Source organism: Mustela nivalis, assembly GCF_964662115.1.
Source record: "Mustela nivalis genome assembly, chromosome: 4".
Taxonomy (NCBI): Eukaryota; Metazoa; Chordata; class Mammalia; order Carnivora; family Mustelidae; genus Mustela; species Mustela nivalis.
In genome coordinates, this window is record NC_139023.1 from 20,080,144 (window position 1) to 20,152,232 (window position 72,089).

The window sequence follows — 72,089 nt, forward strand, 5'->3', positions numbered from 1 at the left end:
ATGCAGAAGAATGAAACTGGACCATTTCCTTACAACACACAGAAAAATAGACTCAAATGGATGAAAGAACTCAATGTGAGAAAGGAATCCATCAAAATACTAGAGGAGAGTAGAGGCAGCAACCTCTTCGATCTCAGCCACAGCAACTTCTTCCTAGAAACATTGCCAAAGGCAAGGAAAGCAAGGGCAAAAATGAACTATTGGGACTTCCTCAAGATCAAATGCTTTTACACAGCAAAAGAAAACAGTCAACAAAACCAAAAGACAATTGACGGAATGGAAGAAGATATTCACACATGTCATATCAGATAAATAACTATAATCCACAATCTATAAAGAACTTCTCAAACTTAGCATCCAAAGAACAAATAATCCAATCAAGAATTGGACAGAGGACATGGAGAGACATTCCTATAAAGAAGACATCCAGATGGCCAATAGGCACATGAAAAAATGCTTAACATCACTTGGCATCAGGGAAATACAAATCAAAACCACAATGAGATACCACCTCATGCCAGTCAGAATGGCTAAAATTAACAAGTCAGGAAATGACAGATGTCAGAGAGGGATGGAGAGAAAGAAGAACCCTTCTACATTCGTGGGAAGGCAAGCTGGTGCCACTTTGGAAAACAGCATGGAGGTTACTCAAAAAGTTGAAAATAGAGTTATCCTACAACCCAGTAATCACACTACTGGGTATTTACCTTAAAGATACAAATGTAGTGATCTGAAGGAGAACATGCACCCAAATGTTTATAGCAGCAATGTCCACAATAGCCAAACTATGAAAAGAATCTAGATGTCCATCAACAGATGAATGGATAAAGAGGTAGTACAATGGAATACTATGCCACCATCAAAAGAAAGTAAGTCTTGCCATTTGTAACAATGTGGATGGAACTAGAGTGTACCATGCTGAGCGAAATAGGTCAATCAGAGAAAGACAATTATCATATGATCTCCCTGATATAAGGAATTTGAGAGGCAAAGTGAGAGGTTTGGGGAGTAGGGAAGGAAAAAAATGAAACAAGATGGGATTGGGTGGGTGACAAACCATAAGAGACTCTTAATCTCACAAAACACACTGAGGCTTGCTGGGGGGTGGGAGGTGTGGAGAGGGTGGTTGGGTTATGGACAATTGGGGAGAGATGTGAAATGTGTAAGTTATGTGAGGGTATGTGTAAGTTATGTGAGGGTATGTGAAATGTATAAGCTTGATGATTCAGAGACCTATACCCCTGGGGCAAATAATACATTATATGTTAATAAAAATAATTAATAAAAAATTTTCCAAATCATTGATCATCAGGGGAGTGTAAATCAAAACTACAATAAAATATTACCTCACACCTGTCAAAATGGCTAAAATTAAAAACACAGGAAACAACAGACATTAGTTTAATATGCATAAAAAGGGGAACCTTCTTACACTATCATTGGGTTGCTAACCAATATAGCCTCTGTGGAGAACAGTATGGAGGTTCCCCAAAAAGTTAAAAAAATAACTACCCTACAACCCAGCAATTGAACACTAATAGGTATTTACCCGAAGGAAAGAATACTAGTTTGATGGGGCACATGCATCTTGATGTTTATAATAGCATTATCAACAATAGCCAAATTATGGGAAGAGCCCAAATGTCCACTGACTGATGAATGGATAAAAAAGATGAGAGGTGTGTGCATGTGTGTGTGTGTGTGTATGATGTATTACTTAGCCATTAAAAAAAAAATGAGATCTATGCACACTTACCACTTATAATGACGTGACTGGAACTAGAAAGTATTATGCTAAGCGAAATAAGTCAGAGAAAGAAATACCACATGACTTTACTCATATGTGGAATCTAAGAAACAAAAGAAATGAACATAGGGGAAGGAGAAAAAAGAGAGGAAGGCAAACTATAAAAGAGACTCTTCACTATAGGTGACAAACTCGGGGTTGCTGGAGGGGAGATGGGCAGGGGATGGGCTGGATGGGTAATGGGGATTAAGGAGGGCTTTCCTTATGATGAGCACTGGGAGTTGTCTGTAAGTGATGAATCACTAAATTCTCCTCCTGAAACTAATATTACGCTATATGTTAACTAACTGGAATTTAAATTAAAAACTTGAAACATAACAACAAAGAAAAATACAGGCTGTCTCTGTATACTACTATGAGATGGGGTCCAAAGTTTAGGATTATTTTAAAATCATTGTGGAAAAAAGTGTGTAGAGTTAATATAATGTAAAAAAGGAAGTGTCTTAGTTCATTAGGGCTGCTATTAAAAAAACATAATGTTTAAGTGAATGTTTAAGTGAATGACTTAAACAACAAATAGTTATTGCTCACAATTTAGAAGACTAGCAAGTCCAAGATCATGGTGTCTGCAGATTTGATGTCTGGTGAGAACCTGCTTGTGCTCATTGACAGTTGTTTTCTCACTGTAACCTCAGGTGACAAAATGGAACTGGGGTCTCAGTAGGGTCTCTTTTTTTTTTTTTTAAGATTTTATTTATTTATTTGACAGACAGAGATCACAAGTAGGCAGAGAGGCAGGCAGAGAGAGAAGGAAGCAGGCTCCCTGATGAGCAGAGAGCCTGATGCAGGGCTCAATCCCAAGACCTTGGGATCATGACCTGAGCCGAAGTCAGAGGCTTAACCCCCTGAGCCACCCAGGCGCCCCAGTAGGGTCTCTTTTATACAGACTAACCTCATTCATGAGGGCTCCATTTTTCTGACCTAAGTGCCATCCAAAGACCTAGATTAGGTTTTCACATAAGAATTTTGAGGGGATACAAATATTCAGTGTGCTACAGGGATGGGCCACCTACAATGCATATGTAAACACACAGATTTATGCATTTTTACTTACATGATAAAAAAAGAAAAAAATGGAACCATAAACCATAATATTAGGGGTTAAATTATATACAGAGAGGGAAAAATTACTGTGGAAATGTGTAGAGATAGAAACTAAATTTTTCTGAATATACTACTTTTATAGTTTTGCTTTTGAAACCAAGAAAATATTTTATATGAAAAAGGTTATCTTCAAAAACAAAAAGTAAACTAAAACAAATCAACAACTTCATATTGACTTGGCATACCACAGAGAAAAACTCTTTCAAGTGACTTTGAAATACAGTAATCTAACTGTACATCTTAGTGTGATATGAATTAAGGACCAAGAGAACTGCAAAAATAACTTATGTTTTCAGAATTTGTATCATTAGTGACAGTTCTGTGATTATTATTCTGAGACAGTTTCATGTGCATTTTGAGGAAAATAAATGGGTTATGGTGGTGTTATTGTGAACTAGGATTTTGACTGAAGGGAAAAGGAAAAACAGTTACAAGATCAATGAGAATAAGTAACCTCTGTAATACAGAATTTGCACTGAACATGTTAGAAGATACTCATAAGGTATTTTGTCTTTTATATTATGTCATGTACACATCTATGTGTGCATGTGTGTATGTGTACTGATCAAACACCCTACAGTTCCAATCATTTTGACTGTACTTATGACAGCTTTCTTCCTGAGCTGCCTTTTCTTAGAGCATTTACTTCAGAAAACTCAATTGTAAATGCTATCTCTGTCCCTTTGACATGTAAATATCCCAGCTTCTTACTAGTTTTACAACACTGGGGTGTCTCTGAGGACCTGGTAGCCATCCATTTGAAATGTAATCTTCAAGGAAAGTCCCCCATCTCTCAGTCTCTGTGGAGAACAACTTTGATAAGCATGCTTTAGCAAAAAGATATCCTAGTGACATTGACCAACCGATGCAATATCCTCCACTTTCCTACTAGCTCACCCCTTGTTTTTTTATTCATCAGAGATTTGTGTTCTACCTGTCTCCTAGTATTGCAATAGTTCTGAGTAAAGTCTTTTGCCTGTTTACTTTCTGTAACTTCTCTTTGGCCACACATACACATACATGTACACACACACTACATACAAAAATTTCATTTCAAATATTTTATTTCCTATTTCTAAAATGCTTATAAAAAATGCCCAGTCTGATAGCAATGAGTAATTCTAATATGCATATTATAGTTCTAAATATCATTTTCACAGGGAAAAAAAGGAACAGAGAGACCCCTGGAGAAATGGCATGTAACAAGCAAGTACCACAGAGAAAAGTAGCTAGTAAAGACACAAATGATGCCAAAGTCTCAGGAGCCAACTTGATGTGACCACCCCATGGACCAACAGTGAAACAATTTAATCATTTAAGAGTATTTGGTTAAGACACAGCTAATATGTGTAATTTAAGAATCCATCATGTATTCAAATCCAAAAACAAACAGGAAAAGCAAACAAAACAAGAAAAATGCAAGCTTTCTTTGGTCACATTTGGTGAAAGCTATGGAAACAGCTCATTATTTTAGAAACTGGAAAATAATAGGAAATAGGTATATATGATTTTTTAAAGAGATTTTATTTATTTGACAGAGATAGATACAGCAAGAAAGGGAACACAATCAAGGGTCTGGGAGAGAGAGAAGCAGGCTTCCCACTGAATAGGGAGCCTGATACAGGGCTTGATCCCAGGACTCTGGGATTATAGCATGAGCTGAAGACAAACACTTAATGACTGAGCCACCCAGGCACCCCGATCTTTCTATCATCTCTGCCTCCCTTTCTCTCTCTGTCTTTGTTCATGTATGTGTATATCCCGGCGTAATAATTGATAAGGAAATGGGACAATTAAAATAGTACTATATTACAAGGCACCTGGGTGGCTCAGTCAGTTAAATGGCAGACTTGACTTCGGCTCAGATTATGATCGTAAGGTCCTGAGATTGAGCCCTGCGTCAAGCTCTGCACTGGATGTGGGGCCTGCTTAAGATTCTCTCTCTCTCTCCCTCTTTCTGTCCATCCTGCACCTCTCTATCTAAAAAGAAAAAAAAAATTGTATCATTTCGCAGCCTGTAATGAATTAATAATCAATGTTTCCTAAAATAATAAGAGATGGCATTGAAGAATTCTCTAATAAAAAGTATAAACATCAGTACATCAAAATTGGCTTTCAGAATGGCCAAGTGAGGCTCTTGGTGAACTACTATCCCACAAAAATAACAAAAATACTGAAAAACCACTAAAATCAACCATTTCAAAACTTGGGAATTTAACCAAATCCACAGAATAAACTGAAAGGTTTTTATCCAAAAGAAACAACTGAACCTTGGTAAGATAGCTGTGTCATGGCATTTCAACTTGTGACTACTTCTCGTACTTTCCCTCTTTAGCTCTTTGTCACAGTAGCTATGAAAATCAGCAGACTCACAGCCAAATGAGAGGATTAACCTCTTTCAGAGCTCCATTAAAAGCTACATCCCCAGATGCAATGAATATTTTGTCCAAACTAGCAACAACCTGGAAAATCTCCATTCTCAAGGTGTTGTGGCTATTTGATATGACTCAGCTACCAATTCAGTGAAAAAAGAAAGAAAGAAAGAAAGAAAAATAAAAAGAGAAGCTCTATTTCCAGGGCTTTGCCAAAAACAATAGCATTGTGCTGACAAGATTACAGCATCCGCAGTACAAGGATCGAGGCGAAGAAATAAAGAGCAGAGTTCCAATAAGGATAATTAGGTAAATATTTGTTAATCTGGCCTTCTATCTGAATTGAAGTATAATTAACTTAAAGCAGTAATTCTGAAACCATGTTAATGATATAGGAAATTTAACTTGTCTGGCAATAATAGCACAACAGAGTGGGAGAGAACAGAGGTATACTAGAGCAAAGCTTCTGCATGCCATTGAATTAGTTTAATATTAAAAAGAACTAGTTGGGGTGTCCTGGTGGCTCAATTGGTTTAGCGTTTGCCTCGGCTAACTGCACAATCCCAGCGCCCTTGGATGGAGCCCTGGATCAGGCTTCCTGCTCAGCGAGGAGTCTGTTTCTCCCTCTCCCTCTTCCCCTGCTTATGTTCTCTCTCTCTCACCCACTCTCGCTCTTAAATAAATAAGTAAAATCTTTTAAAAAATTAAAATACAAAAATAAAAAGAACTATATTGATTTAAATTTATATGCTAATTGTAATCCTTAGGATAACTGTCTTAGTTTGCTTTAGCTGCTGTAGTAAAAATACCATATAGACTAGGTACCTTATAAACAACAGAAATTTATTTCTCTTAGTTCTAGAAAGTGGGAAGTCTGAGATCGAGATGTTGGTGGATTTAGTGTCTGGGAGGAGCCTACTTCCTGGTTCAGATAAACATCTTCTCTCTGTCTTCACGTGGCAGAAGTGGTGAGAGGTCTTTCTGGGGCCTCTGTTACCAGAGCACTAAATCCCATTGATGAGCGCTTCACACTCATCACCCAAACACCATCCAAAGACCCCACCTCTAAATGCCATCACATGAGTGATTAGGTTTCAGCATATGAATGTTAGGGGAGACACAAACATTCAATTTAAGGGATCTTGCCCCTGGCCTTCCAAAATTCATTTTCTGCAAAATGCATTCATTCCACCCCAACAGCCCCAAATGTCTTAACTTGTTACAGCATCAACTAAAGTCCAAAGTCTTATTTAAATATCATCTAAATCAGATATGGGTGAGACTCAAGTTATGATTCATCCAGAGGCAAATTGTTGTCCATCTGCCATCTGTGAACTTGAGAAATCAAGTGTGCACTTCCAAAATACAATGGTGTGACAGGCATAGGATGGACATTTCCATTTCAAAAGGAAGAAAGAAAGAAGAATGACAAGGCCAGAGCAAGTTCAAAATCCAATGGGGAAAACTCCATTACACTTGAAAGTTCTAGAATATTCCTCTTTGCTCAATGCTCTGTCCTCTAGACCCCCTGGGGTGGGGTTCTACCAGGCATTCACTGAAGCAGAAAGAGAAATCTTGCCCCAGGGCTTCATAAGGCAGAGATTGGGTTCCCAACACACTGAAAATATCTGCTCTCATAGTAGTTCTCTGACTGGGTCTTTTGGCTCTGTTGGGCACAAGCCACACTGTACCAGAGACCACTAGAGCCACAGTGGCAGAGGAACACAACACCAGAATGTGGGGAATGGAGGCTGCCATGTGAAGCTTCACTAGACAGGGTGCACCAGGGAGTGTAGACAGAGGTCCCACAGGCACCAGCAATACTTACTTTGAAGCCACGCTCTCCCTGGGACTTTAGTGCTCTGGACCTTGGTGAGAGTAGCAACCCTGATGATCATTGAACCCCTGGATGGGAAAGAGGGTTATTCTTCTATTGTCTTGAACAACAGTTCCTAATTTTTGTTGAGTTGGTTCCCTGGGCATATTCTTAATATTCTTTCCTGAAGAGGCTTTCTGATTCATTTCAACATGGATAGGCTGAGAACATATGAAATGTTGAAAATCCTTTTCCTTTTTGATTAACAATTCCAACCTTCAATCATTTCTCTCTCCTCATGTTATACTACAAATGGTCAAGAGAAACCAAGCCACTCCTTCGGCACTTGCTTAGCTATTTCCTTAGCCAAATATCCAATGACATCTTTCATAAGTTCTACCTTTCACAAAACACCTGGACACAAACACAATTCAGCTAAGCTCTTTGCTACTTCTTAATAAGGATTCTCTTGCCTTTCTTGTCCTATAACATGTTTCTCATTTTTGTCTGAGACTTCATCAGAACAGTTTTCACCACCTAGATTTCTATCATCATTCTGTTCAGGACAACTTAGTTTTTTTGTTTGTTTGTTTGTTTGTTTGTTTGTTTGTTTTGAGAGAGAGAGAGAACCCCAGAGTGCGGAAGGACCGAGGGAGAAGTAGGGAGAGAGAAAGAAAGCACACCAGTGGAGCAAGGGGCACAGGGAGAGACAGAATCTCAAGCCAACTCCACACCCAATGCAGAGCCAGGCTTGAGGCTTGATCTCATGACCCTGAACCTGAGCAGGAACCAAGAGTTTCAGCAACATGTAAGTAATTTCTACTTATATCTATTTTTTCCTCTAAATTGAGAAACTTTTCCAAACATTTAATATATTTTCTTAGTTATATATTATGTTAGCTACTTCACCCAAATATTTAATAGTTTCTGAAACTTATTCTGAACTATTGGCCTCAGTCTATCATATTTCAGCACCAAGGAGTTCTAAAAGTATGTTATGCAGTCGCATCACATTACTTGGCTGTGTGAATGTAGACAAGTCACTTAACTGCATTTTAACATAATCCCTTTGTGTTGAAAATGGGAGGTAATAGTAGCCTACCTTATTGATTTGTGGGAAGACAAAAGGAGTTAAATATGGAAAACACCTGATAATGTCACCTGTTACTACTCTTTCTAGCTAGCTCCTTGGATCCCTTTTGTTATTTCTATTGTCACTGTCAATGCACCTAACAAATATCTTGGCATGTCCCCTATTACAGATGCTTTCACTGTCAATGCACCTAACAAATATCTTGGCATGTCCCCTATTGCAGATGCTGTCATAGCCGGTTGCCGATCCCTAAATGTCCTTTACCTTATCGCCTTGTATCTTTTTTGAGGTACTTATTGAAAAAATATAATACTAACAATATCAAATAATTCTATTATCTCATAAACATTGATTTTCCTCTTATGCCCTAGCCCCCCTTTCAAGTTTTTCTGTATCTAATTATCTCAAACAGCCTTTTTAATTTACATGTTCTATAACTAAAACTGTTGGAAGATCTAAAAACTATACTAAATCTAGCATACACTGGACTTCAGAGAAACATCAGAGAGCCATTATGTTCTACTTCTTCAATAAACTTAGAGTGATGGCCAAAACAAAGCAAAACAATTGAAAAAAAATTACAAAATGCTTGTAAGCATAATTCTTGGCTAATTTACTCAGTTGCTCTATCATGCATACTTATAGAGTAGGCAAAGGTACTTTACATGTTGCATTTATTTTATGCACATTTATTATACTCATTAGTTTAAGTGGTTATGAGGTTTTTATTATTTAATTATTCTAAGGAGTGATATTTGAACAAGTCTGACTTTGAGTCTGTCTTTATGGAACTCACTAACTGACTAGTGGAGAGATTTTTGCATTTGACACTAATTATCCATATTTTATATTGAGTTTATGCTAAGGACTAGATTTTTAGTTCAGATGTATATAATTAGAGATCTCAGTTGGTCTCAAATATATTAATATTTTCAAGGATTTCAGTATTTTCAAGGATTCTGACAACTAGGTAAAAAGAGGTCTGGTCATTGAGGGTGGATCTTGTCCTTTCCTGCCTCAGACAAGAACTTTGCCCCAGAGTAAGAGGTCTCTGTGGGAAGCATAGACATTATTACTGCATATATTAGGAAATATTTAGCTTAGAATTTGTACTTCAGTTTACATGACCTTTCTGAGGGAGCCATGCCCATAATCCTTAGTTTCTGGGTTTGTTTTCTACAAGCAATTTTTAACAAGAATCATTCTGTTAAGAATATTCAATTGGTAAGTATATACATTCTAGCAAAAAAAAAAAAAAAAATAGTCTGTTTATAGTCAGCAGTCCAGTTACCACAAACAAGGAGGTTAAGTTGGATGACTTGCCTTCTTTCTTTTTGCCAGCACTGCCCCTGTGACACAGGAAGCGAATGGATCACAGATCATGTATTTCAACTTTATTTTCACCTTTCATATTTCCAGATTACATGAGAAAAAAATGTGTGAAAAAGTATTCTGCCACATTACTTATCTCAGAAAAGGAGCATGGTTCATACAGTAACTTTACACTAAAAAAATATATATATAGGTTCCTATTAAACTGCATTGCAGACCCTTTGTTCATTTTTCAGCATATCTTTTCCTCTATTTGACTCAATCTATGGCCATTCAGGGAATAGTATATCAGTTTGGTCAGATGTATTCTAAGTAGTATTTGTTAAAAAGAAAACTTAAAAAAGGAATGAATCTTCAAAAATTTTGCTGACATGAAATGTTGGTAAATTAAGCATCAAGAGCACAATACTTTTTATGCTTTCATATTTTTGCTGTGTATTGTTTTATTGCAGAATATTTTATTATAATAGCACTCATTTCTGAGATCACACTTACTTTTATTACTTCCATGTGATTGGAATATATTACATAAGTAAAACTTGACTTATTAGTGCAAATAGATATATGCATGAGTATTTCTAAATGTCATTTTACTAGAAGTCTATGTTTTATATAATTTACAGGAATGGCTCCCTAAAGACAAATCTCATAAACTTTCATTTGCACAAATCTTCCTTTTCAACTGACAAGATAATAGGACATCACATCTTTGCAGACTGCACAATTTTTAAATGGGGGAACAAGGAGTGGCTAAAGATGAACAAAACAGAAAACCAATGCACATATATAGGTAAAGTTACTAAGGGAGATATAAATGTGAAAATAGCTAGGTCATGGATTCTCAAAGTTACTGAATCCAAGATTGTGGTTTCTTATATTTTATTCATGATAGATAGGTAAACGATATATAGATGATAGGTGATATTTAGATAAATAGATAGATAGATAGTTAAATAGAGTGTTGTTCTATGCTTTTGTTATTTCCTCACTAATACTTCACTCCAGGGAATAATGCCTGAAAAACAGTACAATATCCTATTCTTTAAGAGATTTTTAAAAAAGATCTAAATAAGTAAGTGCATGTTTATTAAAAACAGGTATTTTCTGGGGTCCCTGGGTGGCTCAGTGGGTTGAGCCTCTGCCTTCACTCGGGTCATGATCTCAGGGTCCTGGGATCAAGCCCCACTTCGGGCTCTCTGCTCAGCGGGGAGCCTGCTTCCCCCCCTCTCTCTATGCCTGTCTCTCTGCCTATCTGTGATCTCTGTCAAATAAATAAATAAAATATTTTTAAAAAAACAGGTATTTTCTTTGTCTTCTAATGTTTAAAAAATTGAGATAAAATCCATCCATCATAAAACTCACCATTTTGGGGCGCCTAGGTGGCTCAGTGAGTTAAAGCCTCTGCCTTTGGCTCAGGCCAGGATCCCAGGGTCCTGGAAGAAACCCCGCATCTAGGTTCTCTCTTCAGCAAGGAACCTGCTTCCCCCTCTCTTTGCCTGCCTCTCTGCCTACTTTTGATCTCTGTTTGATAAATAAGATAAATAAATAAATAAATCATGATAAATAAATAAAATCAGATAAATAAATAAAATCTTAAAAAAACAAAACAACACCACCAACAAAAACAGCTCACCGTTTCGAAGTGTAAAGTTCAGTGTTTGCTGGGGTTTTTTTTTTATTATTTTTTTATTTTTTTGGTCTTTTATTTTGTTTTGTTTTACTATTTACAAGGCTGTGCAAACCTCACTACTAGTTAATTCCAGAATATTATCATTATCACAAGAAATCCTTACATATTAGCAGTAATTTCCTTTTCCCGCTTCTCCACAAATCTACTTTTTGTCTCTATAGAATTGCCTATTCTGGACACTCCATATAAATGTAATCTAACAATACCATAAGCATAATGTTTTCAAGGTTGGTGCATGGTAGTACATATAGAAGCATTTCATTCCTTTGTATTGGTTGGAAAATATTCCATTGCACAGATATACCGCTTTTGTTTATCCTTAATCAATTGAAGGGCATTTGGATTATTTCTACTTTTGGAGTATTATGAATAATGCTGCAAATGCTTACTTGAATTAAATAATAGTATTTTTTAAAAGATTTTATTTATTTATTTGACACAGAGAGAAATCACAAGTAGGCAGAGAGGCAGTCAGAAAGAGAAGGGGAAGCAGGCTCCCCGCTGAGCAGAGAGCCTGACACGGGGCTCGATCCCAGAACCCTGAGATCATAACCCGTGTGGAAGGCAGCGGCTTAACCCACTGAGCCACCCAGGTGCCCCAAAATACTTAACACCGTTTAAATTTCTTGCTTAGTTGCTTTTTCTGGAGTCCATCTTTTGAAGGAAGAGCTGTCTTCTATTCTACTAACCTTTCTTTCCCTAATATCTAGAACTCTAACTTCAACATTTAAAAGTACTCCATATTGGGGTGCCTGGGTGGCTCAGTGGGTTAAAGCCTCTGCCTTCGGCTCAGGTCATCCCAGGGTGCTAGGATCGAACCCCGCATCGGGCTCTCTGTTCAGCAGAGAGCCTGCTTCCTCCTCTCTCTCTCTGCCTGCCTCTCTGCCTACCTCTGATTTCTATCTGTCAAATAAATAAAATCTTAAAAAAAAAAGTACTCCATAAGTAATTGATGAAAGAAATTGATTGAGATATGAAATAATTATTAAGGAACAATAATATTTAAGAGTTTTATTTATAAAAGCCAAAACATTGGTATAATGGTTGGTCCTTTTAACCTCTTATTTTTGAATGCTTGCTTTTCCTAAATGCGTCCATTTATGAGTCATCTCTTTGTCTCATATGAGATGTTTCTTTGGTATTTTAGTTGTTGCCATATACACCATGCCTTTTTAATGTAAGTGATAACTCTTTATGGCTATGGCCATAAAGTTCTTAGATAATTTACAGTGGTTCATGACCCTCTAATGCTGTACCCTACCCAACAAAATTTCCCTAATGTTTAATTACTTTTGTGAAATTTAAATACATTTATTTACTTTAAATGAATTTCTTTTTTCTTTAGCAGGGCAATGATGAAGACAGTGTTAAAAACACTGATTTGGACAATACTGTACTTTTAAAACTTTTTTAATGAGAAACTTTTCAGTGTCACATTTATTTGCAGAGTGAAAGTATATATTTATAATTCCTCACCAAAAACTCTCAACAAAGTTTTATACTGTGCTTTTTAATTTTTTAATTTTATTTTAATTCCAGCTAGTTAACATACAGTGTTCTATTAGTTTCAACTGTACAGCACAGCAATTTAACACTTCCGTCCATCACCTGGCGCTCATCACCAGTCCTCTCCTCAATCCCCACCGCCTGTTTCACCCATCAATCCTCCCACCTCCCCACTTGTTCTCTACAGTTAAGAATCTGTTTCTTGGTTTGCCTGACTTTCTCTTCCCCCTTCCTTTCCTCTTATGTTTCTTAAATTCCACATAGGAATGAAATCATAGAGTATTTGTCTTTCTCTGACTGACTTATTTCCCGTAGCATAATACTGTCTAGCTGTATCCATGTCCTTGAAAATGGCAAGATTTCATTCTTTTTTTCTGGCTGAGTAATATTCTGACATGTGTATGTGTCTCTGTGTGTGTATCTCCACACACACCACTTCTTCTTTATCCATTTATCAGTTAATAGACGTTTGGGCTGTTTCCATAGTTTGGCTATTATAGATGGTGCTGCTATAAACACAGGGGTGTGTGTATCCCTTAACATTAGTACTTTTGTATCCTTTGGGTAAATACCTAGTAATATGATTATTGGACCATATGATAATTCCATTTTTAATTTTTTGAGGAACCTCCACATTATTTTGCACAGTGGCTGCACCAGTTTGATTTCCCACCAGGAATGCAAGAGTTTTCCCCTTTTTCCACACCTTGCCAACATGTGCTATTTCTTGTGTTGTTGATTTTAGCCACTCTGAGAGATGTGAGATGGTATCTCACTGGTTTTTTTTTTTTTTTTTTTTTAGATTTTATTTATTTATTTGTTTGAGAGAGAGTGTGTCTGTGAGTGAGGGGGGAGGGGCTAAGAAAATCCCAGGTAGACTCTTCACTGAGTAGGGAGCCTGTCATAGGGTTTCATCCCACAACTCTCAGATCACAACCTGAGCTGAAACTGAGAGGAGGATGCTTAACCAACTGAGACACCCAGGCACCCTCCTCATTGTAGTTTTGATTTGCATTTTCCTGATGATCAGTCATGTTGAGGATATTTTTATGTGTCTGTTCATCTGTATGTCCTCTTTGAAAAAAAAAATGTCTGTTCATATCTTCTGCCCATTTTTAAACTAGATTATTCATTTTGGGGTGTTGAGTTTTGTAGTTTCTTTCTTTCTTTCTTTGGATACTAACCCTTTATCAGCTATGTCATATCCAAATATCTTCTTCCATTCTTTAAGTTGGTTTTTAGTTTTGTTGATTGGTTCCTTCACTGTGCAACAGCTTTTTATTTTGATGAAATCCCAATATTTTATTTTGGCTTTCCTTTCCCTTGCCTCTAGAATGGCAAATTGCTACTTTTTGCTGATGTCAAAGAAGTTACTGCCTGCGTTCTCCTCTAGCTTTTTAGGGTTTCAGTTCTCACATTTAGGTCTTTAATCCATTTTGAATTTTTCAGTTTCGTGTAAGAAAGTGGTCCAGTTTCATTATTTTGCTTATTGCTGACCAGTATTTCTAACACCATCTGTAAAGACTCTTTTTCCCATTCAATATTCTCTTCTGCTTTGTCAAAGATTAATTGACCATATAGTTGTGGGTTTATTTTTGGATTTTCTTTTCTGTTCCATAGATCTGTGTGTCTATTTTATGCCAATACCATACTGTTTTGATCTCTACAGCTTTGTAATATAACTTGAAGTCTGGAATTCTGATGCCTCCAATTTCACTTTTCTTTTTTCAGGGTTGCTTTGGCTATCCAGGGTCTTTTGTGGCTCCATACAAATTTTAGGATTGTTTGTTCTTTTTCTGTGAAAAATGATGTTGGTATTTGATATACTTAAAAAAATTAAAAGACCATCTGCAGAAGGCTGGATAAGAAATAGTTTATAAATAATTCACAGCAGTAGAGAAACATCACATTATAATACCAAAAGCAAATTAGAGTTAAAATTAGAAATTATTTTGCCAAGATGTCACTAGCCTATTCACAAGGTGTTTCTTACAGTCCACTTATATCCTTTCTCCTTTCTTGAACCAATATTCCTACATAGTCTATTTTTTTTCTTCCTACTCCATATTCTTTTAAAAATATTATGTAGAGATTTTAATGATGGCTTTTTTTCACTGTTTCCAAAGATGTTCTGGGACGTCTTGCCTGCCATAGTAACTGTACTTTGAGAAAATGAGGGATGATTTAGGAAGTAAATTGTTAGGAGACCTGGAAGATGGAGAAAAAGAAGGAAAGGAGGGAGAGAGAGAAGGTCAAAGGAAGAAAGGGAATTAAGGTCGAAACTAACTTTGAAATATTGATGTCATATCAGGCTGACCTCAAGGAGAATGCGACTCATAGGCTTCAAAAGTAAATATTTTTCCTGAATGAATAAATGTATAAATATCTTAGAAACTTTGAGTGTCACACTATTCCATTAGCCTCTCTTGGAATTCTGCAAAACTCATTCAGTTCTTCCTTACACCAAATGTGTGAGTTGGAGCTTTTCTGATCCCTAAAGCTTTTGGAACTCCTAAAATAGACAGACTTCTCCAGAGCATACCCAACTCAGAGAAATTGATATTTAGATATTAAACTACTAAAAAGGGCAAAACACCCAAATCAAGGAACACAGAAATAAATTTATAATGTTTTTCCAACCAATAAGAAGATACTGAAAAATTTTCCTATTAGATCATCCACAATAAGTCTTACTTTTTGTTGTTGTCAGCAGAATGAAAATTGATTCACACTGTCTATATATTAATAATGACTATATTTATTTTATTTTATTTGGGTTTTTAGCCACCCTGGCTGATTACAATAAATGAAAGAGGATATTGGTATAAAAACAAACATATTGTACCACAAACAATTTTTAGACTTTCTAGATACTAAAAGGAAATTCTGTGAAGCATGTTTATTGAAAGTGTATACAAGAATTACTCCTCAATACAATTTTCCTTTCTATCAAGATTATTTCATACATGTACCAAATGTGTAGAACGTAGTTTTTAATTATAAAGAGTATTATTTAATTTTAAGAAATCCAATTCTATTTTATGTGCTACCCCAAAAACAATATACACATTTCCAAAATTGCGAAGTTAAAAAGGGAGGAAATTTAATTGACAGCATCAGCAACATCAACACTGCCTTTTTACCAAAGTTTGAGTATCTCTCAAACTTGCATGACATATTGGATTGCCTTCATCTATTCTGTTCATTTTCCTCTGATGACACTATAAACAAACCAACACATGGCCAAATCAAATGTAAAAGTTCTCTACTCTGATGTTCTGTAGTCTCATTCAACTACTCTAATTCTATTGTTTATTTGTACCTGCCATCCATTTTGAATGATGTGTGCTGTGCCATTGTGTTAGCTGTTTTTTGTTCAATATTTTTATACACCCCACTCCCCGCAGTGGTGATATTATAAAGTTACAGAATGTGAAAAGTGTAAAGTTCTTGAGAGCTTCATTTTGGTGCATCAAGCACTTATTGCAAAGTTGTAAGAGTTAAATATAGACAAAGATTATTTCTTCCCTACCATTTTACATGCAATAATTTATTAACTCAATCACTTGTCAAACATTTATTATGAGCCAATTACTCTTCTGAAGTAGAAAAAGAGACAACATAGTCTCTATTCTTATTAAGTTCAATGCATGGCCATAGAGGCAGTTATAAAACTAAAAGGCAATTCAGCTCAGTAGGCACAATGATAAGAAAATGCGCAACATATTAAAGGAACAGAAAGAAAAAATACCTTGCACAGAATGAAGAGGACCCATTATAGGAAAAGTTCTACAGAAGAGAAAAGTAATTTAAGACATTCCCTGCTAAATTAAGAAGGTAAGGAGCGACATCATACCCAATGAGAATGCCCTTCAACAAAGCACAAGGAGTTCTATGTCATTTGTTCTGAATAAATTGGCAGTATGATTTGTGCGAACTATTACCAGACCTGGAATATTCGATACCTAATCTTTGTCTCAGAGAAATATGAAATAATTCTAAGGCAATGGAGGAAGCAATGAGTTTAAGAAATGAGTAACAGATTAGGTAATATATTATAAAATATGAGAGAAATATTCTTTGCCTGGTAGATAGGTGTGAATATTATAATAGAGAAGATAAATGAAAGGATTTCAAGAGGTAAAGATTCCAATGAATTCATTGGATTTGTTGAATGGATTCCAATGGATTCATCCAATCCACTGATTCCAATGAAGACTGATGTTTAATTTGATATAAGAATAATATAAGAAAGAAAACATTTAATGGGACCTTTATGGGCTTGAGTGAATGTATAGATGGTGATGGTTTTTAAGTAAATTAAGAAAGACAGAAGAGTGAAAAGTTTGGAAATTTGAGGATGGGTGAAATAGGTGAAGGAGGTTAAGAGGTACCAACTTCTAGTTAGAAAATAAGTCATAAGGATGAAAGTACAGCATTGAGAATATAGGCAATACTATTGTAATAACTTTGTATGGTGACAGATGGAATTACACTTATTGTGGTGAGCATTTCATAATGTATGATCATTGACTCATTATGGTGTACACTTGAAACCAATACAATATTGTATGTCAATTATAGTTCAGTCAAAGTAATAAAAATAAGAAAAAAAAAGTTTGGAAATCTGGTGTTCAGTTTTAGATGTTCAGTTTTAATATCTTACTGGAAATATCTATTCAGTTGAATATATGGATCTGGTGTGCAGACAGAACAGAGATGTAGATACAGATTTGACAGCATCAGTGTTCACTGATTATGGTTCTTGGAACTGTGAGTTTGGTTGAGGAAGTCCAGAATGAGTGGCCAGGCAATGTTAACCAACTCATGTGTCTTAAGAATCTGAGCATATAAAGAAAATGAAGGAGGGACGCCTGGGTGGCTCAGTTGGTTAAGCAGCTGCCTTCGGCTCAGGTCATGATCCCAGCGTCCTGGGATCGAGTCCCACATCGGGCTCCTTGCTCCGCAGGGAGCCTGCTTCTCCCTCTGACTCTTCCTTCCACTCTGTCTGCCTGTGCTCGCTCTCATTCACTCTCTCTCTCTCTGACAAATAAATAAATAAAATCTTTAAAAAAAAAAAAAATGAAGGAAAAGACATGCACACACATAGTGGGATTACGGTGGACTGAATTGGAATATATATTCCCTCTCTCTGTGTGGTGACTTATTTCAGTTCTAGCCAATTTTGGCATAAAAGTGTGTGGGCACACATTGCCATACATGCTAAGAGGAGTTGGAAATCAAAACTTTTGTGAAAAAGTTTTATAAATGCTAGCCCCTCTCCCCCCCCCCATAAAAAACAATCCCAATGTGTGTAGACTAAACAAAATATGACTGAAGAACAATTAAGCCTATACTGGTCATCCACTGAAGTCACATCTAGTAAAAGAAGAGAAAAGGACAGGAAATAGAACAAAAGTGTACCCCAATAAATTAAAAATTAAAAACTAGTGAAAATTTTTTTTGTTTTTCTTTGTAATAGTCCATTTTCACCCGATGACAATATTATATACATCCAAAGTGAAAAGAGACTTCTGTGGTTCTATAAGCAACAGTTTTCCCTAAGAAAATTTGTGATCTTTCAGTTGAGACCTGAGGACATCTCTTGAAACTATGAAAAAAAAAACCTGTAAGTTAAAGAGAATCACTGGAACTAGTAAAATTGGGGATGTCAATTTTTATAAATAAGGAAGGTGTTGGATAGTTACTATATATTGATTCTGGCCTAATTTATGTTTAGGAAAAAATGTATAGTGCAACAAAGAGCTCAGGATTACGGTTTTCTCCACTGTCATTCAATAGTCAAGGTTTGGGAATGGAGAAGTGAGATGGTTGTGGAATCTAGACATAGTTTTATATAAGAATGTGTGCCAGCAGTATAAGACAGGTTCTTTGAGGGCATCACAGCAAGACTACTTGATGTATTGAATTATTAGGGCTTGGCCAGAGGGATATGAATTCAGGAGGGAACTTACTTTCTTTAACCCTCATATGAAGTTTCTACCTCACTTAAAAAATACACTAGTGAACTTGTGTCAACAGATTAAGTCTTTTTAAAAGTAGTATTATTCTGCTGATAATTTAGAAAATACAGAAATTAAAAATTACCTGTAATTCACTGCCTGAAAATAAAAACATTAATGTTTCAATGCATTTTATTCCAATCTATGTAATTGTGCTTATGAAGTGTGTGTGTGTGTGGTGAAGTAGAGAGGAGAAAGCTAGAGAGGGAGACAGAGAGGGAGAGGGAGGGGGGAAGAGGGGAGGGAGAGATGGCAGATAAAGATGGGCTACATGTGCACAATATTTTATTTTGGTAATTTCCCTTTTAAATTAATATTTTATTCTGAATATTGTCCAAATAATTAACATTTTAAAAGCATGCTTTATGAATGATTGCATATTATTTATAAAATGAAGCATATTTGTGTGACATTAAAATTATTATAATATTAATTTTTATAAATATTATTTTAAAAAGCACTCTTCAATTTACACCTTGCACTCATTGATGATTTTATCTTTCACTTTCTAATAGGTAATTAGAAGGATTATTGTGCCGAATGTTATCGCCACATTCACATCTTGGTACTATTCTAAAAATGATTTTCAGAGAGTTTGGAGTTTTATTAGGAAGTGGAAAGCTTAAGACTCTATTAACACAACTGTTATTAAGGCAGATTGAGTACTTATATTCTACTTATTCTCAGTTTCTCTTAGGATTTTCTGTTTTGTTGAAGTTATATTTTCTCTCAGATCTACAGCTTCTTCCTTGACTTTTTGACATAAGGAAGTTTTGGTCCCTACTCTCCTTTAATGAAGTTTTATTTATATATTCATTTATGTATGTATTTTTTTACTTTATGTCTCTTTCTTACTAGACTTTAAGCTCTAAAAAAACAGGAAACACAACCATCTTACTTAAATTTTAGTTCTAGCATCCAGCATAGTCTAGCACATAGCAAAATATTAATATTGATTTATTCAATAAAAGAAAGAGGAAGGGCTAAAGGAAGAATTAGCAAATTTTAAAAAGCAAAAAGAAAGAAAATACAAATGATTACTCTCTCTATAACATTTACTTTATGGTGCCTATTGTTCATTTTAAGCATTGGGGCACTGTAAGTCCTCCCTTACTTTATTACCAATTGTTACAAGGAGTGGCAATATGTAAAATTGTATCAAAAGTATACTAGTCGTGGAGAGAGGGGTGGCAAAATGAAGGCATTAAATAATCAGAATAACCTCCTACTACAATATAACTACACACGCCAAATAGAAAATAATGAATATCCCTTTAGATGAATATTGGAATATGCAATAAAGATAATTCCCCTAGAGAACTGAAAACCAAATGTTATAAATATGTGCTGTATTGTTGGAGGCAGTGGTGGGGTCTCAGTATTCTTTAGACTTAGGACCTCATATCCATGTAAAGTTAAGCAATAAGACTTTAAAGCAGGTATCAACAGACTCAAACCACAGAGAAAATATGGCTAGTCTCCTTCTGTTTCTGTACAGTATATGACCTTATAATTGGTTTTACAGGTTTACAAGTGGTTTTTTTCTTTCTTTTCTTTAAAGAGGGAAGAAGAAGAAAATACAAATTTGACCACATGTGACTCTCACACAGAACTTAAAATAAGTACTACCTGGTCCCTTCCAGAATCAGTTTGCGAGTCCCTGATTTAAACACAGGCAAAGCAGCAGTTGAAACTGACTCTAAGATCATATATCTAGGACCTAGAGGGGTTGTAATCTCTAGCAACTGGTGGAAGAAAGTAACTGGAAATAACAAGTAAGCTTGCCTCCTTTGGGCTAAAACCTGGAAGGAAAAAATAATTCCTTTTGAAATTTTCTAAGTATGGGTCTGCCTTCAGTTATCTTTGGGGCACAACTAGGGAATGCGTATCTATTTCTTTTTTCAGGAAAGATGAAGTAACAAGGACTAAATTCATTGCTCTGCCTGAAATAACTTACAAAATAAGAAGAAAATATATAAAACTTATGTTTTAAATACCTTCAATAGCAAGCAACAAAGGGCAATGATTCATTATTACTGGGGGACATAGACTAAATAAGGCAGACTCTGTGGTTGTCCTACTGCAACTACCAGATAGAGTGTTTGGTCACCAACTAGGGAAGAGAAACTCAGGCAGAGCTTGAGCTGGGGGTCTGGAGAGTCAAAGGAGTATAGGAGAGGTGAGTATTGCACACACACAAAGGCTTCTACAGAGGCTTCCCCTCACTCTTCAGCAGGGGACTTACCTGTAGAGGAAATCTCAAGTGCTCAAGAAAGAATCTCACAAAAGAAGCAGAAGGGAGAATCTCAAAACTTCACATTTCTTTTTTCACCAATTCAAGTAGAAAAATCCATAATTAATGGTGAACTAGTTAGAGTACCGTGGGTGGTGGGGGTATTGACTGAGTAAGGGGGAATAAATTATTCCGTATAAAACATAGCCTGATTGGAAGGGGAGGTGAACCATGAGAGATTATGGACTCTGAAAAACAATCTGAGGGTTTTGAAGGGGTGGGGGTGGGAAGTTGGGGGAACCAGGTGGTGGGTATTAGAGAGGGCACAGATTGCATGGAGCACTGGGTGTGGTGCAAAAACAATGAATACTGTTATGCTGAAAAGAAATAACAAAAACAAAACAAAACAAAACAACAACAACAACAACAAAAACACAGCCTGAGTCTTGTATAGAAAGATTAAAAGTGAAAACTGAAAGGATCAATTTCCAGGAGGAGTCAAGATGGCGGAGAAGTAGCAAGCTGAGACTGCTTCAGCTAGCCGGAGATCAGCTAGATAGCTTATCTAAAGATTGCAAACACCTGCAAATTCATCGGCAGATCGAAGAGAAGAAGAACAGCAATTCTGGAAACAGAAAACAACCACTTTCTGAAAGGTAGGACAGGCGGAGAAGTGAATCCAAAGCAACGGGAAGATAGACCCCGGGGGGAGGGGCCGGCTCCCGGCAAGCGGCAAAGCAACCGTGCACAAAATCAGGACTTTTAAAAGTCTGTTCCGCTGAGGGACATCGCTCCAGAGGCTAAACCGGGGCGAAGCCCACGCGGGGTCAGCGTGGCCTCAGGTCCCGCAGGGTCACAGAAGGATCGGGGGTGTCTGAGTGTCGCAGAGCTTGCGGGTATTGGAACGGGAAAGCCGGCTGCAGAGATAGAGCTGACAGTAAGCTCGCAGCTCGGGGTGACCTTGAACCGGTCGCAGGCTCGGTGAGCTCGGAGCGTGGCCGGAGGTCAGGCAGACGGGAGTAACTGGGCGCTGTTCTCTGAGGACGCACTGAGGAGTGGGGCCCTGGGCTCTCGGCTCCTCCGGGCCGGAGACCAGGAGGCCGCCATTTGTATTCCCGTCCTCCGGAACTCTACGGAAAGCGCTCAGGGAACAAAAGCTCCTGAAAGCAAACCCGAGTGGATTACTCACCCCAGCCCCGGGTAAGGGCGGTGTAATTCCGCCTGGGGCAAAGACACTTGAGAATCACTACAACAGGCCCCTCCCCCAGAAGATCAACAAGAAATCCAGCCGAGACCAAGTTCACCTACCAAGGAGTGCGGTTTCAATACCAAGGAGAGCAGCAGAATTCCAGAGGAGGAGAAAGCCAATCACGGAACTCATGGCTTTTTTCCTGTGATTTTTTTTAGTCTTGCAGTTAATTTAATTTTTTCTTTTTCTTTTTTTTTTTTTCCTCTCGCCTTAGGGTAAAAAATTTTTTTTTAACTGTTACCTTTTTCTTTTTTAACGATTTTTTACTAGTTTATCTAATATATATATTTTTTCTTTTTTACATTTTTCTTAGGTGTTTTCTTTTTTTAAAAATTCTTTTCTTTTCTTTTCTTTTTTTTTTTCTTTTCTTTTTGCTTTTTTTTTTCTTTCTTCCTTTTTGAACCTCTTTTTATCCCCTTTCTCCCCACTCACGATTTTGGATCTCTTCTAATTTGGTTAAAGCATATTTTCCTGGGGTTGTTGCCACCCTTTTAGTATTTTACTTGCCCCTTCATTTACTCTTATCTGGACAAAATGACAAGACGTAAAAATTCAGCACAAAAAAAAGAACAAGAGGCAGTACCGAAGGCTAGGGACCTAATCAATGCAGACATCGGTAATATGTCAGATCTAGAGTTCAGAATGACAATTCTCAAGGTTCTAGCCGGGCTCGAAAAAGGCATGGAAGATATTAGAGAAACCCTCTTGAGAGATATAAAAGCCCTTTCTGGAGAAATAAAAGAACTAAAATCTAACCAAGTTGAAATCAAAAAAGCTATTAATGAGGTGCAATCAAAAATGGAGGCTCTAACTGCTAGGATAAATGAGGCAGAAGAAAGAATTAGTGATATAGAAGACCAAATGACAGAGAATAAAGAAGCTGAGCAAAAGAGGGACAAACAGCTACTGGACCACTAGGGGAGAATTCGAGAGATAAGTGACACCATAAGACGAAACAACATTAGAATAATTGGGATTCCAGAAGAAGAAGAAAGAGAGAGGGGAGCAGAAGGTATACTGGAGAGAATTATTAGGGAGAATTTCCCCAATATGGCAAAGGGAATGAGCATCAAAATTCAGGAGGTTCAGAGAACGCCCCTCAAAATCAATAAGAATAGGCCCACACCCAGTCACCTAATAGTAAAATTTACAAGTCTCAGTGACAAAGAGAAAATCCTGAAAGCAGCCCGGGAAAAGAAGTCTGTAACATACAATGGTAAAAATATTAGATTGGCAGCTGACTTATCCACAGAGACCTGGCAGGCCAGAAAGAGCTGGCATGATATTTTCAGAGCACTAAACGAGAAAAACATGCAGCCAAGAATACTATATCCAGCTAGGCTATTATTGAAAATAGAAGGAGAGATTAAAAGCTTCCAGGACAAACAAAAACTGAAAGAATTTGCAAACACCAAACCAGCTCTACAGGAAATCTTGAAAGGGGTCCTCTAAGCAAAGAGAGAGCCTACAAGTGGTAGATCAGAAAGGAACAGAGACCATATACAGTAACAGTCACCTTACAGGCAATACAATGGCACTAAATTCATATCTCTCAATAGTTACCCTGAATGTGAATGGGCTAAATGCCCCTGTCAAAAGACACAGGGTATCAGAATGGATAAAAAAACAAAACCCATCTATATGTTGCCTCCAAGAAACACATTTTAAGCCCGAAGACACCTCCAGATTTAAAGTGAGGGGGTGGAAAAGAATTTACCATGCTAATGGACATCAGAAGAAAGCAGGAGTGGCAATCCTTATATCAGATCAATTAGATTTTAAGCCAAAGACTATAATAAGAGATGAGGAAGGACACTATATCATACTCAAAGCGTCTGTCCAAAAAGAAGATTTAACAATTTTAAATATCTATGCCCCCAATGTGGGAGCAGCCAACTATATAAACCAATTAATAACAAAATCAAAGAAACACATCAACAATAATACAATAATAGTAGGGGACTTTAACACTCCCCTCACTGAAATGGACAGGTCATCCAAGCAAAAGATCAGCAAGGAAATAAAGGCCTTAAACGACACACTGGACCAGATGGACATCACAGATATATTCAGAATATTTCATCCCAAAGCAACAGAATACACATTCTTTTCTAGTGCACATGGAACATTCTCCAGAATAGATCACATCTTCGGTCCTAAATCAGGACTCAACCAGTATCAAAAGATTGGGATCATTCCCTGCATATTTTCAGACCACAATGCTCTAAAGCTAGAACTCAAGCACAAAAGGAAGTTTGGAAAGAACCCAAATACATGGAGACTAAACAGTATCCTTCTAAAGAATGAATGGGTCAACCGGGAAATTAAAGAAGAATTGAAAATAATCATGGAAACAAATGACAATGAAAATACAACGGTTCAAAATCTGTGGGACACAACAAAGGCAGTCCTGAGAGGAAAATATATAGCGGTACAAGCCTTTCTCAAGAAACAAGAAAGGTCTCAGGTACACAACCTAACCCTACACCTAAAGGAGCTGGAGAAAGAACAAGAAAGAAACCCTAAGCCCAGCAGGAGAAGAGAAATCATAAAGATCAGAGCAGAAATCAATGACATAGAAACCAAAAAAACAATAGAACAAATCAACGAAAGTAGGAGCTGGTTCTTTGAAAGAATTAATAAAATTGATAAACCCCTGGCCCGACTTATCAAAAAGAAAAGAGAAAGGACCCAAATAAATAAAATCATGAATGAAAGAGGAGAGATCACAACTAACACCAAAGAAATACAAACTATTGTAAGAACATACTATGAGCAACTCTACGGCAATAAATTTGACAATCTGGAAGAAATGGATGCATTCCTAGAAACATATAAACTACCACAACTGAACCAGGAAGAAATAGAAAGCCTGAACAGACCCATAACCAGTAAGGAGATTGAAACAGTCATTAAAAATCTCCAAACAAACAAAAGCCCAGGGCCAGATGGCTTCCCGGGGGAATTCTACCAAACATTTAAAGAAGAACTAATTCCTATTCTCCTGAAACTGTTCCAAAAAATAGAAATGGAAGGAAAACTTCCAAACTCATTTTATGAGGCCAGCATCACCTTGATCCCAAAACCAGACAAGGATCCCACCAAAAAAGAGAGCTATAGACCGATATCCTTGATGAACACAGATGCAAAAATACTCAACAAAATACTAGCCAATAGGATTCAACAGTACATTAAAAGGATTATTCACCACGACCAAGTGGGATTTATTCCAGGGCTGCAAGGTTGGTTCAACATCCGCAAATCAGTCAATGTGATACAACACATCAATAAAAGAAAGTACAAGAACCATATGATACTCTCCATAGATGCTGAAAAAGCATTTGACAAAGTACAGCATCCCTTCCTGATCAAAACTCTTCAAAGTGTAGGGATAGAGGGCACATACCTCAATATCATCAAAGCCATCTATGAAAAACCCACCGCAAATATCATTCTCAATGGAGAAAAACTGAAAGCTTTTCCGCTAAGGTCAGGAACACGGCAGGGATGTCCATTATCACCACTGCTATTTAACATAGTACTAGAGGTCCTAGCCTCAGCAATCAGACAACAAAAGGAAATTAAAGGCATCCAAATCGGCAAAGAAGAAGTCAAATTATCACTCTTCGCAGATGATATGATACTATATGTGGAAAACCCAAAAGACTCCACTCCAAAACTGCTAGAACTTATACAGAAATTCAATAAAGTGTCAGGATATAAAATCAATGCACAGAAATCAGTTGCATTTCTCTACACCAACAGCAAGACACAAGAAAGAGATATTAAGGAGTCAATCCCATTTACAATTGCATCCAAAACCATAAGATACCTAGGAATAAACCTAACCAAAGAGACACAGAATCTATACTCAGAAAACTATAAAGTACTCATGAAAGAAATTGAGGAAGACACAAAGAAATGGAAAAATGTTCCATGCTCCTGGATTGGAAGAATAAATATTGTGAAAATGTCTATGCTACCTAAAGTAATCTACACATTTCATGCAATTCCTATCAAAGTACCATCCATCTTTTTCAAAGAAATGGAAGAAATAATGCTAAAATTTATATGGAACCAGAAAAGACCTCGAATAGCCAAAGGGATATTGAAAAAGAAAGCCAACGTTGGTGGCATCACAATTCCGGACTTCAAGCTCTATTACAAAGCTGTCATCATCAAGACAGCATGGTACTGGCACAAAAACAGACACATATATCAATGGAACAGAATAGAGAGACCAGAAATAGACCCTCAAATCTATGGTCAACTAATCTTCGACAAAGCAGGAAAGAATGTCCAATGGAAAAAAGACAGCCTCTTCAATAAATGGTGCTGGGAAAATTGGACAGCCACATGCAGAAAAATGAAATTGGACCATTTCCTTACACCACACACAAAAATAGACTCAAAATGGATGAAGGACCTCAATGTACGAAAGGAATCCATCAAAATCCTTGAGGAGAACACGGGCAGCAACCTCTTCGACCTCTGCCGCAGCAGCATCTTCCTAGGAACAACGCAAAAGGCAAGGGAAGCAAGGGAAAAAATGAACTATTGGGATTTCATCAAGATCAAAAGCTTTTGCACAGCAAAGGAAACAGTTAACAAAATCAAAAGACAACTGACAGAATGGGAGAAGATATTTGCAAACGACATATCAGATAAAGGACTAGTGTCCAGAATCTATAAAGAACTTAGCAAACTCAACACCCAAAGAACCAATAATCCAATCAAGAAATGGGCAGAGGACATGAACAGACATTTCTGCAAAGAAGACATCCAGATGGCGAACAGACACATGAAAAAGTGCTCCATATCACTCGGCATCAGGGAAATACAAATCAAAACCACAATGAGATATCACCTCACACCAGTCCGAATGGCTAAAATCAACAAGTCAGGAAATGACAGATGCTGGCGAGGATGCGGAGAAAGGGGAACCCTCCTACACTGTTGGTGGGAATGCAAGGTGGTGCAACCACTCTGGAAAACAGCATGGAGGTTCCTCAAAATGTTGAAAATAGAACTGCCCTATGACCCAGCAATTGCACTATTGGGTATTTACCCTAAAGATACAAATGTAGTGATCCAAAGGGGCACATGCACCCGAATGTTTATAGCAGCAATGTCCACAATAGCCAAACTATGGAAAGAACCTAGATGTCCATCAACAGATGAATGGATCAAGAAGATGTGGTATATATACACAATGGAATACTATGCAGCCATCAAAAGAAATCAAATCTTGCCATTTGCAACAACATGGATGGAACTAGAGCGTATCATGCTTAGCGAAATAAGTCAAGCAGAGAAAGACAACTATCATATGATCTCCCTGATATGAGGAAGTGGTGATGCAACATGGAGGCTTAAGTGGGTAGAAGAAGAATAAATGAAACAAGATGGGATTGGGAGGGAGACAAACCATAAGTGACTCTTAATCTCACAAAACAAACTGAGGGTTGCTGGGGGAAGGGGGTTTGGGAGAAGGGGGTGGGATTATGGACATTGGGGAGGGTATGTGATTTGGTGAGTGTTGTGAAGTGTGTAAACCTGGTGTTTCACAGACCTGTACCCCTGGGGATAAAAATATATGTTTATAAAAAATAAAAAATGAAAAAAAAAAAAAAAGAAAGGATCAATTTCCAAGTAATTTAACTGCATTCCAAAACAAACCTCAAGAATATTCAGAAAAATAAAACAGTAAAATATTCAGTTTGCATTAAGGTAAAATTCAAAATGTCTAGTGTCTAATAAAAAATTATAAAGATGAGGGAAAGTACATCCTGAGAGGAGAAAAAAAAAGTCAATCAAAACTTATGCAGGAATGGGATAAATAATAGTATTATTAGAAAATGATATTAAAATAGTGAACTGTTTTCACACACTGAAGATGCTAGAGGGAAAATTGAGCATGCTAGGTAGAGGAAGAGAGACATAAAACGGGGGCTGGATCAACTTCTAAATGCGTCTAAATGTCTAACTACCTGGTCTAAAATGAAAAATCCACTGGGTGTGATTAACAAATTAGATATTGCAGAAGTAAAGACTGGTAAGGTAGAAGATATAGTGATAGAACCTATCCAGAATGATACTTCACTGAGGAAGAAAAAAAGAGAGAGACTAAAATATGAATGCAGTAAGGTGAAGTAAAGACTTTTCAGAATATAAAAGCTGAAAGAATTCATCACCAGTAAACCTGTACTTTGAATAATTTCAGAAGTATTCAGGCAGAAGGGAAATAAGACAATGTAGAAATCTGGTTCTACATAAAGTAATCAACAGCAAAGGGAAGGATCACTTTTTTATCTTATCATTTAAAACTCTTTAAATAATAAACTATCCTGGGATGTGACATGATAAAATTCACCTTTTTTTTTAACCCACCCCCCACTCTCTGATAAACCATCAGTTTGTTCTCTATAGTTAAAAGTATGTTTCTTGGTTTGTCTCTCTCTCTCTCTGCCCTTTGCTCATTTGTTTTGTTTCTTTTTTTTTAAATTTATTTATTTATTTATTTGACAGAGAGAGATGACAAGCAGACAGAGAGGCAGGCAGAGAGAGAGGAGGAAATAGGCTCCTTTCCGAGCAGAGAGCCTGATGTGGGGCTCCATCCCAGGACCCTGAGATCATGACCTGAGCCGAAGGCAGTGGCTTAACCCACTTTGCCACCCAGGCGCCCCAATTTGTTTTGTTTCTTAAATTCCATGTATTAGTGATATTCCATGTATTAGTGATATATAATACCTGTCTTTTTCTAACTGACTTTTTTTGTTGGTGTAATACTCCCTAGCACCATCTATGTTTTTTACAAATGGCAAGACTTCCTTCCTTTTTTCTGGCTGGCTAATATTCCATTGTGCATATAACCCACATCTTCTTTATTCATTCATTGGGTGATGGATACTTGGGCTGTTTTCACAGTTTGGCTATTGTAGATAATGCTGTTATAAACATCAGGATGTATGTGTCTCTTTGAATTAGTAGATTTGTATTCTTTGAGTTACTACCTAGTAGTTGAGTAAGGGACAGGTAAGGCTAGGTAAAAAGAGATTGATAGGGAGCTACCTCATAAGGCTCACACAGAGGACTATGTGACAAGGCTCACAGAAATCCCAGATGTAGAGAAATGTTATAGAAAAGATACTAACCAGAGAGAAGGGAACATAACAAATCCATCTTGTTCTAAATATAGAGGAGATATTTTACCTGATAGTTACAAATCTACCTTATTTGTTCTAAATATAAACGAAATATTCACCTGAAGTTACAAATCCACCTTGTTTGTTCTAAATAGAGACAGGATATTTGATAGTTACAAATACATCTTGTTAGTCTTAAATGTTACAGACAAAATACCAAGTTCTCTTGTCAGTTTTCTATAAAAGATGAACCTAAAAAGCCCTCAGTGGCAACCCATTCAGGACCCCTCTCACTCTAGAGAGCTTTATTTTCTTTCTTTTCTCATCCTTGCTTAGTAAACTTTCACTTTAATTCACCCTTTTGTGTCCACAAGATTCATTCTTCAACTCCCTGAGACAAGAACCCTGCAGCAGTGTGATTGTTTTATCCTAAGGTAGTTTTATTTTTAACTTCTTCAGTAACCTCTCTACTGTTTTTCACAGTGGTTGCACCAGTTTTCATTCTCCCAACTGTGCAAGAATGTTTCCCTTTCTCCACATCCTTGCCAATACCTGTTGTTTCTTGTGTTGTAATTTTGACAGGTATGATGTGATATCACATTGTAGTTTTTATTTTATTATTTATAATTTTATAATTTTTATTAAATTATTTAATTTAGTGAGGGGGCAGGGGCAGAGGGAGTGGGAGAGAGAGAATCTCCACTGGGTATGGAACCTGATGCAGGGCTTGATCTCAAGACCCCAAGATCACATCCTTAGCAAAAATCAAGAGATGCTTAACCAACTGAGCCACCCAGGCACCCCTCATTGTAGTTTTGAATTGTATTTCTCTGATCATGAGTGATGTTGATATCTTTTCACATGTCTGTTGTCTTCTTTAGAATAATGTCTTTTCAAAAAATTTTTTAAAGATTTTATTTATTTATTTATTTGACAGAGATCACAAGTAGGCAGAGAGGCAGGCAGAGAGAGAGAGGAGGAAGCAGGCTCCCTGCTAAGCAGAGAGCCTGATGCAGGGCTCGAAGCCAGGACCCTGGGATCATAACCTGAGCCAAAGGCAGAGGCTTAACCCACTGAGACACCCAGGCACCCATCTTTTCAAATATTTTTTAATTGGACTATTCATTTTTGGGGTGTTGGATTTTATAATTTCTTTATATATTTTGAAAATTAACTCTTTATCATATATATCATTTGCAAATATCTTCGCCCATTCTATGGGTTGCTGTTTAGTTTTGTTGATTGTTTCTTTTGCTGTGCAGAAGCTTTTTATTTTGATAAAGTTCTGATACTTTATTTTTGTTTCTGTTTCCCTTGCCTTGGGAGACCTATCTAGAAAAAAAGTGGCTAGGACGGATGTTAGAACTTTTATGGTTTCAGGTCTCATTCAGGTATTTAATGCATTTAGAGTTTATTTTTGTATATGGTATGAGAAAGTATTTCAGTTTCATTCTTTTGTATGTTGCTGTCCAGTTTTTCCAACACCATTTTTGGAAGAGATGCCTTTTTCCCATTGGATATTCTTTCCTGCTTTGCTGAAGATTCATTGACCATACAGTTGTGGATTGATTTCTGGGATTTCTGTTCTCATTTGTGGATCCATGTGTCTATATTTGTGCCAGTACCTTCTGTTTGATTACTACAGTTTTGTAATATAACTTCAAGTCTGGAATTGTGATGCCTTCAGGTTTGGTTTGCTTTTTTGAAATTATTTTGGCTATCCAAGGCCTTTTGTGGTTCCATACACATTTACATTTGACATTTTGGTAGGCATTGCATTTAATATTTAGATTACTTTGTATAGACATTTTAACAATATTTGTTCTTCCAGTCCATGAGCATGAAATGTTTTTCCATTTCTTTCTGTTGTCTTCAATTTCTTTCATTAGTGTTTTATAGTTTTCAGAGTACAGGTCTTTCACCTCTTTGGTTAGGTTTACTTCTAGGTTATCTTATTTTTCTTGGTGCAACTGTAAATGGGATTGGTTCCTTAATTTCTCTTTCTGATGCTTTATTATTGGTGTATAGAAATGGAACAGATTAAAAAAGAGAAATGAAACAAATTTCTGTATAATGGTCTTGTATCTTGCCAGTTTATATATCAGTTCTAGCAATTTTGTGGTGGAGTCTTCTCAGTTTCCTATATAGAGTATCATATCATCTGCAAATAGTGAAAGTTTCTGTTCTTCCTTGATGATTTGGATACCTTTTATTTCATTTTCTTACCCAAATTCCTGTTGGTAGGACTTCCAATAGTGTGGGAAATAAAAGTGGTGAGAGTGGACATCCCTGTGTTGTCCCTGACCGTAGAGGAAAGTTCTCAGTTTTTTTCCCATTGAGGATGACACTAACTATGGCTTTTTCATATATGGCCTTCATTATGTTTAGGTATTGTTATGACTAAACCTACTTTGTTGAAGGTTTTTATCATAAATTGATATTGTATTTTGTCACTTGTTTTTCTTAATCTATTAAAATGATAATGTGATTCTTATATTCTCTTTTATTAATTGGATGTATCACATTTCATTGACAGATGAAAGATTACTCCAAACTTTGCTGTGAAAGAGAGGAGAAGGCAAAGGGGTCAATGCTCAGAGATGAAGACCCTTTGCTCTTCTTTGTTTCCACTTTTGTTGATCCTTTAGGATAATCATAAATCCTTATTATTGTTTCTCAAGCATGTGATGTGTGACAAGGGGTCTTACTGGAATTAGGAGGATCTGTTTATGGGAAATATATGATATGCTAATCTGCATGTTCTAAGAGTTCTGCTAAACATAGTCTAGGGGACAATGAAGACATGTCTTAGATCACAGGGTGGCTGTTTGAGCTGAGAAAGCTTTGAGGAAGGCACCTCCCCATGGCATTCCAATGGCAGAGTGATTATGCAGGCCTTGGCATTCCAAAGGGCTATGCCCTTCTTGGAAAACGTTCATTGCCCCCGTTGGCCTCTGTGTTACATTTTAGCAAGCCAAGTATTATGGCTGATTTCATGCTCTACATTAACCCCAACACACATTGATTTATTTGCAAATATTGAACGATCTATGTAACCCAGGAATAAATCTCGCTTAATCAAAGCAAATGACTTTTTTAATGTATTGCTGAATTATGTTTGCAAGTATTTTGTTGAGGACTTTTGCATCTATGTTCATCAGAGATATTGGCTGGGGGTTCTCTTTTTTTGTGGTATCTTTATCTGGTTTTGGTATCTGGGTAATGCTGGCCTCATAGAATGAATTTGGAAGTTTTCTTTCCTCTTATACTTTTTTAGGCTAGTTTGAGAAAAATGATATTAATTCTTCTTCAAAAGTTTGGTAAGATTTGCCTGTGAAGCTATCTGATCTTGGACTTTTGTTTGTTGGCAGATTTGTTGTTGTTTCTTTGTTTGTTTTTACGGATTAAATTTCTTTGCTGGTTATCACTATATTCAAGCTTTCTATTTCTACCTGTTTCAGTTTTTGTAATTTATATGTTTTTAGAAATTTATCCATTTCTTCTAGTCTATCCAGTTTTTTGGCATGTAGTTATCCATAATATTCTCTTATAATTGTTTGTATTTCTGTGGCATTGCTTGTTATTTTTCCTCTACCATTAGTGATTTTACTTCTTTGGGTCATTTCTTTATTCTTTTTGATAAGTCTGGCTAGAGATTTATCAATTTTACGAATTTTATCCAAGAATCAGCTCCTGGTTTCCTTGATCTGTTCTATTATTTTGTTTTTGTTTTTAGTTTCTATACCATTTCTTTCTTTTTTCTTAATTTTTTTCATATCATTTATTTCTACTCTAATCTTTATAATTTCCTTCTTTCTGTGGCTTTAGGCTTTGTTTATTATTCTTTTTCTAACCTCTTTACGTGTAAGGTTAGGTTGTTTTTGAGGCTTTTCTTGTTCTTGAGGTAGGCCTGAATGATTATATACTTCCTTTTTAGAACCACATTTGCTGCATCCCCAACAATTTGGATCACTGTGTTTTCATTTTTATTTGTTTCCATGTATTTTTTAGTTTCTTCTTTTATTTCCTGGATGACCCCTTCACTGTTTAATGGCTTGTTATTTTATCTCCATATAGTTCTTGTCTTTTTAGGAAATTCATCTTTAAAAATATTTATTTGACTTCAATATGATCATTATCAGATAGTTATTGAAGTATTTTATTTCATATTTGAGGCAAAAAAAGCCTGTAGTATCATAGACAAGATAAAATTGCACAGGCTTATTATATTTTAATGTTAAAGGAAGTATATTGTGGACAAGGATATTGGTGAGAATAATTTTGTTACATAATAAAAATGAACCTTTCCCCAAGAAAGTACACAAGGTACACTAGCTAGTACTAGTTACTTGGTATTCTAGCTCTTGGTAATTATTTTAACTTCTGAATGTCCATTACATCACCAAACATTTGGTACTAACTCTAATCTTCTGTGAGGGAAAAGTCAAGTTTCATGTCTATTTTATAATCTATAACTAGTAGATGGCTAATATACCTAGTAAATGCTTGTTATTTTTATGCTACTAATATTAACACTTACATAGCATATAAAAGACTTTGAAACATTCTGACATATAATGTCTGTTTAATAGGTTTAAGAATTAATATAGCTAAAATATCACATTTATAAGAAAACTAGAAATTTGAAAATTTCCTAGATATCTGATGGTATAAGAGATTAGTTTTTAACTTGGCAATGATATGATTATTTTATAAAAATATGTTATTATTTTGAAACTTATTCTAAAATATTTATGAAAAATAATAGAATTCTGATATTTTCTACAAAAATATCTTGAGGTAAAATTTAGAGATTCTATTAAAAATAAATAATTTTTGCAGCTGGATAGATATAGATTAAAGAAACGTTACCTACTATTGTATAGATTTGAAATATAATATATAGTTTTTTTAAAAAGTTTGGAAGATAATGTTATACACATTCTGTTTCCTAAGAGATTAAATTGTACAAGAACCAAAAAGAGATGAACATCCAAAAATTCTATGATAAAATCATTTTTGCTAGATTTAATTGTACATTGTTGTCTTAATGGTTCAAAAGTTGCAATGAACATAAAGATGTTACAATGTCTAGAAAATTCTAATATAAAATAATTTAACATGCTTTTGTCCACCATTCTCAAATATTTTTATCACTGAACCATTTGATCATCATGTTAGTAGCTATTTATATCCCAAAGAAAACACTAAGAGAAGCTTTAATTTATGACATATCACCACTTGTTTAGCTATTGAACTTTACTGTTACCCCTCACATTAGAGAAAAATGTGAAACAGTATGGGCTTTTTTGTCAGATAGCTGTGGTGTGGAAGTCTAGAGACCAGTTGCCAGCTTTGAAAATTTGTTAAAGGTAATTACTATCTCTCAACCTCATATTCCTCTTCAATAAATTAGATACAAAAATAAACACTTAGAGAGTTACTGTAAAGATTAAGTGCACTGCCATGTGCAATATTAATAATGGTAAAATTTACTCCTAGAATTTATCATTTACTAAGAAATGTTATTTAAGGTAATAAAGTAAATTGGCAAACTAAGCTATAAGAAAAGTCTTAAATTATTTAATTTTTTTTGTGTATAAAATGATTAGAATTGACTTACCACAATTTTATTTGAAAGATAAATGTTATATGTGTGATAAAGAAAGCTAATGTGAACCTAAGCCAGTTACTGTCTTTCTGATTAAAGAAGAATGTATTTCTACTGGGAGATATATACATCTGGAAAATAGAGCACTGTGTCTGTTTCTAAATGCAATAGTAGGATAATCACCAGGAAGGTAAGAGGGTCTATAAATATAATAAGCTGCAGTTTTTCAAATTAGACATCTTTGGCACAAATAGAAAAAATTGGTAAAGATATGAGAAGCCTTCATAGAAATGGGTAGGGCTACCGTATAGAAAAGAGATTATAGTCAATCCGTATTTTATCAAATTAGAAAGAGTAAAATACGACTCTTTCCCAGTCCTTTACTTTACATTACCTTAAACAGTATTTCCTAAATGTATGGTATTTTAAATTTGGGAGACAATTTGTACACAGAGAACCCCCATATGTCTTAAATATAATTATGCTCTTAATTTGAAATATTATGGACTGTTAAAATAATATTGTTTTTCCACCAAACATTAATTTCCTCCTATTTCCTTAGTTTAGACATAGCATGCTGATTTCATTGTAATGTCCACCTTTATCCTATACACATCCAAAGCATAAGACCATCTCTCAAACCCAATGGATCACATTTATAAGGTAAAATCCTATTAGAGTGGTTCTATTTTCCTTGCTTATAAGTAATCAAGGAATAAACTCAGTGATGACTCCTTAATTATGTAGGTATTTGGTTTAGATTTGACAGATGGGCAATACACGTTTGTGATTTTCTTACTCTTTTGTCTGCCTCTAGACATAGTTGCCTCTAGACAAGTTCTGCTTCACCTATGATGAGAGACTTCCAGGCTGAGGGCAAAAATGACTCACTTAGGGGGGCCTGGGTGGCTCAGTGGGTTAAAGCCTCTGCCTTTGGCTCAGGTCATGATCCCAGCATCCTGAGATCGAGCCCTGCATCAGGCTCTCTGCTCAGCAGGGAGCCTGCTTCCTCCTCTCTCTCTGCCTGCCTTTCTGCCTACTTGTGATCTCTGTCTGTCAAATAAATTAAAAGAAAAAAAAAAAAATGACTCATTTAGGACACCAGAGAGGAAAGATGCAAGAAATTTTGTGTTTCATATTATCACTGAAGCACTAAATCAATCAGCCCTCAAACCTGGCCTGACTTTTGAGGTCCTATTATGGGAGATACATGAAATAATGTATATCTTTCAAGATTAGTCAATTTGACAGGATTGTTTTTGTCACTTTCTCCTGGAGTTATGCTAATTGTGGGAAAACAAAAATAATAATACAACAATCTTAAATGTCCAATCAGTGCATTATTTTAGTGATAATATAATACTCTAGTTCTGTTAAGTAACATAAATTGTCACAGATACACAGTCATATTGATCACATGTTAATCTGCTAAAAAATCACAAGATCGAAATTACCAAGCCATAGTATGAAACAATTCGCTTCTAGACTATATCTCATTAATGTTGAAATTATTCCAAAATGTAAATAAAGCCAAAGATATTAGGAAAATACTAATGTGAAATTATCACATTTTACTAGCAAACTATGCTATATCAGTTAGAATTCTTGATAAAGTATAAGTATGATGTATGAGAAAGTAACTATTTATTTCTTGTTTATTTGGATTAATATTGTCTTATTTTCTCTTATAATACCAAGCTCTGTATTTTTCTTCTTCCTAAGAGATGTTTCTTTAGAAGTTCTTTGAAATTCTCCAAAAAGATATAGTAGAGAGGTACAAAGGAATAATTAGGTCTTATATGTGTTTCTCCACATTTTATTTTTAAAATGTTATGAACTATTCATTATAAGAAAAGGATTATTCATTTAACTTTCCACTGGCAGAATTACATAAATTTCAACTAGAGTTTCTAAGACATATTACTGAGAGCTAAATTTTTCAAACTGGTAATGGAAGAACATGAAAGAAATCTCTGTACAAAGTCCTAAAAACAAAATAAATTCATAGCATTCTTAAAATGAGCATCTTAATCCTACTTTTTAAGTATTACACCTCATAATGCAGTTCAAATAAAAATCCTGGCAGAGAAAAAATAATAATAGAAATAATAATAAGAGAGTTGATATATAGAAAAGAATTGTGTAAAGTATTTACACAGAGGATTCTTGACAAAAGAAAAAAAATAAAATATTCTTGCATAACGACTGAAAATTTGAATTGTAATAACTTATAAATATTTTCACATAATAAATATCATCCTGTAACTATGAGATATCTGTAACTATATTCAAAAGTAGCTCACAAGATCATTTAAAAATCTCTCCCATATGAAAATATGAAATTTTCCTCAAGGCAGAAATATTTGTGATTGTTCTGGTATTCTTACCTTAGCGTACAATGTCTATTTACTAAGCCAAAACTTTTGCTTAGGCAAGATCAGAAAAAAAAAAAAAATACAGTTGAACAAACGTTAAATTATGAATGACATATGAAATTAATTTCCCTATAGAACGTGGCAATCATTTCAAAAGAGAGAATGGGGATTTTAAAAAATTATATTCTTTTTTTGTTATATAGCAAATGATACTTTTCATATCAAGGAAGCCAAAAGAATGGCTATTAAAGATTTGTCATACTCAAATGCATGTTAAACTTTATGCGAATTAAAGATACAAAAATAACATAATTATTTTGAAGATATTCACTAAATAGAGAGATAACTGGTATTTGAACCAGTTGATTTGTCCTGGAGAATTGACCGTTAAAGTAATGGTAACACCTAGACATAGAAAAAATCAAGTATTGTTTTCAGTGCAGTGTGCTATTTTTTTCCCTCGCATTGGAAAACAAGAAATATGGATATGCTCAATAAACAGAGTTCTCAGAAATGTGGGAATCTTTCATGCTTGTAAGCTGTCACAGATGCTTTTTTTTTATTTCACTTGTACTTGGGGAACTGATGTAAATCATTAAAAAAAAAAAACAAAAAAAGAACAAAAGAGGAACTCAGATTTCTGCTTCATGTTTCAAGGAAAGCAGACCTGCTGCTCCATGTATTTAGGAGTGGTTGTTATGGTGAGACAACACCAATAAAAATGAGGCTAATAGTAACCTGGGAAAGAAAAAAAAATGAATTGTTCCTGGATTTGCTTTTTGATTCCCCAGCTACAGCTGGATTGATGATGCTAAGCTTTTAAAACATTCATAAAAGGAAACACTTGCTGTTCATAGCAGGGAACCACCTATTTTTATGCCTAAATAGTGCCCCCCAAACAGCATTATATGGTGTATATAATATATTTTAAGAGTCCTGTTGTAGATATTGTTTCCATTAAAAAAATATCAAATTCTATCATAATCAAGGGCCAGCAGCAATTAAAGCATCAAGCAGGCAACTTATGGGAAATTTTCACCAATATGCATTGAAAAAAAATACTTCTTAAAAAAACACACACACTAGTAAAATGAATTCTCTTTTTCTTCATATATATAAAGTTAAAACTAATTTCCCAAACTAGAAGAGCCTTTAAGGCAATTAATGATGACTATGAAATTCTTAGATGATTTAAATTAATTCAAGCCTTTAGGTTAGAACCTTATATATCACTATCACTGCTTTAACCACTACTGGGTTTTCTCCAAGATCTAAGCAGCAAAGACTTTTGTACTGCTCTGAATTATTGTTTTTAGAATTAAAAGACTCTCATGGCATATAATGAACTTACAGCTGTGGCTTCTGATCTCTGGAGTTCTAAATAATTTTTCTTTTTTTTTTTTTTTTTAAGATTTTATTTATTTATTTGACAGAGAGAGAGAGATCACAAATAGGCAGAGAGACAGACAGAGAGAGAGATGAGGAGAAGCAGGCTCCCTGCTGAGCAGAGAGCCCAATGTGGGACTCAATCCCAGGCCCCTGGGATCATGACCTGAGCCGAAGGTAGAGGCTTAACCCACTGAGCCACCCAGGCGCCCCTAAATAATTTTTCAATAAAAAAATCCCTTATAGATTTATGTGTTTTCTTTAGGTGTTTGGAAGACATCATAAATTTCCATTTGTCTATCACAGAGAAAGCATTTAGTAGCTTTCCCAAATCATCAGATTCCTCCCCAAAAGTACATCTTTGGTGACCAAGAAGAGACCCAAGGAGCTCACCTAGAGATCTGGTGAGTTCCCATGCTTACCTGTATTTTCTATCACTGGCTGCATCTTTTAACTTTATTAAAGACTTATGAGGATATACACCATGGAGTCTAGTAAGACTTTTCAAACATCCAACCCAATGTAATCAATGTAATACTGACTTATAATGAAACACCATTTATTTTTTTCCCATGTGATTTGGCATTTTATTTTATTTTAAATTTTTAATTTTTTTATTAACATACAATGTATTATTAGCCCCAGGGGTACAGGTCTGTGAATTGCCAGGTTTACACACTTCACAGCACTCACCATAGCACATACCTTCCCCACTGTCCATAACCCAACCACCCTCTCCCTACCCACCTCCCCTGGCAACCCTCAGTTTGTTTTGTGAGATTAAAAGTCTCTTATGGTTTGTCTCTCTCCTGGTTCCATCTTGTTTCATTTATTCCTTTCCTACCCCAAACCCCCTACGCTGCCTCTCAACTTCCTCATATCAGGGAGATCTTATGATAATTGTCTTTCTCTGATTGACTTATGAAATGCCATTTAAAGATAAACTCATAAAAATAGTTGCATTTTCTTCATCTGGAAAATCTTTAGAAAATAATATAACGATTTATTTTAATTTATTTACTTGAATTCTGTCTGCAGACTTTTTCTGAAGAGACAAATAGTAAATATTTTTATTGTTAAAGGCCATATAGTCTGTAATGACAAATAGTAATTACTAAACTTTGCTATTAATAATGAAGGGAGCCATAGATAAAATGTAAATGAGTGAAAGGTCTTCCAATAAAACTTTATCTACAAAAATAGCCTCGATGGGCTCCCTGCGCAGTACTGTGTCCACACCCGGCATAGAGTCAAACATTATGCAAAGGTAAAATTTTAGCCATCAGCTTCATATCCACTCACATTTTATATATATTCATCCTCATGTGTTGAGAAAGGTAAGTTCTATTTTTTTTTTTCAGATGTATTATGTGAAATTTTAGGGCTGGTAGGATTTCCTGGTGTTCAATGTTTACTTGTGGAAAAAAATAAGAATGGTTCTAAAAGTTAAAAGTTAAAAGTTCCAACTCGAACCTTAAATTTCAATGTGCTTTTGAAATATAAATGCATCCATCTTCTATACTTTAAATCTATAATCATATTTAATGTTAGGCTTTTTTCAAGGTCTTCTTTAAAACTTGTCAGGTTAATGTAATTTGTATACTAACATAGAGTACATATATCCATTTTCTCTAAGTTTGTGATAGCTGCCAAAATGAAAATATCATTATGATGTTGAAATTGACTTATATCATATAAAATAAATCATAATATTTTCAACAATTATTCTAACAATAGTTATAGCAGCATTGCGAAAAATGACACTGATTTGATTCTTTTGATTCAGATTTGCATGCACTATCTTTATGTAATCAAGTAATATTCTAGTCTTTTTTTTCTTTGAGCCATGCAATGAAGGCAAGAAAATTAAAAGAACACATACATGAAAAGTTAAAACATATTATCTTTATAAGTCCTCAGGTGGTGAAATAAAAATTCAAAAACTTTGCTTTTTTACTTCTTTCATTTCAATATTATGATAGTTTTACAGAGAAATCTTTTAAGTCTGAAGATTCCAAAAAATCATGTATATTAGATACATAGTGTCAATAATACATACATAGTCAATTGATACATTAAAAACTTTTGAGTACTGGTGAGCTAAAAAGGGAGAATAACAAAAGCATCCATATATTCATAAAAATGAGGTAATGTGTCAAGAGAACAGATGTGAGTTATAGCTATTTAAGGTAAAGATTCAGCTTTAATTAACACTACAGAGGAATCTACCCAAATCATTTTAACCAAATGCTTATGTACCAAGAAGTTTGTTAGGTGTATATCTGTTGTACAACTTATAATAATCGATATCCATTTTACATTTCATAATAATATAGTTTTTATGTCAATGTGAGTGCCTAAATATTAAAAAGAATTATGGAACTAAAGTATAAACAAAAGTAAACCTACTATGAAATAGGAAAATCTGACATTCTACAGCTTTATCTCTAACTTTTTATATTTAATAAATATTTCACATAAAGGGTTACTTTCTTGGTCTTTAGATTTAGTTTTTCTTTTGAAGTAAATTATTTTGCTTACATATTAAATGATCTCATTTTCTTTGTCTCTGACTCTTATATTTGAAGGAAATTAATTTCTCACTTTTTCCCTAGAGGATCCTTCTCTTCACCCCATATCACACCTGCCTCTCCCTTTTAACTGGTGACCTTGATTTATTTATGTGGAGTCACTGGTAATGAATGATGACTGACCTCCTAGGTTGAATACATACTTTCCTCTCTTTCCTGGGATATTATTAAGTGCAAATGTTTCCTTTGTTTAAGAGTGAAAAATGGGAAAATCATTGTGGCTATTCCCTGTAAAATGTACACTGCAGTAAAAGGACTTGATGTTCTTTTTCCTTTCTGTCCACCTTCGGCTAATTGTTAAGAATAAACCAGGGTAAAACTTGAGTCCACTGAGGTGCAATCAGTTCATTTTACGAAACTTCTTTTATTTGAAAATTATGTCAGGAAACAAAAAAGATAAGAGAATATATAATATCTGTGTAGAAAGCAAGACAATGTCAAATCACTCCACGACCTTGCTCTACCCACATTTACTATCAGAGGCTATATATGAAAGGTCTTGAAAAACTATGAAGACTTGCTACAAATATATAATGAGTTCTGACTTATTATTATTACTATTATTACCTATTATTATTTCACATAGCTCTTGAAGCTTTGCTGACTGTGCATTTTTTCATCCAAAAGAAAACTTATTTCTGCACCTCATTTGAATCAAGAGGCAAGGAATCTAGTGTCTAGAACATACTAAAACACTTGTTTGTGGATTTGTTAACTCTTGTTACAGTCTGACACTTCTGTCCAAATATTTTCAGTCATTTTTATTGCACTATGCTTTCTAAGGAAAAGAATAGAACTTCAGCTAAAAAAGTTTGCATTTATGCCAAGCAGTGGCTGTGCTAATACCAAAATATCTCCTATGTGACTTGCATCTCTATGTGTGGAAATAGGAAAAGTTTCTAGTAAAGACCTTTGTTGTGTAAACTCTGAAGTATACCGCACTCTGAAAGTGCGGTATACTTCAGAGCTTTAAGAAAAAGCTTTGTTTTTAAGGCAAAACAAAATATACAAACACATAGGTCATTTAGGTAATGGAAAGAAGCCTGAAAGATCAAATAAAAATAAAAGTAAACTTGATTCCATTCCTCTGATTCTTGATGGAAAAAATGAAATTCAGAGATAAACTTTGCAAGTTAGTAGTTAACAAGTAGTTAGCCAAGTTGTGAAACCAAGCCTGTCTTAAAACAAAGAATGTTCTTCAAATGTTTTTCATGACTCACAGCCTAGGCAGGGTGGTCATCTATATCATAGAGACCTGGTCATTAGTGAGTCCCCTATTTCATTTGATTAGATGTGGTCTAAGTCATGGCAATTGGTTACAGAGGAAAAACAAAAACATAATAAAAAAAAACATTAAAAAAATAATGTACTATATGTTGGCTAATTAAACATAATTTTTTAAAAAAAGATGACTTAGAGATAGAGATCATGATTTTGAGACTTAGTCTTCATGACTCCACAAGCTGATTGAGAGACATTCAGCAATTCATTTAAACTCTGTTGTCAGAGTCTTATATTACATGTGAAGTGTAATAATATTATCTGAAGGTAAATAATGATAATCCAAACATACCATGAACTCTAGAGTATCCATAAATATTTGTTAAAAATAGTTACTAACTCAAATGGAAGAGTTATAGTGGAATATTAAAGCAATTGATTTAAATAAAAATAGAAAGGAGAAGGGCAAGGATAGAGTATGTAAATAATTAAATATCATGATAGTAAAATTAACTATATTCATATAAATAATAATTATATAAAATGGAATGCATGCTCTCCTTAAAAATGGTGATTATTTTGCTGGATTAAAAAAGCAAGATCCAACTATATGCTATTTACAAAAGATGCACGTAAAATATAAAGTTGCAGACTTAAAAACTTGAGAAGTTATACTGTGCAACAACTAATCATGAGAAAGCAAAAGTAGATCACTTTGATACTAGAGAAAGTTGATCTGAGAGAAAAGAATATGAACAGAGATAAATGATTTTATGACACTGAAGGCACCATTCATCAAGAAGTCATACAAATGTTAAATGTATATATTCTCATTAATGGAAAATCAAAATATAAGAAAAAAATTACTTCATGAATTATAGGCAGAAATAGCAAATCCATAATTATAAATTAGAGATTTCAAGACTCTTCATCCAGTAATTGAAAGAAAAATAAGTGGAAAAATATTTACCAGGGATAAAAAGATCAAAACATACAATACTATTTCTGCCCTAACTCCTAAGATACAAAAGAAGGTAATGCTTCCCAATAAAAAGGTTGAGTTACATTTTTCCTGTATATACATTGAAATATATGTAACATTTTGTTTTGCCATACTTAACAGTAAGCTCAGTTTTTGTATGCCCTTAATGAGTCAAAATATATTAAAAAAAACTTATGAATATCATTTTTAGGTTACATTAAAAATAATCTCTCTTAAAGTTATCCCTTTTATTTTATTTTTTTTTTTTTTAAGATTTTATTTATTTACTTGACAGAGAGAAATCACAAGTAGATGGAGAGGCAGGCAGAGAGAGAGAGAGAGGGAAGCAGGCTCTCTGCTGAGCAGAGAGCCTGATGCGGGACTCGATCCCAGGACTCTGAGATCATGACCTGAGCCGAAGGCAGCGGCCTAACCCACCGAGCCACCCAGGCGCCCCAAAGTTATCCCTTTTATAAAATGCCTTTTATTCAGTGTGGAACACATGAAAAGCCTATGATGAATATATATATATATATATATATATATATATATATATATATATATATATATATAAAATTTGTTGTGAAATTGACAAACTGAAGAACAATATATCAAGACTCTATGGCCCAGATGTGTCTGCTGGATTTACTCAGCTCCTAGTATAGTACCTGTTCCACACAAGTATTTTATTTTTCTATAAACAGTTTCAATGATTAGAAATTAGTACAATTGTTCCTTAAAGGTTTTTGTCGATAAACTAAGGGAAGAAGGAGTAAAAAAGATAGGTTGCCATGCCGCAACATGAAAAATAATTGTTAGTATAGAATATAAGTTGAGTATTATTAAAGTTGAGTAAAGTACGTTGACAATTATTAAAAATAAAAATTTGAAAGAGGTGGGATAAGGTGCAGGGATGAGATACAATTGTAACTCCACAAAGAACTGAAGAGAGATTTAAGAATTAAAAAGAAATGGATGCTTAATGTACTTATGCAGTGTTAGGTAAAGTTTATATAAACTTAGAATAAGATTATAATGGAGGCCTGAAATTTCAAATGTGACCCCAAAGCTATAAGCTTTGAAGTATAACATTAAGTAATAAATAATTCATCAAAGTAAAGCATAAGTAAAATAGAAGGAAATGAACAATTTGGAAATTATTCACTTAGAAAGTAAATGTCAATATTTTCTTAAATAAAACTGAACTGTTAAATCGGTAAGATTAGTTCCCTGACAGAAAACTGAGTAAAAAGCATAAACTGAGAAAAGAAGGATTATGTAAGAGTATCTGCGGAATCAAAACAATCCAAATTTAAATAGCAATGAGGTATTTTGATTTCTCAGATTATCAAGGATTAAAGTGAATAAAAATGTACATTTTGTTGAAAATGCGGGTGTCATTCTGTTCTAGTTACCATTACAAAAATGTCATAAAAAGGGTGGTTTTTAAACAACAAATATTTATGTTTCACAGCTCTGGAATCTGGAAGGTTCAAGGGGGATGGCTACAGCAGATTCAGTGTGTGGTGACAGCCTGCTTGGTCACAGATGGCCACTCATTGTAATCTTGTCTAGTGGATGTGGTGGGAGAGCTCTGTGGGATCTCTTATCTGAGAGCTCTAATACCATTCCCGAGAGCTCCACCCTCATGATCTGCTCCTCCCACAGGTCCCACCCCTGAATACAACCAGACTGGGTATTAAGTTGCAACCCATGAAGTGGGGTGGGGGGAAACACAAACATTCAGTTCTTAGGAGTGGAAATTGAATACTGTCAAGCACTTACTTGTCATATGTTAGAAATGCAAATGTGGAAATACATGCCAATATTTATCTGCTTCCCAAAAGAAAGAGTGGCAAGGTACTGGAAAAAGAATAAGATTTCCTTACAAAATTTACATAAACTTTGGCCCAGCAGTTTATCATAAGGAAATTATCTGAGAAGTATGCACAGATTCAATTTTAAAATGAATTCACTAATCACAACCACTATGTTCTCTTTCATTTGTGAAATTCTATCTTCCCAGCAGTGTTCTTGGTGCTGGTGTTACCTTGATAAAGATGTATGTATAATAATATCTGTTGCTACATTATTTATAATATTGAAATAATGGGAGCAATCTAAATATTAACAGAAGTACACTGATTATAATACATATAGGAATGCTATTCAACCCCTAAATGATGATATATGTATGTACTTAAAAGAATAAAAAATTGTTCTATTTAATGAAATAAATGTATTTGAATATAAATGATGCAAATAGTGAGATTTCCTATTCTGTTAAAAATGTGCATTTGTGGTGTATGTACAGAAAAGTTACTTTCCATGTTTTTTTTTCTCATCAGTCATTTTATTTATGAAATAATGACCAAGATTTGCTTACACAAATAAGAGAGAACTTTTCAAATAATGTAAAATGCAACTCTTGACTCACAATATACTTGAATTTCTTATATTAGAATGGCTTTCAAAATGACCCATAATTTTGTTTTTAATTAAAGGGCTCAGTTCAGTCGCAAACTGAATTATATATTTTTTTTAATTTTTAATTTTTTATAAACATATATTTTTATCCCCAGGGGTACAGGTCTGTGAATCGCCAGGTTTACACACTTCACAGCACTCACCAAAGCACATACCCTCCCCAATGTCCATAATCCCACCCCCTTCTCCCAAACCCCCTCCCCCCAGCAACCCTCAGTTTGTTTTGTGAGATTAAGAGTCACTTATGGTTTGTCTCCCTCCCAATCCCATCTTGTTTCATTGATTCTTCTCCTACCCACTTAAGCCCCCATGTTGCATCACCACTTCCTCATATCAGGGAGATCATATGATAGTTGTCTTTCTCCGCTTGACTTATTTTGCTAAGCATGATATGCTTGCTCTAGTTCCATCCATGTTGTCACAATTGCAAGATTTCTTTTCTTTTGATGGCTGCATAGTATTCCATTGTGTATATATACCACATCTTCTTGATCCATTCATCTATTGATGGACATCTAGGTTCTTTCCATAGTTTGGCTATTGTGGACATTGCTGCTATAAACATTCAGGTGCACGTGCCCCTTTGGATCACTACATTTGTATCTTTAGGGTAAATACCCAGTAGTGCAATTGCTGGGTAGGGCAGTTCTATTTTCAACATTTTTGAGGAACCTCCATGCTGTTTTCCAGAGTGGTTGCACCAGCTTGGAGAAAGAGCAAGAAAGAAACCCTAAGCCCAGCAGGAGAATTATAGTTTTATTCTGAGAACATTGCACATATATTTTTGAAAGTCTATACCCATGATTCTAATATACATTTCCAAATAAGGAACACTTAGTAATGGATGTAAGCAAAAATAACTGTTTACTACTGTCTACTGTTGGGCATTTTGGGAAGAAACACAAAGGTTTCCTGTAACTTTTGTTCTCAAGGAGTTTACTTCTTAATGGAAGAATGGGGGACGACATGGATGAATTTGCATAAATCAGGACAGATACAATACAAGACACAGTTACATTTGCAGAAATTGTCTTCCAAGTGGAAGTTTTAGAAGACTTCACGGAAATCATGTGGTGGAGGCAATATAATGTTTTAACTGAAGGGGATGCATCATATGTGAAAGCCTAAATGAGAAACAGTGGGGAAAATAGTGGGACTAAGCAATTCAGTTTACATGAAGCACAGGACTCTTAACCGTGAAAGCTGAGATCAAAGTTTAGAAAACTGTCTAGAGGAAAACATGGAAGCCTAAAATATCCAGTTTATTAATTCAAATTTCAGTCTATAGACAATGAAGGTTTTATTGACAATTTGAAAGGGAAAATTGACATGAAGTGAGATTAATTTTTTTTAATTATGAAAAGATACCATTAAATAATTAGAGCGGAAAGAATTAAAGACACAAAACACTACAGGTTTTGGCCAGGCTTTTAATATGCAGTTCAAGAAGCATTCTGCCTTTCAGATCAGCCTATTAGCATTTAATTCTCCAGAACAGCCCACATCAGACATCCAAAAATATAATCAACCCTCTGATCTTTAGATAAAGATAAATTATAATGAAAAAAGCATTCAAATATCTGAATTAACTCTATTGGGTTTGAACATTTATATTCATAGGGATTTCAGAATTTCCCTGTGCGTGACATAGAAGAGTGTGACAAGAAAATAGTACCACACAATCAGTCTAGAACCAGGATTATGAGAGAGAACATCAACTCTGAGAATTTCAAGAAGAGATAAGCAAGTTTACATTTCAGCATTTAAAAACAATTCCAAAAAAACATTAATTAATGTCAGAAATCCAGAGAAAGTAATAGTTTAAAATAACAGATGTGTGTGTATTTTTGTACAACCCGAGACTCAGAATCTAAACAGAAACAATTAAATGTATCCCAGTATTTAAGCCAGACTTGATTTAAAAGCTCTTTCTTTCTAGTCCTTGTTTTATTATCAATGAAATAAAAATAAATGAGTTAATGTAAGTAAGAAACTTTGAACAATGCTCAGATTATGGTAATGTTCAGTAAGTGTTCAGTATATATCATTTTATAATAGGGCTCATACAAGCCACATTTGTTTCCAGAATGTTACCTGGAAGTATTTTACAAGAGCAATATAAAGTGGATAACAGAATGACAAACACCACAATCTAATATAAGACACCACACATACACACACACATACACACACACTAAAGAGGCACAACAAGTCCTTTCAATTTCTACCCACCTTTTCCCAGGTAGAGATTGTAATCTATAACAAGTGTATATATAACAATTTCATCATAAAATCATATTAATAATTTTTTAAAAGATTTTATTTATTTATTTGACAGAGAGAGAGATTACAAGTAGGCAGAGAAGCAGGCAAAGAGAGAGAGGAGGAAGCAGGCTCCCTGCTGAGCAGAGAGCCTGATACAGGGCTCAATCCCAGGATCCTGGGATCAGGACCTGAGCCAAAGGCAGAGGCTTTAACCCACTGAGCCACCCCGGCACCGCTTAATAAATGTTTTTATTTGGAAAAACTATTTCATTTTATAAGTATGTAGTAATCAGAATCTCTGAGCGCTGTATGTTTTCTCTTAGTGATCTAGAGAAACAGGAACTGATTCTCCTTCTAGTGGCTAAAAATAGAGTTGATTTCCCAAGAGATACACATTTCTAAATACAAATAACCGCAGAGACCTAATACAGTATTTGATATAAAATAAACAGTAAAAACTGTGAACAAAATAATATATACTCTGAGTTAAATAAGGGAAAAATCAGTGTCCTAAAGCAGTGCAAAAATGAGTCATGAAAAAGTTGAATTGTATTATGCATGTTTGAAAGATGGATTTAGTAAAACCCTGGCCCCTGGATTTTCCAACCTAAGCAGGAGATGCTGTGTAAAATTACAATAATTTCTGAAATAACTTAAAAAAAAAACACTTTAAGACTTGTGGAACCTGATGAACCATATCTTAAGGTAAGTAATTATTTTACCAAACCACGTGGAAAATACTGGATTAAACAAAGGTACCACAGTGGTTTTAGCTTAAAGATTTTTCTTTCCATAGATCCTGAGCTATGTTTTTCCTGAACTGAAAGTCACATTGAGTTGTATTCAAAGTTTCTACACAAGAGACAAACGTTTTCACTTTTTTGATCAGTTCCTTAGAGCAAATGAGTATTCTTTCAACAGTCATTTAAACTGGATTATAAAATGAAACTAATTTTTTAAGTACAATCTGTATACTTGAAACTTGATATCTCTACCCTCCTTCCCCCTTACTCCCATTGAAAGAGTTGAAATATTTGGATTCTGTACATTTCATTATATTTGGAATCAGAATCAGACAGATCCTTTGCTTTTACCTCTCATGTAAATCACTTGAGTGTAATCAGATTTAGGTAGCCACACATGAGATAATTTCTTTGCAGTCAAATTTTTTGCCACACTGATAGATGATGAACTTTATAACACTGGAAATAATAATTCAAAGAAATGGAGATTTTGCAACACCATTCCAATGGTCTAATTTCAGTACCTGGTGTTTGGAGAAGGTGGGAGTGGGCTTGTAGGGTCACTTTTTGACAGGACAGAAGCTGTATATTTTCAATTCCTCATACAGTTGAACAGTGACAAAGGAAAAACTAAAGTGGGAGGGTAGAAACCTGAGTTCATGAAGTATAAGACATCTCCCAACCCCAAATCTTCAGGAAAATTTAAGTTTACAAAATGTTCGAGAGATACCATATCTGAAGTATGGACTAGAGTGTCCCAAAGCAAGAAAGCCCTAGCTGCCATCTGCCTTAGGTAAGACTTTCAGTGCTGGGGATACACATGCAAAACATGAAGGCCTGAATGACTCAGTCTGGACAATTTCTCAGTTTAGGTGAGCAGTTGTATTCTTTGAGCCCCAATGTGAGCCTTGACAACTCTAGTATCTTTCTATTTATACTAGAAACCATCTTTGGTTTGGTCCCAACTGTTTTTAAGGTACTAAGGAGAGCCAGAGATGAATAAAAATGTCTCATTTTGAATAATAAAATCTGTTATGGAGTCATCAGAACATACTGGAAAGAAGACTAATCTGTAAGTCAATGGTAGTTCCTAACTTGAAAAAATTCTTATTGGCAAATTATTCAAGGGGAAAAGAGAAAAAGACTTAGATATTAAGAAAAAGGAAATAAAAATGCATGTGTAGCCAAAACACATAGTTTTCCAGTACAGGACTAAGATAAAATTGAGACAAGGTATTGGTCATCAAGATATTTAGTTTGCTTTCTTCTTAAAAGAATAGGAAACATGGGGTGTCTGGGTGGCTAAGCAGGTTAAGCGTCTGCCTTCCACTCAGGTCATGATCCCAGGATCCTGGAGGCTCCTTCTACCTCTCCCTCTGCTGCTTCCCTGCTTGTGTTCTTTCTCTCTCTGTCAAATAAATAAATAATTTTTTTTTTTTAAATATTGGGAACATAAATGTGTTTGGGGGGGAATTATGTTGTGGAGGAGGCAATACACTGAGTTTCCGTATGGTGTTTTGTTAGGCTCTGTCAGGAATTAAATGTTTATTTCTCCCTAAAATGTATAAGTCAAGGGCACCTGGGTGGCTCAGTCGGTTGGGCGTCTGCCTTCAGCTCGGGTCATGATCCCAGGTTCCTGGGATCGAGTCCCACATCGGGCTCTCTCCTCCATGGAGAGCCTGCTTCTCCCTCTCCCCCTGCCTGCTGTTCTACCTGCTTGTGCTCTCTCTCTGTCAAGTAAATAAATAAAATCTTAAAAAAATAATGTATAAGTCAAAACCCTACCCCTAAATGTGATGGTATTAGGAGGTGGGACCTTTGGCAGGTGATTAGAGTCCTATTACCTCGTGAGGGTGGAGCCCTAATGAGTGGCACTAATGCCTTTATAAGAGGCTGCAGAGCCCAGCTTCCAGTCTCTTGTTTGTGAAGTCTTCTGAGGTAGGCCATCTGAAACCTGGAAGCTAGAGAGGGCTCTCACTGCAACTCTAGGGTGTTGACACCCTAATTTTGGGCTTCTCATCCTCCAAAACTGTGAGAAATAGTTACTATTGTTTTTAAATCATTCAGTCTACGGTATTTTTGTTTTACAGACCTGAAGGGACTGAGGCTCTGTTTGGCTTTGATTTAGAGATATTGTGGATTAGAACATTGCATTGTCCCGTGTTTTAGTGGAAACTCTATAGAGTGTCTGCCTTAGCAATGCTCAATTAAGAAGGTTGAGAAAAATTAACACATTCATTTTCTTTTAGAAATACCGGAGTTTAAAAAAAAAGAAAGAAAAGAAAAATACCAGAGTTGTTGGAATCGTTTTTGCTGTAGGCTTTACCCAGGAATTTGGTGTTAATATCTATATGCCAGTGCCAGGAGCTCAGCTTAGCTGGGAGAGAGAGAGCTTCGTGGCCAGGAGCAGGCAATTAAAGCAAGAAACAAAAATGAAAAAGGCCTTTCATCGCTCACTGAAATGATATAAGCAAGAATCTAAACCAGGAGGAATGGCCAGCTTCTCGCATTTCATTTTCCTCCAAGAAAGGAAATACTGATGGAGGGGTAGTTGGGTGATCTGCACACATGCCGAGATGTTTCATTGTTGAGGATGTCCAGGACAAAAGGCTCTGGTAGTTTTATGGACTCTGGAGTGCTAAACCCTGGGTGGGGTTGAAAGAGTAAGGACTGAAGGCACGGGGTACTGAGTCAGAGCAAAGAAACTGTGCTCCACATTTCCCTCCTCACCCCAAAATAGTAAGTCTTGGCAGAGGCATCTGAAGAAGCACTAGGCCAAAGCCTTCAGATAGAGACCTAGCGATGAAAGGACCTGAGCTAAGAATGTAAATATACAAGATTCACGACCAGCCAGAGGGGCACGAGACCCTGGCTGCCACTGCCCTCCTCGGTCAGGGACAGCAAAGCACTCCTTGTGTTGGAGTTTAGTGTGGGAAGCAGCTGTCCTTCAAAGGTATGCCGGATAAAGCCTTCGTAATTGCCTATTAGAGCCAGTCTGAAAATTAGGGTGTAGGTTTTTAGCCAGGAGCTGAACTCCTCAGCCAGTATTTTTCATCTGAAAAATAAGGAGACTAATTGCAATTGCTTTTACCTATTTCATAAGAGTATTGAAATATTTCTGGGAGATACTGCGAATTCAGCTGTAAGATCAAACGACGAGTGAATATTACTGTTTATGGAAAGACATTCTTACAATGAAAGAGTCCCAAGAAAATGAAAAGCTAGTAAAAATACTTTTGGTTTCATCAATAGATTAACATGATTCATTTTTTTTTTAATTTTAGAAGAGTAGGAGTCCCCGAGAAAATAAAATGTAAATTGATCTACAGTTACGTTAAAAGTCAAACCAATGCTGATGTAGTGAGTCCTAAAAGTGAAAAAGATAATCAATAAAATAGAAAGCAACACACTAGAACTATTTTAACTTTTCAGTTACCACCTAAAAACCAGAGAAACATTTACTTGTTGGAGTAGTCTTCATTGAGACTGTGACTGTAAGATGGATTTATTTTCTGAGGATATAGAATTTGAAGTCTACAGAATTGAAATTAGAATGACAAGCTTTCAGGAAAACACAACAGATCACAATTGCTGGTTTCACTCCTGTCTTCCTGGAAAGCTTAAAAAACAGATGAGAGGAAGCACACTGGTAAAAAGAAAATCTAAATATAGTGTGTATATAGGTTTATGTATATAATTTTATTGATCTTCTAATACATAAGGAAAAGAATCCTTTCTTTGCATTTCCCAGCTATAACTACCTGATCATGTACTTACCTGGGGCTAAGGGCAAAGACTTGGCAGTTATATGACTTAGGACATAGCTTAGGTTGGAATCCAGTGAACAGAAAATCTGTTGAGGGGATACCCGGGTGGCTCAGAGGGTTAAGCCTCTATTTTCAGCTCAGGTCATGGTTTTAGGAACCCCACATCAGGCTCTCTGTTTAGCAGGGAGCCTGCTTCCCTCTGTCTCTCTTCCTGACTCTCTGCCTACTTGTACTCTCTCTCTGTGTGTTAAATAAGTTAAAAAAAAAAAAATCTTCAGGGCACCTGGGTGGCTCAGTGGGTTAAAGCCTCTGCCTTCGGCTCAGGTCATGATCCCAGGGTCCTTGGATCGAGCCCCACATCGGTCTCTCCCCTCAGCAGGGAGCCTGCTTCCTTCTCTCTCTGCTTGCCTCTCTGCCTACTTGTGATCGCTGCCTGTCAAATAAATAAATAAATTCTTAAAAAAAAAATCTTAAAAAAAAAGAAAATCTGTTGGGAAAGTTATATGTATACATATATATGTATATATACATATATAATAATATGCATATTATATATATATATATATTAGACTATATCAGACTATATCATGCTCAGAAAATAGACTAGATCCAAATCAACTATTTTACAAAGGAAATAATTTATCTAAAATATTTTTTTTAATTTTTTATTTTTAATAAACATATATTTTTATCCCCAGGGGTACAGGTCTGTGAATCACCAGGTTTACACACTTCACAGCACTCACCAAAGCACATACCCTCCCCAATGTCCATAATCCCACCCCCTTCTCCCAAACCCCCTTCCCCCAGCAACCCTCAGTTTGTTTTGTGAGATTAAGAGTCACTTATGGTTTGTCTCCCTCCCAATCCCATCTTGTTTCATTGATTCTTCTCCTACCCACTTAAGCCCCCATGTTGCATCACCACTTCCTCATATCAGGGAGATCATATGATAGTTGTCTTTCTCTGCTTGACTTATTTCGCTAAGCATGATACGCTCTAGTTCCATCCATGTTGTCGCAAATGGCAAGATTTCATTTCTTTTGATGGCTGCATAGTATTCCATTGTGTATATATACCACATCTTCTTGATCCATTCATCTGTTGATGGACATCTAGGTTCTTTCCATAGTTTGGCTATTGTGGACATTGCTGCTATAAACATTCGGGTGCACGTGCCCCTTTGGATTACTACATTTGTATCTTTAGGGTAAATACCCAATAGTGCAATTGCTGGGTCATAGGGCAGTTCTATTTTCAACATTTTGAGGAACCTCCATGCTGTTTTCCAGAGTGGCTGCACCAGCTTGCATTCCCACCAACAGTGTAGGAGGGTTCCCCTTTCTCCACATCCTCGCCAGCATCTGTCATTTCCTGACTTGTTGATTTTAGCCATTCTGACTGGTGTGAGGTGATATTTTATTGTGGTTTTGAATTGTATTACCCTGATGCCGAGTGATATGGAGCACTTTTTCATGTGTCTGTTGGCCATCTGGATGTCTTTTTTGCAGAAATGTCTGTTCATGTCCTCTGCCCATTTCTTGATTGGATTATTTGTTTTTGGGTGTTGAGTTTGCTAAGTTCTTTATAGATTCTGGACACTAGTCCTTTATCTGATATGTCGTTTGCAAATATCTTCTCCCATTCTGTCAGTTGTCTTTTGATTTTGTTAACTGTTTCCTTTGCTGTGCAAAAGCTTTTGATCTTGATGAAATCCCAATAGTTCATTTTTGCCCTTGCTTCCCTTGCCTTTTGTGTTGTTCCTAGGAAATGTTGCTGCGGCTGAGGTTGAGGAGGTTGATGCCTGTGTTCTCCTCAAGGATTTTGATGGATTCCTTTCGCACATTGAGGTCCTTCATCGATTTTGAGTCTATTTTTGTGTGTGGTGTAAGGAAATGGTCCAATTTCATTTTTCTGCATGTGGCTGTCCAGTTTTCCCAACACCATTTATTGAAGAGGCTGTCTTTTTTCCATTGGACATTCTTTCCTGCTTTGTCGAAGATTAGTTGACCATAGAGTTGAGGGTCTATTTCTGGTCTCTCTATTCTGTTCCATTGATATATGTGTCTGTTTTTGTGCCAGTACCATGCTGTCTTGATGATGACAGCTTTGTAATAGAGCTTGAAGTCCGGAATTGTGATGCCACCAACGTTGGCTTTCTTTTTCAATATCCCTTTGGCTATTCGAGGTCTTTTCTGGTTCCATATAAATTTTAGAATTATTTGTTCCATTTCTTTGAAAAAGATGGATGGTACTTTGATAGGGATTGCATTAAATGTGTAGATTGCTTTAGGTAGCATAGACATTTTCACAATATTTATTCTTCCAATCCAGGAGCATGGAACATTTTTCGATTTCTTTGTGTCTTCCTCAATTTCTTTCATGAGTACTTTATAGTGTTCTGAGTATAGATTCTGTGCCTCTTTGGTTAGGTTTATTCCTAGGTATTTTAGGGTTTGGGGTGCAATTGTAAATGGGATTGACTCCTTAATATCTCTTTCTTCTGTCTTGCTGTTGGTGTAGAGAAATGCAACTGATTTCTGTGCATTGATTTTATATCCTGACACTTTACTGAATTCCTGTATAAGTTCTAGCAGTTTTGGAGTGGAGTCTTTTGGGTTTTCCACATATAGTATCATATCATCTGCGAAGAGTGATAATTTGACTTCTTTGCCAATTTGGATGCTTTTAATTTCCTTTTGTTGTCTGATTGCTGAGGCTAGGACCTCTAGTACTATGATGAATAGCAGTGGTGATAATGGACATCCCTGCCGTGTTCCTGACCTTAACGGAAAAGCTTTCAGTTTTTCTCCATTGAGAATGATATTTGCAGTGGGTTTTTCATAGATGGCTTTGATGATATTGAGGTATGTGCCCTCTATCCCTACACTTTGAAGAGTTCTGATCAGGAAGGGATGCTGTACTTTGTCAAATGCTTTTTTCAGCATCTATGGAGAGTATCATATGGTTCTTGTTCTTTCTTTTATTGATGTGTTGTATCACATTGACTGATTTGCGGATGTTGAACCAACCTTGCAGGCCTGGAATAAATCCCACTTGGTCGTGGTGAATAATCCTTTTAAAGTACTGTTGAATCCTATTGGCTAGTATTTTGTTGAGTATTTTTGCATGTGTTTTCATCAAGGATATTGGTCTATAGCTCTCTTTTTTGATGGAATCCTTGTCTGGTTTTGGGATCAAGGTGATGCTGGCCTCATAAAATGAGTTTGAAAGTTTTCCTTCCATTTCTATTTTTTGGAACAATTTCAGGAGAATAGGAATTAGTTCTTCTTTAAATGTTTGGTAGAATTCCCCCGGGAAGCCGTCTGGCCCTGGGCTTTTGTTTGTTTGGAGATTTTTAATGACTGTTTCAATCTCCTTACTGGTTATGGGTCTGTTCAGGCTCTCTATTTCTTCCTGGTTCAGTTATGGTAGTTTATATGTTTCTAGGAATGCATCCATTTCTTCCAGATTGTTAAATTTGTTGGCGTAGAGTTGCTCATAGTATGTTCTTATAATAGTTTGTATTTCTTTGGTGTTAGTTGTGATCTCTCCTTTTTCGTTCATGATTTTATTTATTTGGGTCCTTTCTCTTTTCTTTTTGATAAGTCGGGCCAGGGGTTTATCAATTTTATTAATTCTTTCAAAGAACCAGCTCCTAGTTTCGTTGATTTGTTCTATTGGTTTTTTTTTTTGTTTGTTTCTATGTCATTGATTTATGCTCTGATCTTTATGATTTCTCTTCTCCTGCTGGGCTTAGGGTTTCTTTCTTGTTCTTTCTCCAGCTCCTTTAGGTGTAGGGTTAGCCTGTGTACCTGAGACCTTTCTTGTTTCTTGAGAAAGGCTTGTACCACTATATATTTTCCTCTCAGGACTGCCTTTGTTGTGTCCCACAGATTTTGAACCGTTGTATTTTCATTGTCATTTGTTTCCATGATTTTTCTCAATTCTTCTTTAATTTCCTGGTTGACCCATTCATTCTTTAGAAGGATGCTGTTTAGTCTCCATGTATTTGGGTTCTTTTCAAACTTCCTTTTGTGGTTGAGATCTAGCTTTAGAGCATTGTGGTCTGAAAATATGCAGGGAATGATCCCAATCTTTTGATACTGGTTGAGTCCTAATTTAGTACCGAGGATGTGATCTATTCTGGAGAATGTTCCATGTGCACTAGAGAAGCATGTGTATTCTGTTGCTTTGGGATGAAATGTTCTGTGTTGGGCTCCCCGCCGAGGGGAGGAGGCGCCCGGGCCAGCCGGAGGCCTCTCCTTGGGGCTGAGCGGGATGGCGAGTGTCGCGAACCTGGAACGCACCCACAGAAGACACCGGGCTCGGGGGATCTGTCGAAGCAGGATCCCACTTTATTGTGCGGGGGCACACCTTATATAGAGCAGCAGAAGGGAAGTGAGGACAGAGGGGGAAGAGCCAATAAGATTATGCCAAGTAGCAGTTGCTGGGTAAGGCCTGTCGGGCGAGAGGAGGAAGTGCCATAGGTTTCAGGAACCGAAACTGTGAAATTGGCGCCTTGTTGGCAGGAAGAGATGGCAAGCCGGCGCCATCTTTATTCTGGGCCGCACCCTGTGGAGGCACCTCTAGTTATGTGCCTTACAGTTCTGAATATATCTGTGATGTCCATCTGGTCCAGTGTGTCGTTTAAGGCCTTTATTTCCTTGCTGATCTTTTGCTTGGATGATCTGTCCATTTCAGTGAGCGGAGTGTTAAAGTCCCCTACTATTATTGTATTATTGTTGATGTGTTTCTTTGATTTTGTTATTAATTGGTTGATATAGTTGGCTGCTCCCACGTTGGGGGCATAGATATTTAAAGTTGTTAAATCTTCTTGTTGGACAGACCCTTTGAGTATGATATAGTGTCCTTCCTCATCTCTTATTATAGTCTTTGTCTTAAAATCTAATTGATCTGATATAAGAATTGCCACTCCTGCTTTCTTCTGACGTTCATTAGCATGGTAAATTCTTTTCCACCCCCTCATTTTAAATCTGGAGGTGTCTTAAGGCTTAAAATGAGTTTCTTGGAGGCAACATATAGATGGGTTTTGTTTTTGTATCCATTCTGATACCCTGTGTCTTTTGACAGGGGCATTTAGCCCATTCACATTCAGGGTAACTATTGAGAGATATGAATTTAGTGCCATTGTATTGCCTGTAAGGTGACTGTTACTGTATATGGTCTCTGTTCCTTTCTGATCTACCACTTGTAGGCTCTCTCTTTGCTTAGAGGACCCCTTTCAAGATTTCCTGTAGAGCTGGTTTGGTGTTTGCAAATTCTTTCAGTTTTTGTTTGTCCTGGAAGCTTTTAATCTCTCCTTCTATTTTCAATGATAGCTTAGCTGGATATAGTATTCTTGGCTGCATGTTTTTCTCGATTAGTGCTCTGAAAATATCATGCCAGCTCTTTCTGGCCTGCCAGGTCTCTGTGGATAAGTCAGCTGCCAATCTAATATTTTTACCATTGTATGTTACAGACTTCTTTTCCCGGGCTGCTTTCAGGATTTTCTCTTTGTCACTGAGACTTGTAAATTTTACTATTAGGTGACGGGGTGTGGGCCTATTCTTATTGATTTTGAGGGGCGTTCTCTGTACCTCCTGAATTTTGATGCTCGTTCCCTTTGCCATATTGGGGAAATTCTCCCCAATAATTCTCTCTTTCTTCTTCTTCTGGAATCCCAATTATTCTAATGTTGTTTTGTCTTAGGGTGTCACTTATCTCTCGAATTCTCCCCTCGTGGTCCAGTAGCTGTTTGTCCCTCTTTTGCTCAGCTTCTTTATTCTCTGTCATTTGGTCTTCTATATCACTAATTCTTTCTTCTGCCTCATTTATCCTAGCAGTTAGAGCCTCCATTTTTGATTGCACCTCATTAATAGCTTTTTTGATTTCAACTTGGTTAGATTTTAGTTCTTTTATTTCCCCAGAAAGGGCTTTTATATCTCTCGAGAGGGTTTCTCTAATATCTTCCATGCCTTTTTCGAGCCCGGCTAGAACCTTGAGAATTGTCATTCTGACCTCTAGATCTGACATATTACCAATGTCTGTATCGATTAGGTCCCTAGCCTTCGGTACTGCCTCTTGTTCCTTTTTTTGTGTTGAATTTTTCCTTCTTGTCATTTTGGCCAGAGAAGAGTATATGAAGGAGCAAGTAAAATACTAAAAGGGTGGCAACAACCCCAGGAAAATATGCTTTAACCAAATTAGAAGAGATCCCAAATCGTAATGGGGGAGAAAGAGGATAAAAATAGGTTCAAAAAGGAAGAAAGAAAAAAGAAAAAAAAAAAGAAAAGAATTAAAAAAAAGAAGAAAACAAATAAGAAAAATATAATATATATATATATATATATATATATATATATTAGATAAATTGGTTAAAAATCGTTAAAAAAGAAAAAGGTAAAAGTTAAAAAAAAATTTTTATCAGAAGGCAAGAAAAAAAAAGAAAAAATGAAAAAGAAAAAAATTAAATTAACTGCAAGAATCAAAAAAATCACAGGGAAAAAGCCATGAGTTCTGTGCTTTCCTTTCTCCTCCTCTGGAATTCTGCTGCTCTCCTTGGTATTGAAACCGCACTCCTTGGTAGGTGAACTTGGTCTCGGCTGGATTTCTTGTTGATCTTCTGGGGGATGGGCCTGGTGTAGTGATTCTCAAGTGTCTTTGCCCCAGGCGGAATTGTATCGCCCTTAGCAGGGGCTGGGGTGAGTAATCCGCTCGGGTTTGCTTTAGGAGCTTTTGTTCCTTGAGCGCTTTCTGTAGAGTTCTGGAGGACGGGATACAAATGGCGGCCTCCTGGTCTCCGGCCCGGAGGAGCCAAGAGCCCAGAGCCCCACTCCTCAGTGCGCCCTCAGAGAACAGCGCCCAGTTACTCCCGTCTGCCTGACCTCCGGCCGCGCTCTGAACTCACCGAGGCTGCGACGGTTCAAGGTAACCCCGAGCTGTGAGCTTACTGTAGGCTCTGTCTCTGTAGCCGGCTTTCCCGTTCCAATACCTGCAAGCTCTGCGACACTCAGACACCCCCGATCCTTCTGTGACCCTGCGGGACCTGAGGCCACGCTGACCCCGCGTGGGCTTCGCTCCGGTTTAGCCTCTGGAGCGATGTCCCTCAGCGGAACAGACTTTTAAAAGTCCTGATTTTGTGTGCCGTTGCTCAGCCGCTTGCCGGGAGCCGGCCCCTCCCCCTGGGGTCTATCTTCCCATCGCTTTGGATTCACTTCTCCGCCGGTCCTACCTTTCAGAAAGTGGTTGTTTTTCTGTCTCCAGAATTGCTGTTCTTCTCTTCGATCTGTCGATGGATTTTCAGGTGTTTGCAATCTTTAGATAAGCTATCTAGCTGATCTCCGGCTAGCTGAAGTAGTCTCAGCCTGCTACTTCTACGCCATCTTGACTCGAGACTGTCTTTTTTCTAATGCTTATTTTTTCCTGCTTTGTCAAAGAATATTTGACCATAGAGTTGAGGTTACATATCTGGGCTCTCTACTCTGTTCTTCTGGTCTATGTTTCTGCTTTTGTGCCAGTAACATGCTATCTTGTTGAACACAGCTTTGTAGTAAAGCTTGAAATCAGGCAACGTCATGCCCCCAGTTTTGTTATTCTTTTTTAACATTTCCTTAGCAGTTCAGGGTCTCTTTTGGTTCCATACAAATTGTAGGGTTGTTTGTTCCAGCTCTTTGAAAAATGCTGGTGGAATTTTGGTAGTAATGGCTTTGAAAGTATAGATTGCTCTAGGCAGTATAGACATTTTAACAATGTTTATTCTTGATTCTTCTGATCTTGATTCTTCTGATCCATGAGCATGGAATGGATCTTTCCATCTTTCCATCTTTCTGTGTTTTCTTCAATTTATTTCATGAGTGTTCTCTAGTTCTTTGAGTACACATCCTTTACCTCTTTGGTTAGGTTTATTCCCAGGTATTTTGTGGTTCTTGATGCTATAGTAAATGGAATCGATTCTCTAATTTCCCTTTCTATATTTTTATCATTTTTGTATAAGAAAGCAACTGATTTCTGTACTTTTATTTTGTATCTTGCCTCATTACTAAATTGCTGTATGAGTTCTAATACTTTGGGGATGAATTCTTTTGGGTTTTCCATAGAAAGTATCGTGTCATCTGTGAAGAGAGAGAGTTTGATTTCTTCATTCCCAATTTCAATACCTTTTGTTTCTTTTTCTTGTCTGATTGCTCTTGCTAGGACTTCTAGTACTATGTTGAACAAGAGTGGCTAGAGTGGACATCCTTGTCATGTTCCTGGTCTCAAAGGGAAGGCTGTCAGCTTTTCCTCATTGAGGTTGATATTCACTTTGGGTATTTCATAGAGAGATTTTATGAAGTTGAGGAATGTTCCCTCCATCCCTATGCATTGAATTGTTTTAATCAGGAACAGATGCTGTATCTTGTCAAATGCTTTTTCTGCATCAATTGAAAAGAACATGTGGTTCTTCTCTCTTCTCTTATTGATTTATTCTATCACACTGATTGATTTGTGAATGTTGAACCACCCTTGCATCCCATGGATAAATCCCACCTGGTCAAGGTGGATAATTCTTTTAATATACTGTTGGATCCTATTAGCTAGGATATTGTTGAGAATCTTAGCATCCATATTCATCAGTGCTATTGATCTGAAATTCTCCTTTTTCGTGGGGTCTTTGTCTGTTTTGGGGATCAGAATAATGCTGGGTTCATAAAAAGAGTCTGGAGGTTTTCCTTCTGTTTCTATTTTTTTAAAAAAAAAGCTTCAGGAGAATAGGTATTATTTCTTCTTTGAATGTTTGGTATAATTCTCCAGGGAATCCATCAGTTCCTGGGCCCTTGTTTTTTGGGAAGTTTTTGATCACTGCTTTATTCCCATTACTAGTTATTGGTCTATTCATGTTGTCAATGCCATCCTGATTCAATTTTGGAAGTTTATAAATTTCCAGGAATGCATCCATTTCATCTAGGTTGCTTAACTTATTGCCATATAACTCTTGATAATAATTTCTGATGATTGTTTCTATTTCCTTGGTGTTAGTTGTGATCTCTCCCTTTTCATTCATAATTTTATTAATTTGAGTCCTCTCTCTTCTCTTGTGGATTAGTTTGACCAATGATTTATTGGTCTTATTGACTCTTTAAAACAAAAACAAAAACAGTTTATGGTTTCATTGATGTGTTCTACTTTGTCTCTAGTTTCTATCTCAGGAATCTCTGCTCTAGCCTTAATTATTTCCCCTCTTATGTGTGGGGTTGGCTTAATTTGTTGTTGATTATCTATAAGGTGTAAAGAGAGCTGATGTATTCTGCATTTTTCATTTTTTTTTTTTTTTGAGGGAGGCTTGTATAGCTATATTTCCCCCTTAGGACTGCTTTTGCTATATCCCATAGGTTTTTAACCAAAGTGTCTTCATTCTCATTGGTCTCCATGAATTGTTTAAGTTCTTCTTTGATTTCCTGGTTGATCCAAACATTGTTAGGCAGGGTGGTCTTTACCTTCCAAGTGTTTGAATTCCTTCCAAACGTTTTATTGTGGTTGAGTTCCAGTTTCAAAGCATTGTGGCCTGAGAATATGCAGGTAATAATCTCAATCTTTTGATATAGGTTGAACCAGGATTTGTGATGATGTATGTGGTCTATTCTGGAAAAAGTTCCATGTGCACTTGAGAAGAATGAGTATTCTGTTGTTTTAAAGTGAAATGTTCTGTATACATCTATGAGGTCCATCTGGTCCAATGTGTCATTCAATGTTCTTGTTTCTTTATTGATTTTCTGCTTGGATGATCTATTACTGAGTGGCATGCTAAGATCCCATACTATTAATGTATTCATATTGATATGACTCTTTATTTGATTAATAGTTGTCTTATGTAGTTGACTGCTCCCTTATTGGGGGTATAAATATTTATTATTGTTAGATCTTCTTGGTGGATAAACCCTTTAAGAATGATGTAGTGTCCTTCTTTATCTCTGACTACAGTCTTTAGTTTAGACTCTAATTTATATGATATAAGAATTGCTACCCCAGCTTTCTTTTGGGGCCCATTGACATGGAAGATGCTTCTCCATCCCTTCACTCTTAGTCTGGATGTATTCTTAAGTTCAAAATGGGTCTCTTGTAGACAATATATGGATGGGTCCTGTCATTTTATCAATGTGTAACATTGTACTGTCTTATACAATCTGTAATGCTGTGCCATTTTATGGAGTCTTTAGATCTCTCACATTGAGAGTGTTTATTGAAAGATACTTTTTTAATTGACATCATATTGCCTGTGAAGTCCTTGTTTCTATAGATTGTCTCTGTAAATTTCAGTTATATGACACTCTTGGGTTCTTTCTTCTTTTATAGAACCCCCCCCCCTTAATATTTCTTGTAGGACCAGCTTGGTGGTCACATACTCTTTTAAACCTCACTGATCTTGGAAGCTCTTTATCTCTCCATCCATTTTGAATGTCAGCCTCATTGGCTAAAGTATTCTTGGCTGCATGTTCTTCTCATTTAGTGCCCTGAATATGTCTTGTCAGCCCTTTCTGGCTTGCCAGGTTCCTGTGGACAGGTCTGATATTATTCTGATGGATCTTCCTCTGTATGTAAGTAAGCTCTTCCTCCTAACTGCCCTCAGGAGCTCTTGTCTAAAATTATGATTCATCAGTCTCTCAATCAGTGTTTTGAGGTCTTTCTGGATTCGTTGGTCTTAGGAGGTAATCTTTCTGCCTCTAGGACATGAATGCTGGTTCCATTCCCCAGATTGGGAAAATTTTCATCAAGAATTTGTCCGCTATCTTCTAGTCTTCTTTCTTTCTCCTACCCCTCAGGTATCTCCATAAGTCTGATATTGGAACATTTCATGGTGTCATTTATTTCCCTAATTCAGTTTTCATGGCTTCTAAGCTGTTTCTTCCAGGCCTCCTCCTGATCCTTTTTCTATAGCAGGTTTTTTTTTTTTTTCCCTCTATAACACTAATTCTGTCTTCTGCCTCAGTTACCCTGGCTGTTAGAGAATTTAGATTAGATTGGATCTCATTGAAAACATTTTTAACTTCTTTCTGGGTGACTTTCACTTCTGCTTTAATTGATTCCATGTTGTCATTAGTGGTTTTCTCCAACCTAGCCATTGCCTGGATATTTGTTACCATGAATTCCCTTTCTGACATACTGCTTATAGCCATATCCAATAGCTCTGATGGAGAGGGCACAGTCTCTGAATTTTTCTTCTGTTGGTTGTTCCTCCTCCTAGTCATTTTGGTGAGAGGTGGTTGAGGGGATCTGTAACTGAATATATCAACCATTGCCGCTTCCAGCCAGCGATGGCAGAAGAATTAGGCACAAACCAGTAAGCTGCAAGAGACTGAGAGCAGAGGACAACTGTTGAAAAGGACTGCTGCCCTGAGCAAACTCCACAGTCTCACTTTTATTGGATAGAAACAATAGCCAATAGAAGGACTGATGAAGGTCAAACGTAATCCTGTCTTGCAGACAAGCAAGGAGGAGGATAATGTTTATAGTTAAACAAGCACATTCAAAGGACTTGTCTAACTAACAAGGGGCAATTCTGGGAAGAGAAAGAAGTGATAATGGAAAAGGGAAGTGGGTGGTTCTTGTTCCACCCTGAGCTGACCCAGCGTTCCCAGGTGCTCGGCTTCTCTGAAGCAGGTGGCATTCTGCCTTGGGTGGGCCGGGTGTTCCGGGCTGCCCGGCTTTGGTGAAGGGACGGCTTTCCACTCTGGGTGGGCCCGGCATCCCCAGCTGCCCAGCTTCACGGTCGTATATCGTCCTTCACCCCCAAAACCTGTTGCCAGTATATGTATTTCTTAAGATTTTATCTAAATGTGCTTGGCAACTAGTAAAATCCTCTAGGGGTTACAATTTAAGTAACAAATTGTTCCGAGGGGCAGCAGCAAACCATGATCCAGGCAAGGTGCACCCTGGAATGCTTCTGATCTACCAGAAGTCACCTCTAAAAATACGGAAAAAAGAAAACAAACAAACAAACAAAAAAACCCAGGAAGAATGGGCCCCAAAGGTAAAATTTATAAGGTATATGAAGAAAAACAAAGAAAGAAAAAGACATACAAAAGTAAATGAAATGATAAAAAAAAAAAAGAAAAAGAAAAAAGAAACCCAGCCAAAATGAGGCCCAAGTATGATTTATATAATACCAGAACAGAAACAAATACATAGAAAGACTGACAGAAGAAAAAGATGGGAAGTGGTTATAAATCCACAATGTGGGCTAGGAAGGTTATTTTGATTCTTCCTGTGTTAAAGGACTCAACTTTCCAGAGATAAAGGGAGATTAAAACTAGTTTACATATAGAGATAGTATTGATTAGGGAAAGAGGATTACCTTGAAGTTTATATCTATATGTATATTTTTAAAAAATCAAAAAGAAAAAGAAAAACTGGTATATGTTTGAAAAAAATTCAAGTTAAAAGGTTATTATGGAATATATTAAACCTCTAGTTGTAATTGTAAGTAGGTTGAAAGAATTAAACAGAACAAGAATAATGAGAATGAATTAAAAATAAAAGTTGTATCTATGAAATATATAGGTTTTAGGGTAATATCAGGAGCTTAATATATTGTTTTCCCCTGATATTGGGGTCTTACATTTTTATTGGAACCCTTGTGGTGGCTGTCTTCTCATTCTTTTGGTTGGATTTCCAGGGAGGGGCCTGCCACATTGCTTTTCAGTCACTCTTGCTTGGGTTGGGTCCTTCTGCCCCCTATCAAGGGGCTGGGCTCTGTGGAAACCGGTTTTCCAGGATTTTCTCTTGAGGTTTTTGTTCTTTGGCCGCTTTTTGTGGCTTTTTGGAGGCTTCGAGGAAAGCAAACTGCACCCAGACCTCCATCTCAGAGAGAAGCCTCAGACTGCTCCCCCTCAGTGGTCCAGAACACACAGATTCCCCCTCTGCAAATCTGCTGATCTGTGCAACATCCCAAGGCAGAGCACATCCCCAGCCACTGTCTCAGGGGTCACCTGAAGCTCCCACTTGTCTCTACATCCTCATGCCAAAACCGAGAGGGATATTGGTCCAGAGAGTCCACTTCTGGTGGTTGCTTTTGCTGGGACTGTGGACCTCAGGTTGCCAACTCGGGTGATCGCACTGAAGCTGTGAGAGTCTAGACACTCAGCCAGTCCTAGAGACCTCTCTAGCTAGCTCCAGGAAGTAGCTTTCTCAGTGCTGGTGGGGAGTGGGTCAGACCCCAGTTGTGCAGTGTGTAAAAGTTCTAGAGAATGCAGGCTACCATCATCAGACCCCCTCATGTGGGGGTGGGAGTGTGCCCAGCTGAGCCATGATGTAAGCTATGAAACCCTGGGGGCTCAGCCACACTTCTCTGGCATGGGGTGATCGCCAGTGGTGGCCATCCTGGCTCCATGGGCTTAGGTCTGTGCCAGTGACCACCTGATTTTACCAGTTGCCCCTTAAGATATTTTGCTTTTTTTGAGTGCTTTTAACTAGACTCCAGGATAATGCTGTTCCCCAATCATAGGGCACTCTCATATTGAGGTATTACTTCCCATAGGGTTGCTTCTGGTGGCTCCCTCTCCTCCTGATTATCCTCCAGTATCAGTCATATCATTCCCACTCTGGTTTACCTCTTCACTGGAGTCTTCTGCCCCCATAGTGATCCAGAAGTGTACAGTCCTACATCTCAGGCTGATTTCAGGTATGTTCAGAGTGTTCTGGTAACTAATCAGCTCACTTTAGGGGACCAGTTGAAATAGGTCCTCCTACTTCACTGCCATCTTGCCCCTCTCCCCCAAGTATAAGATGTTTTGCTGGTAGTTCGATTTTTACAATGTAGTGGCTGAATATAAGATAAACATAATTTTTTAATATCACAATTATAAGAAAATTTAAAGAATATCCAACAATTAAGTTTATGAAAAATTTATGACCATTATGGGTCATACTTGAATCTTAATAGACAAAAATCTGGAAAAAAGGCAACTGTGAATTACATGCACAAATGGTAATACACAGTGTTGTAAAAGCAGGCCACAAACATGTAGTTTACAATTATGAAATTTGATCAAAGCAAGCAAATAAGTGGATATATTTGTATAAATTTCTGTATAAATATAAATCAATAAACAGAATGATATAATAATATGTTATAGAATACATAGCTCACCAAAATGTGTCATATTGTGGGTGGCAGGTGGTGATGAGAAATAGTTTTGCCTTTTTTTTTATTAGAAATTTTTACTTTTTTTTTTTAAGATTTTATTTATTTATTTGACAGACAGAAATCACAAGTAGGCAGAGAAGCAGGCAGAGAGAGAGAGAGAGAGGAGGAAGCAGACTCCCTACTGAGCAGAGAGCCCGATGCGGGGCTCAATCCCAGGACCCTGGAATCATGACCTGAGCCTGGAATCATGACCTGAGCCGAAGGCAGAGGCTTTAACCCACTGAGTCACCCAGGCGCCCCAGAAATTTTTACTTCTCTTAACAAGAATGTTTTACTGTTATAATCTGCAAATTTTTAAGATTTATTGAAGGCAAAATTATTTTAGATAATCTTGCTGAAACTATAAACAAATGCATTTTGAAACATATTTAAAGTAATTTTGTAATGACCTTTCAAGGCATGCATCCTTATTATAATATATACAAATTTATATCTATCTATCTAGATAGATAGAGAGGCAGTGCTAAAGAGAATCGGCAATTTCTTCTGAGCTCTCTTCTCTTTAGAGTGCTTTGTCATGAGGGGAAAGGAAATCTTGAAAGAATAAAGATTTGCTTTTATCTCAAACTGACAAGTGATACACATAGTAGGGAAAGGAACAAACAATTGTTAGTGATGAAAAAGCAAGAAATGAAGGACCCTTTTACTTATTTTCATTTTTTAAAAAGAATTATAATATTCTTGGGACACCTGGGTGGCCCAGTTGGTTAAGCAGCTGCCTTCGGCTCAGGTCATGATCCCAGCGTCCTGGGATCGAGTCCCACATTGGGCTCCTTGCTCCACAGGGAGCCTGCTTCTCCCTCTGACTCTGCCTTCCACTCTGTCTGCCTGTGCTCGCTCTCACTCTCTCTCTCTTACAAATAAATAAATAAAATCTTAAAAAAAAAGAATTATAATATTCTACATTTTGCAAGTTAGAGTAGAATAACTGAATAGATATTCTGAGAATAGGTATTTACAATAAGTTAAAATTTTATGATGTATCTGCACAGTAATAATACAAAATGTAATGTACTGTTCACCTGTTTTTATGTAATTAGCCATTTACTTTTTAAGATTTTATAAGTCTGGCATTATTGTTTCCAACATTTATTGCATACAATGAATAACACTAACAGCTACTGAGATTAAATGCTTGTTAATTACATACATTTAAAAAATTACACAATTTGGATTTGAAAGTAGCAAATTTTGAGGCTCACAGACCTAATGTTTTGAGGTCTATTAATTGTGTTTTTTTTTTAAAAGCTCAAAATTTAGCCCTAGTTTTAGAAAACAGAGTAGTTAAATTATTTGTAGGAAAGAAAACACTTGGACTATTGTTCAAATTAAAACATTTCCTCCATCACAAGCTTAATCATTATTTTGAGAACTCACAAGCTTAACAGAGTATAATCAATTCTGGAACATTTTCACTATTGGTACAGTATCCTACCCAATTTAGGTTCCTGATAACACAGATAAAAAATAATTACAGCATCACTTGGAAAAATCACACAATTTTTATAACACATATTTCAAATAAAGTTAAAGTATTTAAAAACATCATTTTTTAAATTTGTAATATGCCCAATAATTAAGAATGAACACAATTATATTTAATTATATTTAAATTATATTTAATCCCATTTGGGTGTGTATCTATATGCACTAGTATGTTGTGGATGATTATTTGCTTGCTCTATTTAAATATGAATAATTTCTTTGGAAAACAAAATTAGTTTGTCTTAAAAGTACCTAATTATTTCCTTCAAAATTATTGCCATACCGAGATATATGTAAAATATATTTTTTCCCAAACTAGAAAAATATGAGAGAATATAAAGGGATTCCAAAAAATGTATTTAATATTCTTCCCATGAAAATAATTCTACCAATACTTTCACTTCTCTTTCTGTATGAATATATATGTTTGTATGTTTTTATATTTATATACACATTTATACATACTTGCATATATACATATTCTCTATATTCATGTATACTATTTATGATCATACTGTGAACTAATGGAAAATTATTTGGAGTACACAAATTACATGGGTCAGGTATACTCTTTTAAAAAATTGAAATCATTAATGAAAAAAATCAAATTTCAAATGTAATTTTTGCACTGGTGAGCAATTAATCTACAAAATTCACTGGAGCATTTTAGAGTAAAATCTAATATTGAACTGAATGAGAATCACATGAATAAAAAAAGACTCATACTTGCAAAATGGTGTCAGCTAGGTAATTTTACATGACTTCAAATTGGTTTTGTCATAAGCTGTCAAATACTTCTGAATGAGTAAAGAAGAAATTCAGTGAAAACGTGACAAAATATGATTATTCCAGAATAAAATTCCATATTAACATTATTCACAGAAAATTCTCAATTCTTATGTGTATATTTTAATTTTTTGTTGAAATGAGTTAGCAATTTGACTAAATCTTATCTTTATCAGTTTACTGTCAGATTAATCAATTATTTTATTAATGTCTCAAAAATCAAGCCTTAAAATGCACATTTTGTGCTTTGCTTATGAGGAACCCTTAGGTTCCTTTAATACCTTTCAGTAATTTGTTGAATTTGCCTATTCTTTAATTATATAATATAACCTTGCTTTCTTTTTATGTTGATATTCTACATTTAAAAGACGGATGAGTTAACCAGAGTGAAGAAAAAGGGTTTTCTTCCTAGAGAACAGATTTTGATAAGAATTTATGTGGCTTCTGATGTTTCTTTCCTTTTTATGTGTGTTTTTATATTCCCTTAATCATTTGACTTGGCAGGCTACTTGAAAGAATTAAAGCATGACCATCTTCCCTAATACTTAGGAATGCAGTATTTGGCTTAGCATTTTCTTCTCTTTTAAAGTGGCATTAAGCTTACAGATTTTCTAGACTTAAAAGTCATAACATCCAAGAAAATTTCAGTATATTTTACATCTTCTTTAAGCGGATTAAATGGCAAAACACAAGAATTCTCTCATAACAACAATTAAAATAAAAGATGAAAATGCTGAAGCAAAAAAAAGAGACTTGGAATATAGATCCAATTGGCTCTACATGTAAATGTAGAAGTTTGAGAGGAGAGAGTGTTAATGATGAAGTAAATAACAGAAGACATTTTTTTATAAGCTATCAGAGAATTGATTCTCTCTTGAAAAGTTTGAATTATAAGATTAAAAAAGTCTGTACATATTCTTGTAAAATTCTTGAATTCTAAGGATAAAAAGAATACCAATATGACAAGAAAAAAAAAATAAAAACACCTAAGACAGAAAGAAATGAGACTGTCATCTTAGTTCCTAAAGAAATACTAAAACATGGAGAGTAAACAAGAGCAATAATAGCTTATTAAAAACAAAAAGCATTAAAAAGCCAATGACAAGATTCAGCTAGGAAGAATAATTTGAATATGAAGTAGAAAATTAAAGATACAACCACAAAAGTATAAAATTATATATGACAGAAACTATATTATAAACCTAAATGTAACATTATATAAGTAATAGAAATGATAACTTGCTAAACTTGTGTTTATGGTTGGAGAATTAACTTTCATTCTGAAGTGGACCAATTTAATAGGAAACAAATAGGCATTATACAATTTTCCAATACACTTATCATTCTGTCTTATTTATCAGGGTATATTTGATGAAAAAAATCATAAAGTCAGTTGTGTAATGGCAGGGAGAAACAAAAGTGACTAAATATTCCAAAAAGGTAGATATTTTATAGGTCACATTCTTTGATTCAAATCTAAATAGAACCAAAGTAGGGATACATCTTATGAAATTAATATATATCCAGGTAGTATTTGTATACTGAAATGAAGATAATGTGAAACTAAGAGTATTTAAAAAGCAATAAAAAGAATAATACATCAAAGAAAAAAGTCCAGTAAAAACCAGGTTCAAGGGAAAATATTTTTATATGCCTTTATTATTTGATGTTTTACATTTAGAAAAAATAAAGAATAAATAAACATAAACTAAAAATTGAAATTGATGATACAGATAGCAAAGTCAAGGATGGTAAAATAGCCCTGGGTATATTTTGAGTAAGAAAGAATAAGATGAACAAAGTTATGAGTAAGAATAAGAAAGAAATGTCTTTAGAAGTACAGTTAAAAAGAATGAAGAGATTACTACATAAAATGCTATGGTAAATTATTGAAAGCCTATAGAAAATAGATAATTTCTTAGAATTTTAAGTACCTAAAATTGACCCCCAAATTAGCAGAGATTGCAACTAGCACAATTAGAATACATGAGGATTACTTAAAATCTTGCCTCATAAAAAGAACCCGAATTAGAATGTTACATCTGATTTTTAGAATATTTGAAAAAAAATGTCCAGTTTACTTACATTAGTCAAGACAAAAGGAATATAACAATTCTTCAAATCATTCTAGTAAGCCAAAAAAAATTTCATCATAAAAGTTTTAAAAAACTGTATAAAAATGACAATTTTTCTAACAGAAAAATATTTTCACATGAAACACTCAGATGATCTAGCAAAATAACAAGATCACAAGATGCTTGATAAAGCATGCTTTATTCATATTACAGAAACCTAATTAATTAAAAATTATCAGCATAATTCATTAAATCAATAAATCAGATTTCTTTAGATAAAAGTTATACTTCATTCACAAATAAATGGAGAAAAAAAGATTATTTTTCTTTATAATCTAGCAATAAGTGCCATTTAGTGGAGTTAGATAAAACATTACTTGCACCTTGGGGAAAATTGCAAAATAATTAAGAATAAATTAAATGTGAAACTGGAAAAAGAAAACTACAAAATCTTAGTAACATGAGAATATGATAATAGATATGCTGCCTTTGTAATAATAAGATATAATATCATAAAATTTGTTACCTCAAAATTGATGCAGTACTAATTTATAATTAGAATCCCAATGGAAATTTTTCATTTAAATCAAATAAACAAACTCAAATCTTATGAGGGGATAAAGTTGTCCCTTGCTTCTAAATTATGTGTATCATTTTCTACACTTACTTAGCTAAAGAATTGTCAGAGCAAGTATGAAAAATAGTGAAAGATGTGTCACAAAACATAATACAAAGATATTAGAAAGCCACCAGTAGTGTTATA